At 43.8% G+C, this 72,089-nt stretch overlaps 1 protein-coding gene across 1 annotated transcript; it reads left to right on the top strand.

Annotated features, from left to right (window-relative positions):
• Window positions 1-9,803: 9,803 nt before the first annotated feature.
• Window positions 9,804-58,259, top strand: LOC126159858 (uncharacterized). Its single transcript, XM_049916668.1, has 6 exons — window positions 9,804-9,948; window positions 21,619-21,746; window positions 33,127-33,302; window positions 42,421-42,629; window positions 54,046-54,985; window positions 58,058-58,259. The coding sequence occupies exons 1-6, from the start codon at window positions 9,804-9,806 to the stop codon at window positions 58,257-58,259; spliced, it is 1,800 nt and encodes a 599-aa protein (XP_049772625.1).
• Window positions 58,260-72,089: the final 13,830 nt, after the last annotated feature.

Below are 72,089 nucleotides of genomic sequence, written 5' to 3' on the forward strand. Positions count from 1 at the left end.
GCCCGCGCCAGCGGTTTGGCGAAAGTTCGTGTGGCCCGGGGTTCCGTACCTGACGTCACGCTCAGCGCGTTCTGTGATTGGCGGCGCGGACCTGGAGCGGGTCACGCGGCAGCGGTAGCGGTTCGACATGGGCAAACCGCGACGCAGAGCCCGCCGCGCCTTGCCGCTGACGCCGTTTCCATGGCAACCACGCCGCTGACGCGCGGTTTTGACGCCCGGCAGCACTAGAGGGAACCGGCCTTCACGCGTGCAGCATGTCTGGGCCACGGGCGTCACGGGCCCGGCCTGCCTGCCGCTCGGCTCCGCTCGGTCCTTCTCGGAGGCGCCCGGAAGAGCGCGGCGCTTCATGCGGCGTCGCTGTGCGGCGTCTTCCGGCCGGCACAAGTCTCTCGAGTTCGGCAGACTCGCGCTGTCAGCGCTGTTTACCCTTCGCTGTGTGATCTCGGTACGATGGAGGTTCACTGGGCCAGTGCCTGTTTGCACGAAGGAGGCAGTCGAGCGATCTACCGTCGCGATTCTTTAAAATGAGTGGCAGTGACAGAAGAGAGCGGTTTCTCAATTCATATACTTTACAGGTAGTGCATATCCACTGTGAAACGACATTAGATGTACATGTACATGGATGCTCTGCAGATCACACTTAAGGGCCTGGCGGAGGGTTCATCGAATGACCTTCACAACGATTATCGATTATTCCAATATCGAACAGTGTGAGGAAAAAACCAATGCCCATACCTTTCCCTGATAGCTCCCGTTTCCTTTATTTTATTACGACGATCGTTTCTCCCTAAGTATGTCTGCGTTAGCAAGATATTTTCGCATTTGAAGGAGAAAGTTGGTGATTGAAATTTCGTGAGATGATTCTGCCACAATGAAAAACGCCTTTTTGATGTCCACCCCAAATTCTGTATCATGTCAGTAACACTGTTTCCCCTATTTCGGGGTAATACAGAACGTGCAGCTCTTCTTTGAACTTTCTCAATGTACTCCGTTAACCCTATCTGGTGAGGATTCCACACTGTGCAGCGGTGCTCCAAAAGAGGGCATACAAGCGTAGCGTAGGCAGTCTCTTTAGTAGATCTGTTACATTTTCTAAATATTCTGCTAATGAATCGCAGTCTTTGGGTTGCTTCCCCCTCAACATTATGTGTTCTCCCCAATTTAAGTCGCGTCTGCCCATTCTGATTTGGGTTTTCCGTGATTTCCCTAAATCGCTCCAGGCAAATGCTGGGATGGTTCCTTTGAAAGGGCACGGCCGACTTCCTGCCCCATCCTCCCCTAATCCAATGATACTGATGACCTCGCTGTTTAGTCTCTTTCCCCCAAACAACCCAACCCAACCCCAACCCCCAATCTAAGTGGCTCGTAATTATAATTCCTAGGGTTTTAGTGGAATCTGCGGGCTTTAGATTTAGTGATTTATCTTGTAACCGAGGTTTAACGGATTCCTTTTAGCACTCATATGGAGGACTTCATTATCTAGGATCAATTGCCACTTTCCAAAATATACAGATATATTTTGTAAATCGTTTTGCATTTTTTCATCTCATATTGTTCCTCAGATTGTTACGAAATCATTTATATAGATAAGGAACAGCAGTGGGCCTATAACACTGCGTTGGGGAACGCCAGACATCACTTCTGTTTCACTCGATGACTGTCAGTTATAAGGAACTGTGACCTCTCTGACAGCATATCACGAACCCAGTTAGCTAACTTAGATGATATTCCATAAGCATCCAATTTCAGTAGAAGCCGCTTGTGTGGTACAGTGTCAAAGGCCTTTTCGAAATCCTTGTCGATAGCACTCAACACTCCGCGCTTCACAAGTATGATGTTTTCTGAATCCGTTTTTGCTGTGTGTCAATAGACCGTTTTCTTCGAGGTAATTCATAGTCCTCACACGCAATATATGTTCCAAAATCCTACTGGATATCGAAGTTAATAATATGGACCTGTAATTTACTGGAGTACTCCTTCCACCGTTCTTGAATATTGGTGTAACCTGTGCAGCTTTCCAATCTTTTCATACGGATCTTTCGTCCGGCGGACGGTTGTATAAGGTTGTTATGTATGGAGCTGTTGCATCAGCATACTCTGAAGGAAACGTAATTGGTATACAGTACGGACCGGAAGACTTGCTGTTATTAAGTGATTTAAGTTGCCTCACAAATCGGAGGATACCTGCCTCTAGGTTACTCATGCGGAGAACTGTTCTTGATTCGGATTCTGGAATATGCAGAAAGAGTTTAAAGATTTGATTGACAATGAAACAGGATTAAATCACGAATGTCGACAGACGAGATTGCATGTTTTGTACATCAAAAAGCACTCTGTGCTAAATTTGGAGGCCTTTGGCACATGGCGAAATTGGAAGAAAGCATATTATAATTGCTGAAGTCACACGCATCTTCCGTTTTCAGCTGCAACGGTTTTCAGTGAAACTGAACGATTCCTATGGAGACTTCATATCGTACTGCAAAGTACGTAGGTTATGTCGAGAGACATACCTGGAACGACTTAAAACTTGCTAGCGTTTAATAAAGGAATGCAGGAACGAAAATTAAAACATGTGCAATCTAGTGCAGATTTCACATTTTAACTGGATTTGACTGCACACTGCCCACAGTAATGCACTGCAAGGTAACTTTTTCCTCATTTGATGGGGATGGGTTTAAAAAGAAAATCGCGTTTCTGGAACGGACACATTCTGACAAAGGCAGTGAAGTTCCCTAAGATCACTGGTGTTAAAGGAAATACGGAGTTTAAAGAATACGTTGTGGCCTAGAAAGAATTACAAGGGTAGTTTCATAAAGTTTTTGAGATTTTTAAAAGTTTGTTTACATTAGCGCTTCATTGCGTATTAATACAGGTTACGTAACATCAGTGCTCTTGTACCAAGTTATCCTCTTCCTTTGTGTAAATTTTTCTGTCAAAACATGTTTAGCAAATGCGATGTTTGCTGTAGAAATCTGAAGGCGGGGATGTGAAGACTGTGTAGGTTATGGTTTATTGGGGCGAATGTAGCGGCGAGGAAACTGGGTAGATAAGACGCTCTCCATGGCAACGTACGTTATGTAGAAAGGACAGAAAAGTCGCTGAAAAGGAGGCAAAAATTTGTGCCCTTGAGGCTGAGTTAGAAAATGAGGACTTGGAATTATGTAGGCAAAGGGAAGAAACAGGGACGGGAAAGGTAGAAGCAAAAAGAGAAACTATTGAAAAAACTTCGAAATTCAGTTAGTAAATCAGTTTGGCTTGCTATCTGAAGTAGTGGAGGAAGGGCCTGATCCAGATGTAGTTGAATGTATTTTGAAGCAGAATATTAGCTTCAAGAAAAAAGACATGTAGGGATCAAATCAGAATAGGAAAAGAAGAATATTGCTTCTAGTTAACAGTCAAGGCCAGGAGTGTCAGGAGGAATTAGGTGCAGCGTACCAGTTCACAAGTTTTATGAAAACAAATGCTAGGGAGATGAGGTAATCACAGTTGGAGCAGCAGGAAACAGCCTGTGGTATGAATCCAAGGTGTACTATTGCGAGAGACTTGGATGAAAAAGGAACATGAACTGGCCACACAAATGTGGTGTCTGTGGAGGTCTTTCAGCGCCATGTTCGGTCCTGCGTAAACACTGCTGTAAGGCGTGTTAACACTCTGGCTTGCTATCTGAAGTAGTGGAGGAACGTGATGTTCCAGATACCGCGAAAACCTCACACACGCGATGTTCCTGTTGATACTACTGGTAGGTGAGGACACACTACGCATGGCCTGCACCTAAATAGGAAGGGGAAAGATAAGTCAGCTTCTCTATTAGCAGACACTGTAAGGGGGAGCCTCAGTCACACGATGGTGACCCCTGTGGTTAATGGGACCAGGTAGACAGGTTTTTTATGTTAAGTTCAAAGTCCAAACAGGCAACACTAAAAAAACAGAATAACAGAAGCTCCATATACAGTAAATAGGGATGAAACTACGGGTAGTATCAACTTACTTCATCAGAATATCAGGGGAATAAAAAATAAAGTAGATGATCTGTTAGCATATGTAGATGACCTATTACGCTGTCTGTCACCCAAAAACAGGAAGTTGTTAATCTGTGATGATTTCTAAGTAAACTTTCTAACCAGTTCAGATCGGAAAAGTGTAAGTGTTATTAATTGCATATAACATAGAATCAGCTATCAATTTCCCTACACGTATAGCTCAAGGCAGTAGCGCTCTAATAGATAATGTATTTGTACAGCAAGAGGGTGTAAAACTAACACATGCTTTCACATTGATAAATGGATTATCAGCCCATGATGTACAATTGATTAAATTAGAAAACACAGCAAGGTGTACAGTTCAGAAACCATGAAATAAAACTGTACGGTTGCTCAACCCAGTGTTTATTGAGCACTTCAGAGAAAATTTAATAAATGTTATCTGGGGAGATGTATATAATGAGCCAAATGCACTTGTGCCTGGGCATGGCCCGTGAGCCAATGTCATGGCCACACCACTTCTACACTTCTCGTTTCTTTTGTAATTCCTGCAAACACTAACACCCGTACTCGTACTGGTAACTAATTTAAACACAACCTACTGGTGAATTTTGCTTATAGGGTATTAGGCATGGCATGGCATGGCATGGCATGGCATATTTCTGTGCGTAAGACTTCGTCTCCTAAATGCCAATAAATGCGAAGCCGAATAACTGCTTGCAGAAGGACCAGAGGCGGACCAAAGCGTTATTAACTTCGCTCAGTTTGTGAGGCTCTGGAATAAATCATCCAGTTTTCTGAAACTGTATTCATTACAACATTATAGGAAACACACTCAGCACAGTTACAACAGAGTTCTATATGTAAAACTGGAAGGAACAGCTCATCAGCCCAGCAAGAAAAATCACTATCGTTGGTTTTGTTATATTGATGGCACTTATACTTCGTTATATAGCCTCATGGACAAAAAGAACTCAGAATTTCTAAACTTTCCGAATGATATTAGTTATAATATAAAATCCAGTATAGAAAAAGAGAAAGATGTTGAAATATTTTAGAATGTACGGCTACTTGGAAAATCTACATATGTTAGGCACAGAAGATCTGCAAAAACCTCACTCACACATATGGATACATTCACAAAAATTCCAGTCATTGTCACAAACTGAAAACATCGGTGATGACAACATTGGTGGGCTGGGCTTAAATAATGTGTCACCACAGTAGTTGGAGGAACGCTCCGACCATTTAAACACTACTTTCAGAAGAAATGATTAATCTGAGAAAGAGATAAATAGGGCAATAAGTCCATAATGGTATGGAGCTTCTCATGAAGAAGAAACAAAGATTTACTCCCATTCGTAAAAGCAGTCACGGTTCACATGATCAGAGTACGAGGAATACATAGTATTGATGCAGTGTTTACACCATTTACGAAGGAGCGTGAATATTTTGAACACTGTAAAGAATGTGCGGCCAGCACTTGCCACAGGTGGAATATATAAATTGTCTTGCACACACAGTCAAGCACACATGTGTAGCGCAAACAGAAGTAATGATTTCTTGCTTAAGGAACAGAAGAGCAGTTGTCATCTGCGAAATAGCAATAAATCGGCAGTTGCAGAACATCCACTGGGACCAGGGAAACTAAAAATTCGTCTCTGCGATACGGAACCAATATTACTCTCCTTGAATTTACAGAGAGGGCATTCAAATTCCAAAGCACGAAAGCAACTTTAACGGAAAGAAGAATGAGAGAAATTAGACTAGTTGCTGGCCGCAGTGCTGAATACAGAAACCAGCGCCAAGTGTTCCCCAGCAGAAGCTCGACAACACACGCACTCGTGACTCTGCGCTCTTAAGCAGCCGTCTGACGACATCACAGCCCGACTGTGGCAGGGATCCGAACAAACAGTTCAGCTTGTAGAGTTTATAGAAGTTTCAAACTGCTGCCGGAGCCTTTATAGCCTCTGAAGATGTCTCCAGCATTTGGAGACGAAACGTTAGAGACCTTTCCATTTTTTTCTCTTTTTTGAGTCATCTGTCTTCTCATTCGTTTGATGTGGTCCACTACAAAATCCTCTCCTATGCCAACCTCTTCACCTCAGAGCAGCACTTGCGACCTACGTCCTCAATTATTTGCTGGATGTATTCTGCAATTTCGTACCATGGAAGTCATTCCCTGATGTCTTAGCAGATGTCCTATCATCGTGTCCCTTCCACATATTCCTTTCCTCTTATATTCTGCGCAGAACCACCTCATTCCTTACTTTGTAAGTTGACCTAATTTTCAGCATTCGTCTGTAGTACATCATCTCAAATGCTTTCGATGTCCTCCTTGCTCCATCTGTCATTGGTTATTTTGCTGCCTGGGTAGTAGAATTCCTTAATTTGATATACTTCGTGACAATTAATCCTGATGTTATGTTTACCTTTGTTCTCATTTCTGCTACTTCCAATTCCCTTCGTCTTTCTTCGATTTATTCTCAACCCATATTTTGTACTCATTAGACTGTCCATTCCATTCAGCCCATCATGTAATTCTTCTTCACTTTCACTTTCAGGATAGCAATGTCATCAGCGAATCGTATCATTCATGCCCTTTCAATTTTAATCCCACTCCTGAACCTTTCTTGTATTTCCATCATTGCTTCATCGATGTACATACTGAAAATACGGACGGGACACTACATCCCTGCCTACATCCCTTTTAATCCGAGCACTTCATTCTTGGTCATCCACTCTTATTATTCCCTCTTGGCTTTTGAACATATTGTGTATTACCCGTCTCTCTCTACAGCTTACCCCCGTTTGTCTCAGAATTTCTAACACTTTGCGCCATTTTACATTACTCAACGCCTTTTCCAGGTCGACAAATCCTATAAACGTAACTTTATCGTTCTTTAGTCTTGCTTCTATCGGCGACAGCAACGTCGGAATTGCCTCTCTGTTGCATTTACCTTTCTTAAGGCCAAATTGATAGTCATCTAACTCATCTTCAATTTTCTTTTCCATTCTCCAATATATTATTCTTGTCAGCAATTTGGATGCATGAGCTGTTAAACAGACTGTTCGATAATTGTCGCACTTGTCAGCTCTTGCAGTCTTAGGAATTCTGTGGATGATATTTTTCCGAAAACTAGCTGGTATGTCGGCGGACTCATACATTTTACACACCAACGTGAATAGTCGCTTTGTCGCCGGTTCCCCCCAATGATTTTAGACATCCTGATGGAAAGTTATCTATCCCTTCTGCCTTATTTGATCTTAAGTCCTCCAAAGCTCTTTTAAATTCTGATTCTATTACTGGATCTCCTATCTCTTCTAAATCGACTCTTCTTTCTTCTTCTATCACATCAGACAAATCTTCCCTCCTCATGGAGGCCTTCAATGTACTCTTTCCATATATCCACTTCCTCCTCCTTTTTTGACGGTGAAATTCCCACTGCACTCTTCATGCTACCACCCTTTGCTAAGAATTTCACTCAAGGTTGCTTTGACATTCTTATGCGCTGACTCAGTCCTTCCAACAATCATTTCTTTTTCGATTTCTTCACATTTTTCAGGCAGCCATTTCATCTTAGCTTTCCTACCCATCCTGTCTATTTCATCCCTCAGGACTTGCATTTCTGTATTCCTGAATTTCCCTGAACATTTTTGAACTTTCCTCTTTCATCATGGGTAATAAAAGAAATATTTCAGTTATTTATTTTAATTCCCATGGTTTCTTCGCAGTTACTTTCTTCGTACCTATGTTTTTCTTTCCAACTTTTGTTATTGTCATTTTCAGAGATATCCATTCCTGTTCAAGTGGACTGCCTACTGGGATATTCCTTGTTGCTGTATCCATGGCCTTGCAGATCTTCAAGAGTATCTCGTCATTCCTTAGTACTTCTGTAACTGACATATTTGCGTATCGATTCTTTCTGACTTATCTCTTAAACTGCAACGTATTGTTTATCATTACTACATTGTGATATGAGTCTATATCTGCTCCTGCGTACGCCTTACAATCCACTATATCATTTCGGAATCTCTGTCGGACCATGATGTAATCTAACTGTAGTTCCCCATATCACCCAGCCTTTTCCAATTATACATCCTCCTCTTGTGATTAAGAGTTTTCGCTATTACTAACCGAAATTTATTACAGAAGTGAGTTAGTCTTTCTTCTCTCTCATTCCCTATCCCAACCCCAGATTCTCCAGTACCCATTTCTTCCAGGTTTTACCCTACAACTGCATTCCAGTCTCCCATGAGTATTGGAGTTTCATCTCCCTTTACGTACTGTATTACCCTTTCAATACCTTCGTATACTTTTTCTGTCATCTTAAGCTTCCTACGTCGGCATGTACTACCTGAACTATCGTTGTCGGGATTGGTTTGCTGTCGATTGTGATAAGCGTAACTGTATCACTGAACTGTTCACTGCAACACACTCTCTGCTCTACCTTCCTAAAGAATCCTAATCCCGTTCTACTGTTTTCTGCTACTGTTGATATTACCATAATAGCAGCCCAAAATACGACAGTCCCGCCCCGCAGCAGAACCCATGGATAGAGACAGACCTGCACCGGTGCCTGGTCGCCTACACAGCCTTGTACGACGATCCCCAGTCGACGTTCGAAACCTGTGCTCGCCGGTGAACACAAGCCCACTCCACTGATCCAGGTCCCGTTTCACGTGTCCCCTTAGGCAATTTCTTCGCACTCCAAGGTCCCAGGTAGTTTTTTATTGTTGTTCGTAGTGGTCGCCTAGTGACCACGTTCATCTAGTGGAACTGGCTACTTACTGACTGTGTCGACGAGCCTCCGAGTTGACACCAAACTGAGGGAGTACTTTTACAGATAGAGACTCCAGCAAAACACCAGCGGAACTGAGCCCACAGAGTTCTACCTCCATGATACAGAGGCACACAGGCAGTCATATGTGCCCCTGGACAGGACCAAAATTTCCTGCAGCTACTTCCTTAATTACCTTGGTGCCTCCCTCTTCCTGTCACTGTCATTTATGCAGCACTGCGCGGACGTTTGGTTCTATTCTAAATCAACTGCACTACATTCCCGCAAAAAACTGGGGAGCAAATGCAGACAAAAAGACAACGCTGCAATTTCCCTTGGTTATTGAGCTGTCGCATATCGTGCTAAAGCGTTAAGGAGCCATGTTGACTATTAATGACATTGCTACAACAGCTCCCACTTAGTGGTTGCATGTTCTGTCCAATTTTGTCCCTGCTAATCTCACAATCAAGGATGCCAAGGTGCTAATTCCTAAGACAGAGTGCTATAAGAATTCAGTCCAACTGAGTAAGGTAGCGTAGTATGGTCTTTCTTGTCAAGAAAGACCAAGATTCAGCCTCATCCAAATGGCACAGGAGAGACATGGCAACGTCTTGAAAACGTGGTATTATAGTGGAAGTGCTGCTCGTGACTATGGCGCCAAGGAGCAGACGGTGAGCCATGTTGTGGGGGAGCGCCCACTCCATGCCTTTGAAGGCGGTCTGCTGTGCTTGTCCAATCAGAGTTCTGGCTGCATGTTTGTATGTGAATTCTTGTATTTCATCAGAAACGATCAGTTCACCAGAATATGTTAGCAGACTCGCATACCAGCCGTGATGTACGCAACAATTCCTGTCTGACACCTCGATTCGTCTCTAATGGGCTGTCGACCTCTATCAATGGGAAACTTAAAAGCTGGAGAAGGGCAAGTTCAATTTAGTTTTCACTATTCTAGTCTACAAAATACAGTCAGGTTTCAGAATATCATCTGTCACATAAGCTGACTCCATTTTATTTTGAAAGGTTGAACAACATGGAATGGAACATGACAACGCTGCAAACGGATGATCTGAGGCATCATATCCTGTCCCAGTCAGTGCATGCTTTTCGACGCATCACAAGAGCCACGTTCAGCAGGGTGAGATGTGAGAGGCAGCGTCATGTTCAGTTTGAGTGGATGTATAAAGCTGGTGAGTATATTATTTGGAAGTTCGTTATCGTTAAATAAAGTGTAATGTGCTAATTTAGGTATTCTATAAAAACTAAGTGTAATGTGCTCATTTAGGTATTCTATAAAAACTGTTGTCGAAGTAAATCAACACATGATGATGGAGCTGCACCACATTTGAAAATTCTGTCCTAATTAAAGTGCATAGAAATAAAAACATCAGAAGTAAATAATAATCACACTGGAGAAAAGAAACAGTTATCTAATCACAACTGATTGCATCTAACAAGAGATCACCAACCTGGTCTGATATACAAAACGCACACTTGCAAGGTGTGAGCCCCAGCTGTCTATGTCGCGCGGAGATTTGCGCCACGATTATGACTGTACGCAGTTAAGACCTTCTGAACACACAGCTTTTCAACGCTCGTGTACCACTTGTTTCTGGCACGCTCCGCTGCGTTCGCCCATTGTCGGAGCTCGAACTACTGTGCGGAACGGTGAGTAAGAGGTTCGCGTTTATAGTGCCGGTCAACCGACAAGCGACAGTGTGGCACCTCCAGGAGCAGTATACAGCGACGGTCAAATTGCCACGCCTAAACGTCAAAGCTCGCGACAGTTGTGACCGGTAAGCGTCGCTATATGTGGCTATTCGACTAACTCTTACACGAGGCAAAAGAAACTCTATGAGCGTTTCTTTGTGCTACTATTTGTACCTTGCGATTTAGTTGCGGCAGTCATAGAGAAGACCCGTTAAATGGAGAGAAGAATAGTTGATTGACGTTAGACTATTCTTTATGAGAGGATGGTGGTGACAATGATGACGATACCCTTTCACCACGATCATTTTCGTCAAACAACTTCATTGGCACAATGCGACGGAGACGTAAAATCACGAACTGACTGTTTAGGAACCTTGCTTTGAAGAAGTAATATTGCCAGATTTCACCTTTCCTCTGTCCGTAACAGAGATCTGTGTGTGTGTCTGTGTGTGTGTGAGTGTGTTTTATGAAAAACTGCTGCAGAATATGTCCTAAAATATTGCTAAACAGTGTTGACCATATATGCGCATGGCATTGAAATACTATCTGCTCGTATTGCTTACCCGTTTTTCATGTTAAATAACATGTGTTCTACTTGAAGAACAAAGTTTCTAAACACATGGGGCAGACGTGACCGGCTCCACACTCGTCTTCCCACACTTGCGACATGAAGCGGGTCTGAGGGCTCTGGACGTCACCCCGCTGCACAGTACTCTGCACTCGTGCATCAGGCAACTGCAGTGGGGCGGAGCCGGTGGCAGGCAACCTGCACCTGCAGAACTTTAAAAACTCTGCATTCAAGACGTCTAAAATGAGTATTATCATGCGTATCGCCATTTATTTTAAGAGAGGACGGGTGTTTGGTATCTAGGGTTGAGATCTTGCAAGTGTACGTTTTTCTCCTTACAAAAGAAGGTCGAGTTAGTTATGTTTACGGGGAAGGTTACAAGTAACAAACATCAAGGTTGAGGACAGATTTCATTCGATGTCAGATAAGGAGAGATCATGCTGACACAGGAGTAGAGCACACCGCCTCTAGCCCTGACAAGAGCCTGAGTTCGCAGACAAGGAGAGTCCACGACTCTCTCCAGTTGTGTCGTGTTCAGCTGACGTCACTCAACAGGTCCCGTAGAGCCGCCAGACCGCAGGGACGTTGAGACCGCCGCTGTCCACACGCTGGAGCCAGACATCTGCTGTGAGGCTGAGACCGGATGGCTTAGCGGGCATGTCGGGATGCGGCAGGACGGCTGAGTGTTCGGTCGTCCAGCCAGGAGCGTGTCCACGCGGTCTGTGAACACGGCTGCTGTCTTGGGAGCGTCCCCAGGGCACTCAGCATGAAGGTGGAGCACAGGTCCGGATTAAAAAATCACTATGCGATGTGATGCGATCTAGACTGCTCGCTCACTAAATTTCAGCACAGATCTCTGACACGTGACGTTTTAAGACTCCCGTTCATTGTCGTTGCGATAAAAGTGACAATGCAGCAAGGTACTGTCACTTTTACGAAATTTTTAGACCTTTAACGCCGTACGCTACAGAGCGTACGGGGATCCACTAAACGATGCCAACCCCAGCAGAACAGACACTAAGAGTCGCTAGAAACGACAGAGCCCGTGTCCTTAGAAATAGTGTAATGTGCGTTATAAAAAGTGGCGGAATTTGGCACATTGTGTACATTTATTTACTTCTTTATGCGTTTATTCCACCTGATAAAATTAAGGCATTTGTGCACTCTCTTATATATAACCTGACATCTCAATGAGTCAACATTACGACATGCGAAGTACACGAGCAGCACATGGTAGTGATAATTATACTACTTCTGCTAATAACAACAACAACAACAATGGAGACACACAAGAATACACGTTTCTCTTGATGGGACATGCAGAACTGTTGATACACATCCCCAGTGATAAAATCAACTGCTGATGTAAAATTTTGCAGCTGTTGCAGGTATTATCACTGATGACAGAAATTAATGTATGGGCTTTCATAAATTCCACATGTTATGCTTTATATCAGAATACACATACTACAAAAATTGTAGCTCTGCATCTTTAAGTTGACTTACATGTAAAATAGTGTGAAACATCGATTTTTGCAGCAACTGTTTCAAACTGTGGATGCATTACTTTTACATGTTTGTTCGCCTTTCTTTTAACAAATTACATAATGATAAAAATTTCGAAACTTTACGTACTGCAATTACATAACATTATGGCTTCAGTACAAACAGTCATGATTGCACACGAGGTTTGGCCTTGGAGCGGATTGGAAGAGAGGGGAGTCCCTTTCTCTCTCCCTCTGTCGCTCTTTGTTTCAATTCGCAACCGTCGGTAGCTATAGAAAATTCTCGCTTCCCCACGGGAGGTATGCTTCAAAAAGGATCGAGGCACAAAAAAGTTCCATCTGAGGTAGCGTCCTGGTGAGGCTCTTGTTAATACTCGTACTTCTGTATTTATGGGAAGAATTGTCCGATTATCTACGTCTAGAAGTCGAAATCTATCGTTTTGTAAATCCTGTTCGTAGATTGTGTGGCACCCGTAGGGCCAGTTATAAGCTCAGATCTCAATTGAATTGCGATGAAGAGTGGATAGGAGTTTAAGAGAATTGTCTGGAAGAATAAATGCGGAAAGCAGTGGGACACTGAAGTGGAGGTCATTCATGGAATGCCTCTGAATTTCTCTTGGGCTGTAGATACTACGTTGATGAATACCACACAGGCAGTTCATTTGAACAGGAATGGACATCTATGAAAAGGGCATTGCACAAGTTGGACAGACAAATAACTGGCAACCAATGCTGTACAATCGCAATAAAGTCATGAGATGTTCAATTCAATCTTTTATTAGAACATGTTACGCGTTTTGGGATTACACCCATTTTCAGACATATGTTACAAACAAGTTCAAAACCTAAGTTAACAGCACACTCAACGCGTCTCAACGTTACAGAAAGTGAGATGTAGTCATATGAGTTACATACCACAAACTTCAACTCCTTCCTACCCAACCAGGCGTACAGCCTTGACAACTCAAAGAAAGTGTCGAATAACATATGACTGCGGCACGAGCAGTCTTGAAGCAGAGTGTATACTGGCGCTAAACAAGTCAACCAGCAGCGAAGTGCCCTCGGTATGGGGTGCTGTATGGTCATGTGCTCCATGTGTTTGCATGTAATTTAAGGATAATATACTCATCATATAAATCTAACAGTCTGTAATTACGACTAGCAGTCGGAATAGTACTTCTGTACACGTTAACACTAAAATTTTTTTAAATTTTTTTTAAAACTCCATTTTTTTTACATTGCCATACTGTGCCTATAGACAGTAGTGGCACCAAACACAACTCAAACCATATGTCAATATAAAATAAATAATAGGGAGAGGGGGGGGGGGAGTTCCTTGGTGAATAAACCTTTCAACCTCTCAAATCTCTAAAAGAATACCACTAAATTAAATATAACCAACATTATCCATCATAAACTAAACCCCTGTGATCAGCTCGCGTACACAAACGCCTTAGGCGCCATCTGTTATAGCCAACGGCAACCACATCGGCGGAAGCCATCCGCCTATCGAGTTACAGCCAAGTGATACTCATGGGCCATGACTGCCCAGACAGAAGCCTTCAAACACCAACTTACACTCCTCTACCACATGGAAAAAGTTTAATGGTGAGAGGAAGAGCATTTTCACAAAATCCCAAAAGATACGTGGGCTATACCTCATACATTCCTTGCCCGAGTCCTACCTATGCTATCCGGATACCAGAGAGCTGTAGAGTTTTAAAAAACAAATACAGAACGTTAAAAGTGTTAAAACTTTAGTCTAAAATCAATAAAATAAACCATGGTGTCACCAAAGAGCACGCAAAGGGCACGGTGGTGAACAAATCTGTAAATGCCAACCTATATGCCCATCTAACTTTCCCTGTATGACGTTAAACTAGCCAACCACTCGGCAAAAAACCTAGCTTATCATAACGGTACGTGGACAGAACACCACCAGCTCCTATAAAATACACAATCACACTTCTAATGAGGGGATAATAGATACCAAGTTCAAAACAGTATCCGTTCAAACAAGCCAGAAAACCAGTTGTTCCCACCGGAAGCCTGTTTATTAAATACTGGGTGTGCAGCGTGCTGTATACGCGCGTAGATCTCCAGATCTTCAAAGTTATCTAAAATCTTCCCTTTAGGTTTAAATGCTGAATTCTTAAGCTATCTTCTATCAGGGCCCGCTTTTGGCCAGTCTCCCTCATACGGCACCCCAGCCCACTATTATTACTATAGTTATGTTCTGTAAACCTTGTGGCAAAATCCCTACCCGTCTGGTCAACGTATGTCCCAGGACATCCCCCACACTTAATTTCGTATACACCGGATTGCTTAAACTTATCTGTTTTCCCTTCGACCGTATGTACTAATATTCCCCCCAACTACTTCCTTGTATGGAAGCCTACGCGAACGCCAGCCTGCCTGAAGGCTATAGTTATTTATTGGCAACATGGTCCAACATATTCCATTGACACAAACTTACTATTTAATTTTTGGCGGCCTGACTGCCGCGTCTTGTTAAGAATTTTAGCTCCAAACTCTCGTATAAATTTTTCCGAGTACCCGTTAGCCCGTTGTAATTACACCCTGTTAGATTTATATTCTGAGTATATTATTATTGAATTACATGTGAATGCAGCGCCCCGACACTTTCTTTGCGTTGTCAAGACTGTACGCCTGGTAGGGTAGGAAGGAGTGTAAGTTTGTGGTATGTAACTCATATGACCTGACCTCATTTTCTGTAACGTTGAGACGTGTTGAGTGTGCTGTTAACTTAGGTTTTGTACTTGCTTGTAACATATGTCTGAAGATGGGTGTAATCCCGAAATGCATAACATGTTCTAATAAAAGATTCAATTGAACATCTCATGCGATTGTACAGCATCGGTGGCCAATTATTAACATAAAAATGATCGCAGGCCTCAGACGGGATTTTATGTTCCATATATCAAACAAAGATAATAAGGAGCTAACGGAAAAGAAACCTTGGCAAACAGAAAAAACACTGCAACTGATCGGTAAATGTAGACAGTGCAAAAACGTTCAGAGGAACACAGGAATACAGCAGTATAAGTCACTTGGGAACGAAGTAACTAGGGGTAGATGTGAAACCAAAGCGAAATGGCTGTTGGAAAAATGTGAAGAGAAATTATAACACATGGTCGTCTGAAAGATTTATTCATTGTACAGATTACTCAAAAGAACATTTGACGTAATTAAAAGTGAGGACGTCATCTTTAAGAGAGCATTGGGAATTCCACTGTCAAATGCAGAGGAGAGTGCAGGTAGGTGGAGAGAGTAAACTTAAGGCATCTACGAAGGGAAAGACCCGTCTGATGACTTGACAGAAGAAGAAATGAGAATCACAACGGAAGACACTGGAGATCCTACATAAGAGTCAGAGCTTAACACAGCTTTGGAAGGCAGAAGCGATAGGTAACATACGTTCGGAGTTTCCGAAATCATTGGCGAAAGTGTCAACCAAGAACTACTGAAGTTGGCGTCTAGAATATACGAGAATGGCGCTATACCATTAGATACAATCCTGAAGATATAAGCAGATACTTGCGAGGCCTATCGCAAAAAATGGTTCAAATGACTCTGAGCACTATGGGACTTAACATCTCAGGTCATCAGTCCCCTAGAACTTAGAACTACTTAAACCTAACTAACCTAAGGACATCACACACATCCATGCCCGAGGCAGGATTCGAACCTGCGACCGTAGCGGTCGCGCGGTTCCAGACTGAAGCGCCCAGAACCGCTCGGCCACCAGCGGCCGGCGCCTATCGCACAATCACCATAACACCTCATGTATGGAACTTGTCGACAGGAATAATATATACAGAGGAATGTAAAAGATAATAGAGGATGTGATAGATGACGATCATTTTGACTGTCAGAAGGCTAATAGCACAAGAGAGCGGCACGTCTGACATTGTAACTGATGAGGGAAGCAAAACTTGGAAAATAAAATGGACAAATTCATAGGCCCTGAAAGGAAAAGCATCCGCAAATGTAAAATTCTGCAAAATGTTCGAAATACTGAGCAAAATAAGAGTAAGTTGAAAAGAAAGACGGGTAATACGTACAAGAACCAAGAGGAAACAATAAGGTTGCATGACCAAGAGCAAAATGCTGTCCCACCGTCCTACCAAAGTATTTGGTATGTTCCATTCTTCACCGATTCTGCTGAGAACCTCATCATTTCTTTTCTTATCAGTCAATCTAATTTTCGACGTTCTTCTCTAGCGCCACATATCAAACGCTTCAGTTCTCTTCTGTCCCGGTTTTCCCACTGTCCATGATTCACTTTCTTACAATACTGTGCTCCAAACTTACACTATGAGTTACTCGTCCTCCAACTAAAACCGACATTTAATTGGATAGATAAACAAAAAAAAAAAAAAAAAACTACTCACCAAGCGGCAGCAGAGCACACACATAAAAGACTGTTGTGATTGACAAGCTTTCTGGCCAGTGGCTACTTCTACAGGTAGGAGGGTTGAAAGGGAAGGAAGAAGGGTGAAGGAAAAGGACTGGAGAGGTCTAGGAAAAGGGGTAGATTTTGGGAAAGTCACCCAGAACCGCAGGTCAGGGGAGACTTACCGTACGAGATGAGAAGGGAACACTAATTGTTGGGGACTACATCGGACGAGATTTGAAAACCTAAGATGGTTCAAATGGCTCTCAGCACTATGGGACTTAACATCTATGGTCACCAGTCCCCTAGAACTTAGAACTACTTAAACCTAACCAACCTAAGGACAGCACACAACACCCAGTCATCACGAGGCAGAGAAAATCCCTGACCCCGCCGGGAATCGAACCCCGGAACCCGGGCACGGGAAGCGAGAACGCTACCGCGCGACCACGACCTGCGGACTGAAAACCTAAGAGCTTAAAGGTGGAAGACGAGATGATATGTACGACAGAGATTACTGCTAAGACATTTATCACAAGTTATAAAGAGTGAGAAACTAAGTGCATTGTACATAACAGAGGTGGGATGGGGCGGTGAAAAATAGATGGGAAAGACAATGAAAGATGCAGGGAACTGAAACGGAATGATGCAAAGAGTAGTTACAGTGATAAAAAGCTGTGTGGCGAGCACCAAGGACATGTTGTAGAGGTAGTTCCCACTTACAGAGTTCTGGGAAACTGGTGTCTGGGGGAAGAATCCAGATGGTGAAACAGGCGCCGAGGTCACGAATGTCATGCTGTAGAGCACGCTCTGCCACAGGATATTGTGAATTGGCAGTGTATACCCTCACCCTATACCCATTCATCCTAACTGATAATCTGATGGTAGTCATGCCTATGTAGAAGGCTGAACAGTGTTATAATAGCTGGGATATGACTTGTGTCGTTTCGCAGCTGGCTCTCCCTTTGATAGAATATGTTTTGCCAGTTACAGGGCTATTATAGGTGGTGATAGGAGGACACACTCTTATTAACTTGTGATCACTGTTTTAGCAGTAATCTCTGTCTTGCACGTTACGCTGTGTTCCACCTTTAAACTCTCAGGTTTCCAAATCCTGCCCGATGCAGTCCCCAACAGTCAGTCTTTCCCTCTCATCTTGTACGGTAAGACTCCCTGACCCGCTGTTCTGGGTGACTTTCCCAAAATCTACCCCTTTTCCTAGACCTCTTCAGTCCTTTTCCTTCACCCTTCTTCTTTTCTCTTCAACCCTTCTGCCTGAAGGAGGAGCCACTGGTTCCGAGAGCTTGGCTATCACGCCTTTCATGTGTGTTCTTCCGCTGCTTCGTGAGTAGATTATTTTATTTAGCCTATTAAATAATTTTATCAATAATCGTTTGTTTTCGTTGTTACAAAACTGACATTTGATGTTAGTTGACTTCGTACGGCCAGGAACATCCTCTTTGAGTGTTCTTCTCTACTTTTTATGTTCTCTTTAACTTACCCATTATGAGTTACTTTATTCTCAAGGTAGCAGAATTCTTTCAGTTGGTCTAGATCCTCGTCTACAGTTCTGACCTTAAGTTGAACACTGATCCCATTTCTGCTAGACTTCATTAATTTAGTCTTTCTTCGGTTTAGTGTTAATTCATAGAGTGTACACATTAGATTGTTCATTCTATTCAGCACTTCCTACAGTTACCTCTCCCTTCCACTGAGAACAGCAATGACATCAGCTATTCCTGTCATTGATAGCCTTTCAACACGAATTTTAATTCCATTTCTGAACCTCTCATTCCTTCTCCGATGTACAGTTTGAATGGTAGGGGCGATTACATGTATGTCTTTCACCTTTCCTAATTTGAGCTGTTATTGGTCTTCCTATTTTATCCTCTTATTTGATGTACATATTGCACGTAACCCTTCTTTTGCTAGAGGTTACACCCATTTTCCCGAGAGTTTCGGTAATCCTGCATCATTTTAAATTATCGTAGGATTTTTATCTAACTACAAATCCTACAGACGATTCTAGATTTCTCCTTAAGTCTGGATTTAATCATCAATCGCCAACTCAGAAGTCCTTCTCTGATGCCTTTAGCTTTCCTAAAACCAAATTGATCGTAATCTAGCACTTCCTCAATCTTCTTTTTCCTCTTATAGACATACTCTTGTCAGCAACTTGAGTGTGAGAGCTCTTTAGGTAATTGTGCGGATGTCCTCGCACTTATGTGCCCTTGCAACATACAGAACTATGTGAATGATATTTTCCAGAGATACTGATTGTTTATCTCGAGAACCAATTTGAATAATAATTTGGCTTCCAAATTTCTCAAGAATTTTCGAAATTCCTAAGAACTGTTCCATATGCCTTCCACATGATTTGATCGCGAGTCTTCCTAACCCCTGTCTGTTTCTGTGGGCTGCAGAGGTAGGCATCTCGACGACCGCTGCTTCCCGTGACGTCTCACGAGGCCACCTGAGGACAGAGCAGCGTCGACCTGACCGCCACAGGCAAAAGCGACCCCCGCCGCTGAACACCACAGAACGCCCTACACTGTGCTGCTTGTGGTGTGGCGTCAGTGGTAGCCACAGATCTCAACCCAGGTTACACCGGTCTGTCTGTGATGGCTGGTGAACTTCTCAGCACACTGTTGTCTCCACCCCAAACCGTGGCTATACATTCTGCAGTCGTTGCCCTACAGCCAGATGCCAGTGTAATGTGTCAGTACGATGCTCTCAAGTCCCTCATGCCGAAGTTCGTTTTTTTTACAAAGTCGTAAAGATGCACGTTCCTTGGCTTTCTCTTTTGCGATTTGCCGCTGAATAATTCCAATAGCATTAGGAACGCAATAAACATCGTGTACGCACATCATTCTCCATCTTTAGCAGTGTCTTTTCTGTACTGAAAATAAGCTCGCATAAGGACGAAATGCGAAAAATAATGCAGTATTTTTCTTAAAGACGTCGTATCTGCCATTAACTGTAACATTATTTGTTTTCACGACTACATTTTCAATCCTATGCACATTATACAGGTATACAGCAATAACCGAAAAGTGAAGGGCAGATGGCATGTATAGAACGCCACTATCATCCCATACATGAGGCAGTTATATTACAACAAATGCTAAACACAGCACATCACTTGCATTGGGCCACTGGAGGTGTCAAAATTTACGAATCTTCTCACGTTTGTATATCTCACTGTTGTCTGTGTATGTTGAGCCTCCCAATTCCGAGTGCACATCAACTTTAGATGAGCGTAAGGATCATAGTTATGCCATAAGGTAAATTTATTGTTACTGATGTTAACTTCACTAACATGAATCCCCTCAAATCACTGTTCATGTAGTTCATATGACAACTGAGGCGGTTGGTGGGGAACAAATTCACAAGTCGTTTCTTCTTTGTTCTTAGCAGTGATTATACATCCCACAGTAAAGGTTTTACGTCAGAGTATCTTAACATCGTGTTTACATTCGTTAACGGAATTTGCCATTCTGTTTACGATACAATCATTTGATGTAATGAAATAAGATAAGACACTTCTTTATTATGATGGGGCGTAATAGTACATATGGTATCCATCGTCAAAGGCTTACAGTAGCTTGACTGCTCATAAAAACATGGCAATAATAATCATATATATATATATATATATATATATATATATCATTTTACATATGTATTCTTTGTACCATATTAACATCACAAAGGCATAAATCGCATTCACAACAACTTTCGTACATGAATTGATCCACTGGACAAATAAAAATAAAAAGGAGTACAAAAAGTGAGATAAAAACATGTGATGGGATACTTGTCACGAATTACAGAACATTATGTATATCACCATGTAATTGTAAAATGTACTGTTAATATGTAAGGTACTGTACCAGTACAAATGTAGTCATACATTTCCATGGACCTTAGAACGTTTAGGCCGAGAGTGGCTTTTTCAGCTACGTTCGCAAAACACCTTATTCATTTTTTTACTGAATTATTAAAACATATTACCTATGTTACAATAAATACACCCTAATTATAAAAACGAGTATGAGTGGACATAATTCTTCTTCATTTCCATACATATCATACAACTCACGGGAAACGTCGTAAAGATTACTCATATTATAAAACCAGCATAGACACGATCCTGTGCAAATCGTTACGTCCTATGGCTATTTGACTTTGACATACTGACAAGCAAACTATACATCCTTATTAATGTTACTTTCTATTATTAGCACATAAAACTGACTCGAATTTATCTCAAGATCTCTTATTTCTTAAAGCTGTCTTATTGTTGGGCAAGCTGTGTGGGTGAGTTTTTAAATAGTTGTATATTTCCACTTCTTCAGGTATTTTGATACTTCTACCCTTAGGTTAATTTTTATTACTGGATCTACGTTAGATGGTGGTACTCCTCTCTCTTTTCTTGATGTGCTCTTTAAATTTGTCGCTGAAATATGAGCTTTGTAACGTCCGGTCAAGGTGTTCATGCTGTAACTCATACGATTACTGACATTGTATATTGATCTAGTTTCAAAATGTAAATCCTACCTGCATACGCTTTGTGGGCGCAGAAAGTGAAAGCTGTGCTTCCTACAGAAGTCTGATCCACTGGCTTGTTCACCAGTCCGTCGTCTCCCCTCTTGTGCAGAGCTGCAGGCCCAGGCGGCTGTTTTCCGGGAACGACTCTCCAGCTACTGGCGGGACGTGGCGCAGCTGCTCTCACTCGGTGCGACGCACGCCCCACAGCTGTTGGTTCCCCTCGCATTCGAACGTATGGTAAGTGGAGTTTTTTCCTCCTCTTATAATCTGTATTATACGTACAGGGTGTGAGAAAATGACACACACCACCTGGTCAGTTCTTGGAGACTGTTTCCCAGTTTACCTTCTTCACACTGTAGCTATCTTTGGCTCTCCAGTTCTAATACTAACCATCTGGAAGAATTCTGAACCAACCTCTACTTCTGTGAGCCTTTTGGGGCTATGACACAGGGAGGCTAAGCTCGGAATGGTTAGAGATCGAAGAAAATCGTCTGTATCTTTCTTTTCTCGTATTTGCTAGCTACTTCTTTAACAGATTGAGATAACTTTGCACCCAATCCTGCTTTACAAGCTGAAGCATGTTAGCTTCATATTTAGTGGAGAGTGGTCTAGAGTCTCAGTGTGGCATTTCAAGTCTCCATCAGCATCTTCTCTTCCTAAGAATCTCTACTCCATATGGAAGGCCTATGAAATTACTTCTCTCAACTTGGAGGTTCGTCAACTTCAAATCTCCTTATTAACCTGTATACATACCACATAATTTATACAGCTCGTTACAACTGCTCAAACTCTTCCCACCTTAACATTCACGTGACCATTTCCCACGACTCCATGACAAGACGATAGCGCAGCTGACACTTGTGGCTCGACGCCATTGGCGGCCCCCTGTGCTCACCACTGCCAGCCAGCACTGTCCGTGTGACACGGCAATGCCCCAGCCGCCGCAGCCACAGAGGACGCGCGTCAATAACGAAAACCTGCAGTTGGGGTCCACCAGTTAGCGCGTGTTGCGTCAGCGAGTGGCTTTGTTAAAGGCACTGCGATACTACAGTCACAGGCGGAATAACTGGTGAATGCGTCAAGGCCAATGAAAATCTGTGCCAGACTAACGGGAAACCGGATGCTGCTTTCTGAGAGCATTCATCTCAGTCGTTATCCTTTCTGCACGTGTCTCGTGGCCTAACTCGAACCATTATCGAGTCTGAATTCTCTGTCTATGATTTATGAACACTACCACCAGTGATTTTCCCACTACCAAGAATAAAAGCTATGTGGTCTTAACACATACACTGGACTCGCATTCGGGAGGACGACGGTTCAATCCCGTGTCCGGCCATTCTGATTTAGGGCACGGCCGACTTCCTTCCCCATCCTTACCTAATCCGATGAGACCGATGACCTCGCTGTCTGGTCTCCTTCACCAAACAACCCAACCTTAACACATAGAATGGCCACTGCGCATTATGACCGTTTGAATTCTGACAATAGTATACATGGAAAGCAAAAGGACGCAGTATGATCTGTGTCTTTGTGTAACTTTTTGTGGCGTATGTAGCAACGTACCAGTCCCTACATATCGTGTGAGCCTCATTTTGGATCCTTTGAGAAGAGAAGTAGGCGATACCTGTTTTAGTGAACTGAAAAGGTTCTGGGTAGATTAAATCTTTTTTCTATAAATATTACGGGTGTTTGCTGGATGGTAATTTCAGAGATTGATAGTAGCGGGTTCCGTATTTAAGAATGGTTTCTGGCGACATCGTATCATGTCCTGTCATTGCATCTTGTTTTCGTCACCATCATCCATGCATTTCACTGCAGCAAAGGCAATTTACCTGATACGTATCCAATATTTCGTAGAGTTAGTACCTCACAGCTTGCGAGAATGTACAAAGGACGGCTTCTTTATTACATTTGCGGTGCAGCTACATTTCGTTGATCATACACTGCACCTGCTTAGGAAAAGTGTAATTGCGAAAAGTTATTCCGTGAAACCAATGTTGTACAGATAGTTTCGATTTAAAGACACACTTTGCTTGCTGAATGAAACTTAAGTCTTCAGACAGCTGCAGCAGTCTTGAGGTATTCGTATTCGAGATAATTCCTCTCGTGGTTCTTCACTACAGCCCTGCAGAGTAGTACGGCAAAGCGTGCTGTGGCCCAGGTAACGACACAGCTTACGATTTTGACCCTGTGCCCCTGGTAACTGGGCTCTCACATAATACTGTGCACAAGTATGTATGTATGTATGGTCAGAATAGTTCAAATGGCTCTGAGCACTATGGGACTTCTGAGGTCATCAGTCCCCTAGAACTTAGAACTACTTAAACCTAACTAACCTAAGGACATCACACACATCCATGCGAGAGGCAGGATTCGAACCTGCGACCGTAGCAGTCGCGCGGTTCCAGACTGAAGCGCTTAGAACCGGTCGGCCACACCGGCCGGCATAGATTATGTCTAGATGGCAGCAAGCGCAGTGGCACCATGGCAAGGACGACGGATTCAACGTATTGGAAGGTGCCGATTCAAAAGTGTGCACCACCTTCCAATTCACTGCTCCTGCACAACGAGGGAAATTCTGAATTTTATTTTTCGTTTTCTATACTGCTTATCGACGTACGGGCAGGAGTCGACAGCAGCCACGTGTCACCACTACAGTGATTTTGGGTCGGTCCGTACGCCGGGCCCCCTACTGTGTGGACTCGGCCCGTGTCGCTCGCTGGCCTCCCTCGCCCTGTGTTGCTGTGACGCCCACAGCCGGGCTGTCGGAAGCGCGAAGCGGCTCAGACCGCAAACGGGATGTTAGCTGCCCGCTGACCGCTAACTGCATGCTGTCACAGCGAGGACGTGACGCACGTCCCACACACACACACACGTAAACGTGTGCCGTATTCCTGACGCACATCCGCAAAGCTCTACTAACGCAAATACGAATTGGAGGCGAAAAATCGCGATCCCGTCTAGAACCGGTCGGCCATGTATGTATGTATGTAAATTTAAAAAATATTGTATTCGAAAAGGATTTCTTTTTTCTCTGGCTCCTGCCATCAATATAAAACTGATAAAAGAGGTATTTCATTTAAAAAATATGAAAAAGAAGAACAACTGTATTGTGAAAACAACTGAAAGCTTTTTAATTTCCATTTTTTCTCGTATTTGTGATATACGTAGCAGTTTTGTTATTTCGTAATTGATTCATTACAATATACACATTCTTTTGTGAATAAGGTAATTTTTTAATTTCCAATGTCTATTAAACGCTTATTAGTAACTCAGAGAGAGAGAGAGAAGTTTTCAGTGTGTACATACTTAGAAGAGCAACAGCAATGGCAGCTCAAAAACAATACACACACAGACACACACACACACACACACACACAAACACACACACACACACACACACACACACACTCACACACACACACACCATGAACATATAAAATACTTTCTTTACATGGATGCATATTGTACATGTTCCACACGAAATATATACTCTCTCTTTCTCTTTCTCTCTCTCTCTCTCTCTCTCTCTCTCTCTCTCACACACACACACACACACACACACACACACACATGGATGCACGCAGTGTGCAATGAAACATTCATAATCTCAAACATGCAGTCAGAACTGTGACAAACAGTTCATCGAACTATTCCACACTAACAAATAAACCCACCCAGACACATCAGTAAATAGTCTGGGTGCAGCAGATTTCCACACCTATGCCCCCCGATGAACCACTTGTGATCGTGGTAGGACACCCCTGCTTCCAGTTGGAACTGCAGTATATACCTCAGTATATAACCTCAATGGAAAGGTCTCCTGATAAGCATTTGTGGTGCAGCGCCAATGCCCTAGAGGAGGCACCTGCTGAAGTCCCTGAACGTGAAAGTCTTTCAGGCTGTGCAAATCACCGTGTCTGTCATGCAGACTTGTGGGATAGTCCAGCTCTACCTCTAGGACACATCCCTCAACAGCATCAGCAGCCACATATTTGATCTCTTTCCTCAGTCCGGTGATTTCCCCTTTGGACATCCATAAGAGCCCTTGAAAAGGGAGACTTTGTTGCATGGTTTACCTTTAGAGACAGTTTACATCCAGGTACAGGATGAAACTGAAATCAACAGACAACCTGTACTCCCCCTCGACTATTTGCAAGTTATTTGCCTTGGCATACCTGCGCACACATTGGCAAAGTCACTCGTGGACCGCATGTTCCAGGAAGACATGCATCTCAACGTTGGTCAAGAATTCGCTGCTGGCTTGTGTCTTTCTTAACATGGCATCCCACGAAATCTCAGCCATATGCTACAGAACGTCTCGAAGATGTTGGCGGGTAGATGTACATTGGTGTTCATCAATTTACACGTTCTGATAAATCAGAGATGCCGAAGTCCTGCTGTTTATTCACCAAGTGCCCGTTCCTTCCATTCATTATGGAAATGCCTCTTAGTTTACTAGAGAATCCAGATATTCGTATGGTTCAAATGGCTCTGAGCACTATGGGACTTAACATCTATGGTCATCAGTCCCCTAGAACTTAGAACTACTTAAACCTAACTAACCTAAGGACATCACACACTCCCAGTCATCACGAGGCAGAGAAAATCCCTGACCCCGCCGGGAATCGAACCCGGGAACCCGGGCGCGGGAAGCGAGAACGCTACCGCACGACCACGAGCTGCGGACAGATATTCGTATGGGAAGACCCATTCTCCGTCACAAGTTGAAACTCTTGAAACTCTACATCATCGATTTAAGTGGCTCTCTTTGCTAAGAATATCTCCAGGACGCGTTGGTTCAGCAAATTTCTAAAGAGACGTGAGCATGAAGCGTTGTGAATCCAGGAAGTGGTGTGATCCTCTTTGAAGCGGCATGTATTTGTCAGCGGTGTCAGCAATCACACTGATCTTATCATCCTATAACCCAGACTCGTCAAAGTGCTGAACTAGAAAGTGGGCATCATGCTCACTTAAATTGTGGAAAAGATGGCTGTGTGCTGTGGCAGTTGGTACTTAAAGTTACACGGGTTGTCAGCTGCACTCTGGGACTTCCCCGTTACGTGGCAACAGCCTCTACAGGGAGCTTCCTCACCTCTGTCCAGTCACAGTCCCCAGATATAACGATCAGCTGCCTGCTTGTACAGTGCATCATTCTCCTTCACGTTGGTCATGAGGACGTTTTCACTATAAATGTTATAAACATCCCGTACAAGACTTTCAAGCTCAGTGAGCAGCCATCTCGCACTATTCCCTTGACATAAGATTTTAATTTTAGTGCACAGAACTTGATGGGTAGCCACATATCGTATGCATCATTTTGTGACAGTGATATGGGAGGCAGAGGCACCACGTTCACACCGTACCACAGGAGCTAGGAGGCGCTCTAAATCGACGTAAACGACGAAGGGACAGAAGTGTTGGTGAGAGGCATTCTTAAACTTCGAGAACCGTTTATCCTTGATAAGCATTTCCACACCTATTGTTTCCTGGCTCTAGCAGTCAATCAGGTGTCTTTCAAGATACATGCTCTTGGTAAACGACTTGAGACATCTACAGCAAAAATATCTTGCACCTTTTTTGTTTTCATTTCAGAGGAACGTAGGTGGGACATGCATTTTATCCAAACGCTGTGTTGCTTATCGTCTTCAGAGATCAGCAGCAGGTCTACACTTTTTGGATGTTTCTCGGCTAATATGGACAAGAAGGGGGGACCACCTAATTTACGCTCGACTTCTTTGTCGATGTGCCACACAGCGTGTTAATGTTTGTCTTCTTCTTATGCCTTTCCTAAATTCGGCCATAAACGAGAAATTAGAACGTCAGTGGACATCTGGTGTTTGTTGTGTATCTGTATGCCCTGTATTTTTTGGTTAATTTCTATCACTAGTGAGAAGCAACCATGGAAATCAATTTATATTCCTCTCATCATGATTCTGGGCATTAGGACATGCTTTTTGTTAGCAGTATATACTTTTGAAGAGAGATGTAACTGGACCCCACAATAAATTGATCAAAATCTTATGAACATAAATCAAGGCAGAGCATACAGCTGAGTGTCTTACAGGACTCCCTTTCCTGCACCTCAGAAAAGTGACTCAGTATGACCACCCTGGTATCGACTCACCCCATGATGTCACGACAGCTCTCCCCCTAACTTGGATAATGCTCTTCCCCTCAACAACACGTCGAACTCCTAATAACTCTGCACACAAGAAGGAGAAAGAGACGCAGTTGACAAGTATCTAAGGAAGGAGAAATAAACATCCGTATTCGTATAATAATAATAATAAATCCTGAGTACTTACAAGGAAAACTGTTGTTGTGTTCATTACTGGAATACACTTCCAGCAACTCATCATCAGTGGGCATGTTTGTCATTAAGGGCATATCCAGCATGGGTATTGGAGGAGGTGTGTGACGTCGGCAGGGGAATATGTCTGAAAGAATATGGACAAACCCAAACGAAAACACAGGTGCAAAAGAACTAGTAGCTGGTGGTCGTGTCAAAACACCGATATTCGCATTGAGAACATCTACAAACTAGAGCATCTCAAAAATAACAAACAAAAAATTTAATACTGTAGAATAAGCGATATCTGCCTCTGAACAATCGAAGTCATTCCCCCGAGATCATCATCATCGTCATCATCATTATCAGCTGCTGGGTTCAGATCCCACAGCGAGTAACGCCTGCTTACACCTAGAAAAGAAGTAGAACCCATAAGAATCACTTATACTACTAGCCATTAAAATTGCTACACCAAGAAGAAATTCAGATGATAAACGGGTATTCATTGGACAAATATATTATTCTAGAACTGACAGTGATTACATTTTCATGGAATTTCGGTGCGTAGATCCTGAGAAATCAGTTCCCGGAACAACCACCTCTGGCCGTAATAACGGCCTTGATACGTCTGGGCATTGAGTCAAACAGAGCTTTGATGGCGTGTACAGGTACAGCTGCCCAGGCAGCCTCAACACGATACCACAGTTCATCAAGAGTAGTGACTGGCGTATTGTGACGAGCCAGTTGCTCGGCCACCATTGACCAGACGTTTTCAATTGGTGAGAGATCTGGAGAATGTGCTGGCCAGGGCAGCAGTCGAACATTTTCTGTATCCAGAAAGGCCCGTACAGGACCTGCAACATGCGGTCAGGAATTGTCTTGCTGAAATGTAGGATTTCGCAGGGATCGAATGAAGGTAGAGCCACGGGTCGTAAGATATCTGCAATGTAACGTCGACTGTTCAAAGTACCGTCAATGCGAACAAGAGATGACCGAGACGTGTAACCAATGGCACCCAATACCATCACACCGGGTGATACGCCAGTATGGCGATGAAGAATACGCGCTTCCAATGTGCGTTCACCGCGATGTCGTCAAACACGAATGCGACCATCGTGATGCTGTAAACAGAACCTGGATTCATCCGAAAAAATGACGTTTTGCCATTCGTGGACCCACGTTCGTCGTTGACTACACCATAGCAGGTGCTCCTGTCTGTGATGCAGCGTCAAGGGTAACCGCAGCCACTGTCTCCAAGCTGATAGTCCACGCTGCTGCAAGCGTCGTCGAACTGTTCGTGCAGATGATTGTTGTCTTGCAAACGTCCCCATCTGGACATGGCTGCACGATCCATTACAGCCATACGGATATGATGCCTGTCATCTCGACTGCTAGTGATACGAGACCGTTGGGATACAGCACGGCGTTCCGTATTACCTTCCTGAACCCACCAATTTCATATTCTGCTAACAGTCATTGGATCTCGACCAACGCGAGCAGCAATGTCGCGATACGATAAACCGCAATCGCGATAGGCTACAATCAGACCTTTATCAAAGTCGGAAACGTGATGGTGCGCATTTCTCCTCCTTACACGAGGGATCATAACACCGCTTCACCGGGCAACGCCGGCCAACTGGTGTTTGTGTATGAGAAATCGGTTGGAAACTTTCCTCATGTCAGCACGTTGTAGGTGTCGCCACCGGCGCCAACATTGTGTGAATGCTCTGAAAAGCTAATCATTTGCATATCACAGCATCTTCTTCCTGTCGGTTACATTTCGCGTCTGTAGCACGTCATCTTCGTGGTGTGGCAATTTTAATGGCCAGTAGTGTATAAACAAAAACACTGTATAAAATATGTATAGTTGCTTTCATCCTCAGCCAAGGTGACCATGATGAATGACATCACACCGTCGTCCGTAAACAGTGACAACAGTGCGGCGTCATCATTGTTATCCAACGTGCGTGGCCATGACTGCAGTCACCATCGTCGTCACGGATACCGCACGAACGCTTGACTCCGATATCAGGGCTGGCTGGCAGTCGGAGAGAGGGAGAGAGACTCGGGTCGCCCTCCGCAGGGCTGTTTACAAAACCCTTCAGCCACGCAGCGTGCGCTGATCAGCAATTCAAGTCGCAATCCATCACGCTTCTCCTCTCCCCACTAACATTACTTACACATAGCGCAGTGCGACAGTGCCCAGCGTGTTGGTACACATTTGAACATGCTCCTCTCAACTTGCAACTGCTCTCATTACTTACCAAGCGTGGACGCAAGGCAGTACAAACGGGTTTATTTCTCGTAAGAAAAGAACTTCCACATATTAAACGAGTGGGATTGTGCTGTGACAGAAATGCGCGAAATGGAATATGCTGGCTGCAAGTAGCTGCTGATCGGCTACGTTTTGAGAGACACATTGTGGAAACTTGGGAAATCATCTCGACAGTTCTCCCAAAAGAGAGTAGATGTCACCTGGTAAATAAACATAGCTGACAAAAGAACTGTAAAAAATGAGCTCGGGAGTATCTAAACAAGTACAAAAATTTTATTAAGAAAATAATATTTGCACATATCTGCAACACAAGTAAATCCATTTTTCTCTCCAGCACCATGCACTTGCTTAAGGTGTCTGACTGACATACAGTTGAATGATTTCAATTTCAGCATGGCAGTGTTCTTGAAAATATCCCACATTCATACCACCATCTCACGACCTTTGACTGCATGACGCTCTCTCTGTGATCACAGTTTCGGAGTGATGTCAGCATATCCTCACAGGTCACTCCTGTATCGTGGCTGCTACTGCGATAGTGGAATCGAGTCAATCACGCTACTGTCTTCCAAGACATGTCACACTTCATTGTTCTGAGCAGCTGGGCAGAAGTGACAACTGTGTAGGAACTTGTCGAAACACAGACTGAGTCGATGCGTGTGACAACAGCCGCACCTTTAATCATCTTTAAACACGAAGCGGCCGCACTCGTCGTGGAGGCCTCGCCCTTGAGCAACAATGTTGTACCAGGAGGCGGGCAGCTTGGACCCTGGCAAGCAGGTGTTCAGCTGTATCTACAGGTGTTTTGTACATAACCTCAGAGAATGAGGTCTAGGGTTGTAAGATCCAGCGATCGCAATGGCCATCAGAGAGGACCCCCCCTTTCCAGTCCTACAATGAGTGTGAGTATTCTTCAGGTGCTTGGTGCTTGCGAACATTAACATCAAAGTGGAATGATCTTGGATAATGCCCTAAAATACCTTGACTGAGAATCTTTGCTGTTGGCCTCCGATATGGGTGGCGTGGGTGTTGTCCTCATTCTAGATCTGCCTGTTTGGCTTTTGAAAACATCACGGATGAATGAGGCCTCATCCACAAACAATACAAACAGTATGAAGTTGGACAGTACAGCGCTGTGAACGATACTGGATTGACACAAGCAGACATAGGGCTCAAAATCCGTTCGTCGCAGTGCTTGCACATTTCATCTTTGATTACTCCTTGAGCACTGTATACAGCAACACACCTCACCATGAACACGACACAAGCTATCTGATGCAATGGACAGCTGACAGCAGGGTCAGTGGTGTGCTTGCGGCACAGGTTAATGCGCCACTGCGATACTTGAGTGCTACGAGCCTAGCTGTGTACAGTAGGTCCGTTTGGTGGTCAGGTGTGTACACTGTTTATCAGATGCTACTGTTCGAGAGCACAACGGACACCCGAGATCTTTGCAAATGTGAAGAACTGCAGGCATTCAGACTGACAGTCGTTGCTTTGAAGAATTACTATGAACTACATTGTTCTTAGGTGGTGTATGCTGTGTATGTCCTTAACACAATAAATATGCTCTTTCCCTATCTCAATACAGAGAACAAGAGCAGTTCTGTCCCACTTCCCTCAGACTCTCCCGACGGCACCCACGTCTGTGGTGAGCACTCACCTTCCAGAACAACATACTGTGTGATGCTAGGGTAGATAGAAGAAAGGAAAACAGAGGTTAACAAGTTTCACATTTTTTGCTTTACTTGTACCGGAAAACTTAGTTGTTGCCAAATCTCATGATTCCAAGTCAATGGAGGGCACCCTATAGGTTTCGATGAGTGAGTTTTCGATTATCAAAACACGATACATAAAGAGCCATATCTGTTGACTGGAGTCAGTTATAAGCTTACAATTTTTACGCCGCCAAGGGTCCATATACCTTTGTATGTGACATAATTTGAACATGATACTGGTCCAGAGAAAAATATTCCCAACAGATGCACAGACAAATAGACACACTGATAAAAAATAATACGAAAAGTTTTTTCTAGAGTTATACAGTTACCAATTATGGGTTTTAAGATTTTTTCCTTTATTTGCACTGTGAAATCTGGCTTCTTCCAAAATGTCATGATTGTAAATCAACAGGGAGCACCTTATAGATTTTTGTGAGTGATTTTTCAAGTATGAAAATGTGTAATTAAATGGCCATATCTTTACTGCATTGACTTAGAAGCCTACAATTTGTACAACGCCAAAGGAGCATAGACCTTAATATGTGACATAAATGTGAACTTCGTACCCGAAAATGGTCCAGAAAAAATGATCTTAACACTCGGACAGTCAATACATTCCTTCAAATCTGCAATATTCGAGACGTGTTCAGATACAGACGACATCGTGTTAGATGACGAGCAACAAACGCAAATTTTCGGCAGAAGCGATCAGCCAGGCAACAGACAAACGCTACAAAATTTTGAGTCAAACAGACATTTCGTGTGTGCACAATTAACTCAGACAATGTGTCAGATATGGAGCGGCTGATGTCTATCGTTGCGTTTGTAGAAGGTCATAACATGTGTTCAGGTTTCTCACAGCGTTGGCAACGAGTAAGATTTTGACGGATTTGTCAACAGTGTGGCCATTCTATTTTCGAAAATCGTTCAAAAGTTTGAATACAATCTCCTCAGAGTTCCAGCCACGCCATGTGGCTTTACACGTAGGAACTCGACGCTGCTGGCAGCTCCAGAACATTTCAGTTGGATACATCGTCACGGGAGTATACATTCGTACATTCAGACGTCTGTAATGTCAACTACCAAGAAATATCTGCACCTCTCTTATCTGATGTCACAGTTTGAGAAATGTATTTATTTAATAAAACCCCACTAGGCATCTGCTGTGCAGTAATGTTTTTATGCCTGTACAAAACTGAATGTACTACACTTATGCGCTGGCACTAATTTCAGTGTCATGTAATAGTGCTACATGTAACTGTATACTAAGACAGGCTGCTGCTTGTGGATGTTATGAAAGTAATTTGAACTATTTTCTGTGTGTCTCAGGGTAACAACGCAGGTGATCAGCAACTCCACGGTTGGATTAAGGACATGAAACGTGTGAAAGACATGCTGCGCACGAAATTAACCGGATGGGTACATGACATGCAATTAGCCAGCAAACAGGTGGAGCACTACGAGGTGGAAGAAGACAAGGACAGGCCAGGGCACTTGATACTCAGGTATAAACCAGTGTACACTCAAATGTCTGTCGTACTCACTATGGTTTATTGGAGTATATCTCACTTTTATCCATGGAAGTATTCATTAAAGTTATAGAAAACACAGGGATCATTTAATTCAAAATGGACTAAAGAACTAGCACTAATAGACAGTAGTGAAGGACTTGGTTACAGAAACTTCGTGATTTACAAAGGTTTTTGACTCCGTTTAGCCTTCGATTTTTTGATTCGCATTGTGTCTTAAATGTGCCACGTATTACGTAACAGACCAGCGGAGAGAACTGACACAAAAAACGATGTTACTGCATTTACTAGAGAAAGTATTGATGGTTACAGATACTTCCGAAGTTTTCATAATTTGTGGAAACAATGATGTGGAACCTGACACGAAAAGTGAGCGTGTCCTCGTCTTATTCGGGACAAAAGAAAAAAAACACTTCGGGAGAAATTACGGTAATACCATGCAGTAGCGACTCTAGTCCAGATACTGGCATCCAGTCGGTGAGGAAAAGAGGCCACAAGTCATGTTCATCTCAATAGATGGAGGAAAAATCCAAGCAGCGATGAGGGCAGGAAGCGGATGGCCATCGTTCTTATATTTTGTCCTGTGTTTGTTGTGTTTAAATCAGTCCGTAGCATAGAGCGTAAATACTGGAGGTTGCGAGCGGGAGGAAAGCGGAATAGTCTCTCGAGTGGTTGACATATGGGGCCGTGGAATGGTGTAGTGTAGGAGATATGTTGGCACTATGGAGGGTGACCAGGTGGCTTCCTATGTGGGAATGGGCAAGCTCCCAGCAGGCACCCCAGGTCTTGTGGCGGTGTTGTTGGATTATTGTAGGTGGCTTATTGTGGGATAGCTATGGAGGTGGAAGACGTGGATTAGGATGGACAATTAGACTCAGTCGTGATTGGTACCAATTAGATGAAAGACTTCTGCAGTTATATCTGAAGATGTCGGTAGGGGAACCACTTTGGGATGAGTGTGTCTGGGAAATGGACTGGGTCTTTTGAAACGAAGGTGATCAACCGACATCCACAGTTAAGTTCATCATGATAATTGATGTGGGTAAACAGCTGTGGAGAGGCAGTGGTTAGTGTGAGGAACGAAATTATGTGCTATAGGATGATGACAGAGACAGGCAGTAGCACAGATCACGGTCAGAGTGGTAAAATACACACTCAGGATAAAGTATGATGCAGGATGATTAAACATGATTTGTAGCCAACTGGAGCTATTTTTGAGGAACGGTATTGTTACTCCACAATATTTATTGTGTGGGGATTTTTGGTTTGCTACTCCACATCTGTCATCAGAACTGTGAGTGGGTTACTGGTTCACTGTATACGGACACATGCAGATAGTGTGTCGGAATAAAACTATCGATATTGTGTCAGGCAGTGGGAATGAAGGTAACAGTGATTTCAAGACAGGAGTGCAGCACACAAAGGAAGCAGCTAATCGGATAGCAGAGTACTTGTGGAGAGTACATGGGGGGTTTCAGGCTAGCCAGTAGTTTGAGGTACTCTCATGAACACTCGCCAGTTGGTACACATTTAGGGAAATCAGATAGCTTTCAGAGTAAAGTTAGTTCGACTCTGAAACTTTTATCAGTCAACTGTCGAAGTATTTGTAATATAGTTCCCAAATTTACTCTCCTCCATGAACGTTCTCAGCCCCAAATTATTCTTGAATTGAGAGCTGGCTAAGACCCAAAGTGAAAAAACTCTGAGATATTTAGCGAGTCTTGGAATGTTTATCGGAAAGACATATTCGACGCCGTAGGAGGGGAAGTGTTCATTGCAGTTGACAAAAAATATTCTCTTTACTGAGGTTGAATTTGAGTGCAATAGTGAAGTTACGTGGTAGCACAAAACAGGACTAGGTGAAACCATATCAGTTGTTGGATGTTTTTACCACCCACCTGACTCCGCTGGGACAGATGTGGAGCCATTCAAAGCAGATCACGTGACACTAGCTGGCGGTGACCTTAACCTACCGAGTACAGACTGGGACGTCTATGGATTCACTGTAGGTCGTGCAGACAGACGGTCTTGTGAAGGACTTTTGAACACGTTTTCCGAAAACCGTGTTGAGCACCTAGTTCGGCAGCCAGCACAAACAGGCAGGACCTTATCGATGGCGTCAGCATAGAGATGGGGATTAGTGATCATGATGTTATCATAGCGACTATGGTTACGAAAGTCAGTAAATCAGTCGAGAACGCTAGGAGAGTTCATATGCAGTTGTCAGCGTCTCACTTAGACAATAAAATACAATCATTTAATTCCAGAATTATGGCCATAGAGGAATTATGGCTAAAGTTTAAAGAGATTGTAAATCGTGATCGGGAAAAGTATGCGCCTACTAAGTGGATCAAGGGCGGAAAAGACTCATCGTGCTTTAATAACAAAATTCGGAAAATGCTGAGGAACGAAAGGCTGTTACATTCTCGGTTCAAAAGAGAACGCGCAAATGAGGACAGCAAGATTTGTAGTTCGTGCATCTGTGAAAAGATCTGTGCGCGAAGCATAGAACAGCTACCACCGGAGAACCGGAAAAAGTTTTGGTCCTCTGCATAATCGTTAAGCGGATCCAACGCTTATATTCAGTCACACGTTGACCATTCTGCTTTGGCGGTAGAATATTCCAAAAGGAGAGCCGAAGTTAAAAATTCCTCGTTTAAGAAATCGTTCCCGCAGGAGAATGGTACAAACGTGCCGTCGTTTGACCGTCGCACAGAGTCCCGTATGGAAATCATAGTAATGAGTACCGCTGGCGTAGAGGAGCAGCTGAAACAGCTGAAAATAAATAAGTGGCAATGCCTGGGTGGAATGCCAGTTTGGTTTTACACAGAGTAGTGTGCGGCACTGGCCCCTTACTTAGCTTGCATTTACCGCGAATCTTGCGATCAGCGCTAAGAACGAAGCGAGTGGAAAAAAGTGCAAGTGGCTCTAGTGTATAAGAAAGGTAAAAGAACGGACCCACAAAATTGCAGACCAATATCCCTAACACTTGTTTGCTGCAGAATCCTTGAACATATCTCAGTTCGAAGTGTCCACAGTCACTTCGTTTAAATATCTGGGCGTAATGTTGCGAAGCGAGATGAAACGTGTGAGGATTCTGGTAGGGAAGGGGAACGGTCGACATCGGTTTATTGGGAGAGTTTTGTGAAACTGTGGTTCGTGTGTGAGGGAGACCCCGTATAGGACGCCAGAGCGACTTCTTGTTCAGCATTGCTCGAGTGCTTGGGATCTGCACCAGGTTGGATTGAAAGAAGGCATCGAAACAATTTAGGGGGAGCAGGTAGATTTCTTACCGGAGGTTCGATCAGCATGCAAGTGTTACGTATATGCTTCTGGAGCTCAGCAGGGAAGAAGACACTCATTTCGAAGAAAACAACTGAGAAAGTGTAGAGAACCTGGCTGCAGAACGATCCTAATGACGCCAGCATACATTTCTGGTAGGGACCACGAAGACAAGATACGGGGAATTACGGATCCTAAGGAGGCATATAGACAGGCGTCAGTCCCTCGCTCTGTCAGCGAGCGGAACAGGAAAGGAAACGACTAGTACCCTCCGCCACGCACCGCACGGTGGCTTGCGGATTATGTATGTAGATGTAGATACAAAGGACGATAGTTGAGAGGAATTATTGGTTTCATGTTCGTAAATTTAGTGAAAACACTTTTGGCTTGATTTCATTTGGAATCGTGAGGTTTTATCTATTATATTTCATTTGTTTGGTCTTATGACTGCATGAATGAGGGTTGTGGTGTAATAGGTGGCCCCAGTTGCGTGTAGATAAGGGCATTGACAGGAGTTTATGACGGCGGTGACGATGCTACAGTGGTGGTGGATGTGGTTGGAACTTCTGGCTCCGGCAGTGGTGTGGGCGATGGGGCGGGCCGCGGTTTGGGGCTGGCGACGGTGTTGGCGACAGAGGCAGCGACGCTGCTGGAGAGGAAGTCGACTGTGGCGCAGGTGGCGGCGACGGTGGTGGAGCATTTGACGGAGGCAGTGGCGGAGGAGCTGCCAGACTACGGCTCTCTGTGAGTGGTGAAGCAGTGAAGACGACGAGGAAGGGTTGGAGATGATAGGCGAAGCACCACTGGGAGAGTCCAGGTGAGAGCTGAGGTGCTGGCGAAGTATAGTGGGGCGTGTCAATAAAACCTAGGATATACTTCGTAATGGAAAGTTTGAGAGGACGTTTTGAGATTGACATGAGTAAAACGAGTCAGAGAATATACTGCACCCGAGAACATGCTCAACGTGAGTAAAAAGGTGAGGGATGTTGCTTAAGACAAAGAATGATCTCCGATTACGTATGAATAAAACTAGAGGAGCTTCTCACTATCGGAAAACACTGAAACGATCTCTTTAGCATTCTTTGAGCTGAGTAAGTTCTGTTAAGATTAAGTTTTACATACTTTTTGACAGTAATGGCAGAATTCATGCTGCTTCGAAGGCAATGAAAGATATATGTAGCCCAACAAAATGCTGAACAGAGACACTGTAGAAGTTTATATGGGTTTCACAATTACTTGCCTGGTGAACTTCCCTCCAGAAAATCACCAAAGAAGAGGGGACGACCTTCAAAAGAAGTTAAAATTAAAACGTTCTTGCTACTTTTTAGTGGACCTAAGATTTCAGACTAACGTACGAGAAAACTTCGGTGTAGGCCTACACCAAACAACTGACACTTCCAGCTGTTCACCATGGTAACCAAAATTATCTCGTGTTAGAGAACTCTGACAGAGTTCCGGCTTGGAGTAGATAAAAAGTCATGTAATCTTAAGATATCGTTCGCATAATGTTCGCCTAACTTCTATAACTGAAAAGTTTTCCCCATGTTGTAAATTCGGTAACATCTCAAGAAAATGCATTTTCGTAAGCTGTACGTAGTTGTCTTAATAATTTGTTGCCGCACATAAAATAAACAAAATGAAACGCAGTGCAACTCTGCCTGAACACACTGGTGCCGGTTCCAGACATGTCGCCCGTTTGAGCGAGCTGAATGACACGTGACACTGCGCGTGCTTTCTGTGCCGGACACGGCAGACCACACACACCGAGAACTCAGCAGGGAACAGAGGTAGTGAGGAAAAGGAACCCTCTCGTCACAGATTATGGCTTCGAATGTTTTGCTCGTAAGAGCTTTCTCAGAGAATGTCCTTTTGCTCGGAGAATCTTCTCCAGAGAACGTCGTCTTGTTTATTCATACGACCCAGCGTGTTTACCTTCTGTTGGATGTCAGTACAAAGGCGATAACCTAAGACGCATGAGGGGTCACAGAGCTCCAGCGGCAGTGGTGCAGCTTAGGTACCGCCCTCCTAGTCCAGGCAGCGCCCCATTTCGTGTCTCTTCTGTAGTTCACGTATCGCCATTTACAGTCGGTCATTTCTAAATTCCTCCAACCCACTTCATTACTGGACTCGCATGATACCTTCAGTAATGGCTCCAGCACTACAGGCCAAAGCCGCCTATAGCACACAGACCCTGCCTCTGTACCCTAATTGTCGACGATTGCTGTCCGTGGCAGCGGTCTGCCCCGCTTGTCGACACTCCAGCTCCATGTGGCGAGTATTTATTGCGTCCTCTGTTGATTTGCCACTTAGTGTTGCAACGCACTTGCTCCTAAACTGAATATGGCAGTCCGTATTGTATCATTATAGCTGTATAGTACATTCGCAACTGTCCAGAAGTTTCGAAATTTTCTTTACAGCTTGTTTCAGTGCATATTGTTTGTCCACTTCCTTTTTTGCATTTAAATCCGTTCTTTCGCTGCCTTATGGAATGAACGGCTCCATTACGTTAAAAATAGCCCTTTCCCGAAATTCTTCCCCAACCAAATCTCCGTATAATGATTATTCAGATCATTGTCAGTGTGCACGTACATCCTCCATCTGGGGCGTAGAAATGATGATTTTCATCACGGCACGGATTCTGAGTCCCAGCTTGTCAGTGGAGTAGGTGTGGTACTGTAGCTCCAAGCAGAACAGCGTGCTGGTGTACGTAGCGTGGAAATGATTTGCCAGCCTTAGCACCATGGCACCACATGTCTGATGGGAGGGACTGCTTTACGGTCAAACTGGAGACCCAGACATCACACGGAACTCATTATCATGCAGCTTCATGCTTTAATTGACTACGTCGTCGTCAAGTAACAGTGATAACCAAGGACCATACTAGAAGAAGTAGAGGGAGTACTGATTGTTCTGCATTGTATCTGTCAGTATGGAAACTTTCCATCGTTAATGGGCTATAGGGAATGCAGTCGTAGATTAATCAGGAAAAAATTGTCTCATACCCGATTCTGAGGGCTCCATTCTCATCACAACATGTACCTGACACAGATGCATCGAATCGATGTACGCAACACTGATCTTAGGACAACGTTTTACGGCCAACAATTTCTGTATGATAATTTCCACTGCCAAACGAGAGACCTGCACCAACCAATCACGAAGCGAGACCGAGCGAATGCTTCAGAGCCAAGTAAACAAACATTTTTATGCAATAGTGAAGCGTCATTTTGTCAAGTTTTACGTCAGGAGACATGTACTTCTGCACGTCAAGCATAGCAGTGTCAGATAGTGGGATACACACAGCCGGATGTAAGCAGAAACATTATAAAAATGCCACAACTGATAAGGGTATAATGAGTAAAACGAAAGACCTATTGTGAAATAAAAACGCATGTTTGGTATTTGCAAAGACGGATTTGAAATAGTTTAAGTCATCGTATCACGCTGTCCTTAGCCGTTGGATTAGCTGATAGGGACTGAGTAAGTGGACCTGCTTGACGGTACGCTCACGTTTGTCCATTGAACTCATCTACCTGTGGGAGTTCTGCTTTCAGCTGTCATACAGTCTTTACGGAAAATTTTCGCAGATGTCACATCACCTATGCAGATACGAAACTCCTTGGCAGGTCGGATCCCCGACGTTTCAAGTGACTGCACTCTCCACTGCAGAGTGAGGATTCGCCCAGGAAGCAACTCCCGAGGCCTCTGGTCACTGCAGTGCCCATCCTTCCGGGAGCGCTGGTCCCGCCAGCCGTGCAGGGGAGCTTCTGTGACGGCTGGAAGGCAGCGGCTGAGCTACTGGCGGAAGTACGAGGTGCATTCAAGTTCTAAGGCCTCCGATTTTTTTTCTCCGGACTGGAAAGTGATAGAAACATGCGAATTGTTTTAAAATGAGGCCGCGTTCATTGTCAATACGTCCCAGAGATGGCAGCACCGTACGGCAGATAGAATTTTACCACCAGCGGCGAGAATGAGAACTGTTTTAAATACTAAAAATGGCGACGTTTTCCGTACTTGAACAGCGTGCAATCATTCGTTTTCTGAATCTGCGTGGTGTGAAACCAATTGAAATTCATCGACAGTTGAAGGAGACATGTGGTGATGGAGTTATTGATGTGTCGAAAGTGCGTTCGTGGATGCGACAGTTTGATGAAGACAGAACATCGTGTGACAACAAACTGAAACAACCTCGGGCTGGCACAAGGCGGTCTGACGACACGATCGAGAAAGTGGAGAGAATTGATTTGGGGGATCGCCGAATGACTGTTGAACAGATCGCCTCCAGAGTTGGCATTTCTGTGGGTTCTGCGAACACAATCCTGCATGACGACCTGAAAATGCGAAAAGTGTCATCCAGGTGGGTGCCACGAATGCTGACGGACGACCACACAGCTGCCCGTGTGGCATGTTGTCAAGCAATGTTGACGCGCAACGACCGCACGAATGGGACTTTCTTTTCGTCGGTTGTGACAATGGGTGAGACGTGGATGCCATTTTTCAATCCAGAAACAAAGAGCCAGTCAGCTCAATGGAAGCACACGGATTCACCTCCACCAAAAAAATTCCGGGTAACCGCCAGTGCTGAAAAAATGATGGTGTCCATGTTCTGGGACAGCGAGGGCGTAATCCTTACCCATTGCGTTCCAAAGGGCACTACGGTAATAGGTGCATCCTACGAAAATGTTTTGAAGAACAAATTCCTTCCTGCACTGCAACAAAAACGTCCGGGAAGGGCTGCGCGTGTGCTGTTTCACCAAGACAACGCACCCGCACATCGAGCTAACGTTACGCAACAGTTTCTTCGTGATAACAACTTTGAAGTGATTCCTCATGCTCCCTACTCACCTGACCTGGCTCCTAGTGACTTTTGGCTTTTTCCAACATTGAAAGACACTCTCCGTGGCCGCACATTCACCAGCCGTGCTGCTATTGCCTCAGCGATTTTCCAGTGGTCAAAGCAGACTCCTAAAGAAGCCTTCGCCGCTGCCATGGAATCATGGTGTCAGCGTTGTGAAAAATGTGTACGTCTGCAGGGCGATTACGTCGAGAAGTAACGCCAGTTTCATCGATTTCGGGTTAGTAGTTAATTAGAAAAAAAGTCGGAGGCCTTAGAACTTGAATGCACCTCGCAAGGCTGTGACGGCGGCTCTCGGTTCGTGCCTGGCTAGCTCTATGTCTTTTTTTTTAAGGACGTCATATTCGCCATTGATTATAAAAATTGTTTTACAATTGCAGTTTCGGCCTTTTGAGCCATTTTCAAGTGGTAATGTGGAAGATTTTCCTTCAGCTCATGACAGATATGTCTACATGTCAGCGTCTAAAATCATCTATAACAAATTTGAACAAGTCATTCATATCCTTAACATAAATATCACATGTTCGCTCTCTTGCAATGCATACGAAATTCTTCTTTAAAGAAAAGAGGTATTCTGCGGGAAGCGCTGCAGCTCTGCTGTTTGGTGTGCCTGAAACCACTTAAAACGATATAGCAGCACAGAACGGAGTGGACGACCTCCAAGAAATAGTTACAATCGGTGTCTCACTCAAGTGCTCTGAAATCTAAAGATGAAATCTCGATGCACTAAAATGCTAAAAAGACCAATGGATTTGCGATTGTTTGCTGTGTTACAATGCACCCTTTAAAGAATGAAAAAGTTCCAGGTTTGTGTCCCAGTCTGGCACACAGTACTCATCTGCCAGGAAGTTTCTAATCCACTGCTGAGTGGAAATCCGTTCTGAATACTTGTACGTTCTTGCATAAACTATACACGCTAGCTTTTTAACTTTTAACCTCGCACTTGGTGTGCTACAGGCGGCCGCTGTTGAGTGAACGCCTGCTGCGCTATCAGCCGTGGAGCCTCTCCTCTGACGACGACTTCAGTGCGCTGTGCAAGGAGCGGCAGCCAGAGGCGTCGCAAATGTTCAGCCTCGCTGACGAACTGTACGCCCTCCATCGTGTCTACTGGTCCACTACAGCTGAGTACATCGATTCATTATACGAAGATGATTTCAAGATTGTAGGTAAGTTTAATACTGGGGCCCGGCCACTTCACGGTTATGCGCTGACAACTGTTCAGTTGTTCGAGGAATGAGATTCAAATATCCTTCTGAATATGTAGTTTTAGCTCTTGCGTGATTTTGCACGCCACGTATGATCTCTGGTGCTCATTCCAAAGTCAGTTTTTAGATTCCTCGGCAACTCTCCGTCTGGATCTATGACAAGCTAACTACTTCATTTCGATGTATTATTGACTTCTTCATTATGGAAGGACTAAAAAAAGACCACGTACACAAAATTTTGGAGCGTTTAGAGTAGATTAAAAATAACAAAGTTTATGTGACACAAAGGTCATAGGTGTACCCTCCACCTGCTCGTGGCCCATGAAGGTTTCGACGCCAGCGATGTACAGAGGCTGTGTGATGTTTTGGAGACGTTACTCAAGTGGCAGCTGGGTGCTAATGATTGTGCAACACACTCGAAACAAGTGGGTGTCTCTCAAATAATGTTTGCAGCCTCAGCCTAACAGGCGACCACCTCACCTGGGGTGTCTGCCAGTGCCTGGTACACTGAACAACTCGTCTCCCTCCCGTAGGAGGCCCGCAGCACCTCTAAAACAGGGCCCATCCCACAGCACTTTGAACACCGTCTCTGAACGCCAGTGCAGATAAGACCTTCATACGTGTGCGACACGTGCCTCATATAAAAAAGTGTTCCTTTTTATCTTCTATAAACACTCTAAAATTCTGTACATGTAGTTTTTTTCAGACCTAGTCTAAGGCTTGTTTTAAAAATGGCGAATGGTTTCTGCAACTTAACGTCTACAGACAAGTTAATGTTTTGTCAATACTGTAACTGGTATAGTGTTCTACATTTCTCATCTATGATCCTGGCATGATACTGTTCGTATTTACTAATTTTCTTTGACGAATAATATTTGGATTTGTAACTGAACAGTTAATTGTACGGAATACACAGTTAATATTATCCTTAGAAGTGTTAATACTATGAACTGTAGTAGGACTGAGGAAACACTGCATTTTCAGCTATCGCACCTGTCTGCTAAACAACTCTATTTGTTCGAATCGCTATATTCTTTAAATTTATTATTTTATTCCCGTTGCTGGACTTCATCTCTTACTCGGTGCACCAGACATGAAACGTGCTGTAATCGTTCATTTCTTTCTTTGTAACTGTCTGATAGCTTCTTGTTCGGCAGGGAGTAATTCCATTTAAATGAGAGGAAGGGAGGACAGTGGGCTTGTGCTCTCTCAGCGGAAACATTATTTATGCCTGCCGTTGTCACTCTTGACCGCTTCAGGCAATCGAACTTGCAGGGTTTTAACTGGTAGTAAACCGACTAATTAAGAAACTAAGGTGGTCGAAAAGGGTTACAACAGTTAAAGAAGTAAGTTATCATAAGAATATGCGTATATTAGAACCAGGGACTGTAATACTGCAAAGAACGGCCTTAACAAAATTTCGGCTGCAGCCGATAACTTACTGCAGACACTCATAAGAATAATAGTGGCACATAAACGGAAATACGTATTTTTAGCAAGTTACTAAACAAGCAGACTCTTACCCCATCTGTTTCTAGACTCAGATGCACTCGGCAGCAAGTCTATAAGTATGACTGAAGCTGTAATGGATACCGAGAACAAACGTGTGAGCTGAAGTTGATGTTTCTATTCCTCACAAGTAGCGACAAGACATTAAAGAATGAGCAGCGACAAGAGCTTTCAGAGTTGTGGACAACTAGCCATTTGTCTGGAAGCTAACTTTAAGCCCGACATTGAAGATATCTTCAGGGGAAAGTTGTCGTGATAATCCAGAGAGATCGGAGAGATCGTGGCAGTTCGGTCGAGATAGGGAAGGGGGGGGGGGAGGGAAAGAAAAAACTGGTGCGAATCTCTTCTGAGCACGTGGCGATGTTGGAGATGGCTTGCGACATCCAGCAGGCTGCTACAACGGCCCTGTCTGAAAGAGTTGCTCTCGCCACTATTAAAACCGTGGTGCTTTACTGTCGGCTGTTTTACGCATCACTGTCCAGCAGAACTAGATGCTTGTCCACAACAGACCAACGTATCAGGAACTGAGCCCTGATTTGCTGTCGCTGCCATTGTGTAAAATCAACTAAATCGCAAATCCAAGGCTACAGATGTCAAAAATACTTTCTGTGTTACGACTATCTGACCCAGTATCGCCAGCCGGTGTGGCCGTGCGGTTCTAGGCGCTTCAGTCTGGAACCGCGTGACCGCTACGGTCGCAGGTTCGAATCCTGCCTCGGGCATGGATGTGTGTGATATCCTTAGGTTAGATAGGTTTAAGTAGTTCTGTGTTCTAGGGGACTGATGACCATAGATGTTAAGTCCCATAGTGCTCAGAGCCATTTGAACCTTTTTTGACCCAGTATCGCAGAACCACCTGGCCTATCCCAATTACAAACAAGACCAGTCCAAGTTGCAAATTTTTATTTTTTATTCATTCGATGATTTTCGATGATTTTCAAATCACCATTACATAGTCGAAAATGGCATTTCCGAAGATGTCAAAAACGTGCAATGAACATTTACAGTGCATAGAGATAACTCATCGAATGAACAAAACCTTGGAACGGTTTTTCGTTCACTGATTACCAGACGTTGCTGAACCAAACTACTGCAGCATACTGGAAGTTTGTAAAACCACCCATGTTAACTATGCCAAATGTACAATCCTTGTACAATTGCATCATCTACACAGCCTCAACTCGAATGATCTAATAAGTATAAAGTAAACGCATTATTCACGACACTAAACTTACATTCCGCATCCCAACAACTACATGCATTGCATCCTCACCATCAAAGATATTGAGTTCAGATCCACAGTTTTCTACACCGTCAGTCCAGCTCACCGTCATCATCTCAACAGTTTCCTGTGTCGCTTCCCTAACATGAAAGACATCCAGTTTAGAACCACTGTTTTCCACAACATTGAATCTCTTTCAACGTCCACATATCGTCCAACAGATGACGATAACAGCCACAGTCACCTTCCATTTTAACATCCAAGTCACCTATTCCAAAAAGCAATCCAACTTTATCTTCAACCACACCAAAACATCAGCTTAAAACCTATACCTAACCTTGTTTCGCCACATAAAACATCAAGACAAAGCAGCAGCATAGCATTCCATCCATATGTCTGTTCCCTCAGCTCCAACGAGATCTTCATCACTCACATGTTATCTCAATGCTACAACTATACTTTAATGAAAATTGTTACAGTCACATAACACAGTCCCAGTCACTCTACACTCTACAAAGCACAGATAATTGCTACAACATACAATCAGATGGTATTGCCAATGGGTGCTTGTGAGATGTCCTGATACCAGCACCTCATTCTGCACATCAGAAACCCTGGGATTGGTGATACACATGAACAAAAACACTGCCACATTTTCCATAAACTGAACAATCTATTGAAAAAGCATTCATTCTCCTCTCATCCATAACAACCACACGTTACCAAACAACCTCAACAAGCCAGGCTCAGTGCTTCATGTCTTAAAGATATGCTCACTGTATCTAATGACTGCTCGACAATTCGGTACATACAATGTCACACAAATACGACCACCATATCTCTTGGGTCCAGTTTAAAATATCTGTCTATAACGCCACAAAACGAATTAGATATAGCATTTACAACACAAGACTATAAAGCCACACATTTTGTGAGAGTGTGGGTTGGTGCTATTCTGTCATTCTACGCAACAGATTAATCTGAGATGTACCCTTTACCCTTTGACCCCTTCAAGATGCAATTTCCACCCCCACACTACTACAGAAGTCAGACGGACACTCCTAACGTTGTAAAGAGAAATGCCTGAAAAACTTTCAGCAATAAATACCTTATGGAGTCGTCCACTGTATGGAAATGACACAAAAATTCACAAAATTTCTTACGTAACTAGTGGGATACTTGGGTACTGGAGTAGTGCTAGTTAGTGTAAGAAAAACATGAAAGTAACGAAAATTATTATTTGTTTTGCAAAAATTCTGAGAAATCACAATAGCACTTTTAGTTATGGATTTAACACGTTATTTGCGGGTTATTTTCAGAATGTAAAGTTACCTCTTAAGGATAGGATTCGCTAATGAAATTTCTATACAAAGTTTAAGATTGTTATTGACTTGGCAGAATGGCTGAGACCCGCACCTACTCAACTTGAATAATTATCGGTTAGAATGTTGCTAGGTACAGTCGAGGCTGTCACTTGTGATATGCAGTGAAGGGTACTGTTGTGGAGGAAATGTGGGGGTCGCAAGAGCTATAGCTGTGATGACTGTTGTCTGTGCCGCTCTCTGCCGACAAATAAGATAACTCTTGTTCTATGTGGATTGACCTTCGCCAATCAAACTCTCCCTACGCCTTGATGAAGTCAAGGACTCCTATTCACCCCTAGTCTATTGGCGTGGTACACCCGTCAGATAACAAGTCCACCGCGATGCCAATCAAAAATTCGCTCGCAGGCGTTTAACTATTACTCAGTCCATTCACACCACACAATAAGTGTGGCGGCCAACACAGTGAACAACGCTTAATCGCAAGGACTCTAAAGGGTCACACTCCGATTCGCTCTCGACAGAGGTGCTCTCCCAGTGAAGTACTGAGGAGAGACTTGTTCCTCGTTCTTTGAGTACATGTACGAGCGTACACGCTCTTGTTACGTGTTCTCGCTCCAAGAGCGACAACGGAACGACCCCTCTGCACGCCAGACGTGAAGGGGTATATCTTTCGATCTCTTTCATTACTCCTTCAGCTCAAGGCGTCAGAAATATCGTCTGCCAATCAGCATTGCTCTTCTACAACGGGAGAATAACGTTTTGTTTAAGGCGAGCAATCCGGAAATCTGTAAAATGGTTCAAATGGCTGTGAGCACTATGCGACTTAATTTCTGAGGTCATCAGTCGCCTAGAACTAATTAAACCTAACTAACCTAAGAGCATCACACACATCCATGCCCGAGGAGGGATTCAAACCTGCGACTGTGAAAATCTCTAAAACTGCGTGCTATGTGTAAAGAATGCGTAGGCTAACCGCTCCCACACAATGTAGCGGAATTTGCTTTTAAGCCGAACACGGGGTCGCCCTTTCACTCGGGCAAACGCTGTCTGCTCTACAGGCTGTAAGGGGTCCGCAGGCCCTTACTACTAGTTTTGCACTCACACAGGTCGACAGGGCAACTATCGATTAGTGTATCGGGTCGCGAGAGCGAGAGTTGAGTCAAGTCAGTGCGTGTTGTAGGTTCCCGCGAGGCGGGCAGAGCTGAGCAGAAGCCAGCAATTGATAGAAATTACCGACAAAGGGAGTGGCCATCGCCGCGGTTCAACCCCTTTGTGTAAGTATTATACGGGAAAGTGAGAAAGTATAATTAACAGAGTGATTCAGTGATATTTTTGTGCCGATATTTGTAATTACGCGTCTACCGCGCCGACATTATTTGGATTGCAGTGTTGGATTGCAGTGTTGGATACAGTGATTAAAATTTGCGTGTGACGATAATGAATAACAAAGAGGTCTGTGCTGAGATTAGCCGTTATTAACTCTGTAAGACGAAGGCAGTGACTGTCTCCTTATTTTGGTGTTTTTGTGATGAATATAGGTCGTTGATTGATGAAGCTGTATTGTTGTTCTTCTTGCCGCCATACATTTTATTATTACAGCATTTGAGAAGGACAGAATGGAATGTAACATCTCCGTAGCAGTCCAATCCGATTTCCAGCCCCATTAGGCACACGGTCACATTAATTATTATCTATTTGGGCTGCTATCAGATCCCGATCGAGCGGGATAAACCAGTAAAAACAAACCGGAGTGTTACAAGGCGGTCACTGGCCGACGTAGATAGCTTGGGACCGGCCTCCTGGGGTGCAGTTGCCTCTCTCGAGCTAAAAGCTCCTGTGACCGTCGTGTCTGGAATGTACAGTATGTGTGTACGCCAGCCTCGAGTATTTCAACCACGGTGTGCACTTGCGATTTATTAGTTATTAGCATATCGTTTACATGAATTCATACAATACTGACTTTATCTTATCGAGTTTGGGCTCGAATGAAGCATCTTGATGTGCAGAATATGATTGTGAGGGCAGAATATGTAAGCAATGAAGGAGACCACGACGTCTTACAATTTCAGGAAATTTTTATGAGAGGCTGCTCATGACTCCACTACTTTCGACCTCCTTCAAAAAAAAAAAAAAAAAAAAAAATAATTTCCTACTAGCTCTAGTCAAGTTGTGTGATATCATACTGTATGCAAGTTTATATCCCACCTATGATTTAAGCGTAGTGTCTTTGTATACTAATCAAAACGTCATGGAACCCAGGTTCGAACCTCGCTACTGCTTAAATTTAGAAGAAAAATCATCAGTAATGATGGATGTGTGGATAGAGCTTCAAGGCACTTTTTTTCCCTCCTCCTAAAACCCTGAAGAGTCAGCAGTGCTCAAAGGCATGAGAATGCAGAAGGTAATGGGAAGCACTGGTGTCTGTCCACGGGACATGTGGCCTATAATTGAAAAGTGGTATGATGACTCCTCCACTGGCGAAATATTCCGCACTAGTCGCACATTCGGATCTCTGGGAGGAAACTGGCAAGTGCCAGGTGTCCCAATGAATTATGTTTCCTGTATAGCTCCTTGTCTGGCACACCATGCTTCTTTTGTTACTGTAAATCTTACTCAACAGCATATCTCCATCTGCCTCGATAACTTCACGTCTTGGTGTAGCCTCTGCTACATCAAAATCACTTATGTTAAAAACCCAAGGAATTATTACAATAAATACCACCAATCATTTCTCTCTCCCTAACTTCCACCATGGCACACATAAACATGCCTGTGTGGTGGTACTCTCTTCAAAGGTAAGCTGGTTCGAATCCAGGTGATGGAAGAAATTTGCATTGCTGGTATATCCCAAGTAATGGGAGGGGGAATTGAAGCATAAAGTTTCTCATCACCAGACCTCGTTTCAGTGTTCTACTTTACATTACCTCTCCTCAGTGTATCATGATACACTGATGCCTGTGACACTGTTGAAGGTGACACATGTGGTGTCGACGACGATCACTTGCAGCAAATCGACAATCGACCGCCGCAGAGATGCTGTACACCTAAGCAGCATCGCCACCGCCTATGAGAAAGAAGTAGTAAGCCACTCCTCCTGTAGCTTCGAGGCGCCACACACGACAAGTATTTCCAGCTCTGCCAGTGCCTGGTACAAGTTCTGCCAGAGTCCAGCCTGAGTTCTGTTCTGTCTACGAGGGTATCAACAGTTCCATGACGACTGCAGAGAAGCGACGACTTTCTGCCTTCAGAGTGCAGTGTCGGCGTAACGTCACTCAGTCAAGCCTAGGCCAAGCATGCACGTACAGAGAGTCGAGGGCCAACAACAGACACATATTTGGCACAGTTGTAGTAAACGTTCAGTGCTCATCATCTGCAGACTTGCACTGTAATGCCGCTCAGTGTTTTCAGCAGTTCCTGTGTATTTGGACCCCAATTAATACCACACGTGCTCACGCAGCCACAGCCACGAGGAGCCAAAGATACGTGTGTTGCTTTCCAAACAATAAGGCGTTCTGATCATTGACTGTTTGATTTACCTACTTGCAAATTTATTAAAAGCATGACACAACAACATGTGTGTCAGATGTGGATGTTAAGCTCTTAACGCATCCATTACAGTCATGCACACTCAACAGATAACTCCGAGTCACAGTTCTCTCACAATGCAAGGACAGTGCCCAATTACGTGGAGGAAGATAAGCGCTTGCAGTAAGGCGGTGGATTTGCTGCTCCATTCCTCTCTGCTGACATAGGCAGAGGACTCTCACTTTCTCATATCTTGGAATAATCACGCATCCCCAGCTTACAACAAACTCAAATTAAGAAGACAGGAAACTCGACAATGTGGGGATTCCATCATTCAGCCATCCTCAGTACTTGGGTAAAACCCACTGAACAAGGCGATGCTGTGGTAAGCTGTTGGCTCCAAACTTGATTTTTGACCATATTTAGTTTCTCTGCGATGTCCCTACACAGCTTAAGGTGAATGACACGACGGTTCCTATGAATGGACGCAGCTGTCCTGCTTCCCCGTTCTTCCCAATTCTAGGTTTTGCTCTAATATCTTTTTCACCAACAGAACGTTAACCCCTGATCTTGTTTCTTCCTTCGTCTTTCCAAAAGCCTTAGTGGCCCCAGTGCTACTTTCGCCAATATAGCTTGGATCTCAACACTAAAAAATTTACCATTCCTTACAGCCTTAGAAAACCTTCCACTCTGTATCATATTTGCCGACTCAGACGCAACCTCTACCAGCTGATTACATTGCCCTCTCTTCCGAAGTTCCTCAGACTTTGTCACAAATTGTAGACGTTCCATACACGTGGGGAACAAAAGCAATTTTTCTCGCCTATCCTCTGTACACCTAGGCTTCTGGTGCACCTATACCAACATGTCCTATCCACCCTCCACTTGCCACCCTTCCGTATCCTATCCGAGCGGAACTTCAGCTGGCTGGTTCTTCCTGTTCCAGAATAGTATGTAGACACTTACTCCTCCAACCAGCTATAATCCTAGCGTATATGCCTCTTCAATATGTAGATGATCCCGCTTCCAGCCTCCTCACCACTGTAATCCCTCCCTCACACCTCCCTCTACCCACATCATCTTGTCAATCATACTTCCCAGCCCACTCCAACACCTTGAATACATACACCCTTTCTGGCCGGCACCTGCATCATACTGTATTACCCTCGTAGTAGTTATCGGGAACTGACTGCCAGTGACTTGCCAGAAGCACGAGCCTTATCTTCACCATAGCACCATCATCAGCTTCAATGTACTTGTGTTTATGTAGAGACGCTATGGCCTTTATTTTTTTGAAACCTATCATTTTATTCATTCTCCCATAAAAGCTATACTGTCCTAACTTCGATAGGCTGAAGAGCAGCAAAGTGTCCGAAGCTTGTGCACCACACAATTATGTGGTGTTAGTGGAATGAATAACAAAGAAAATGGAGTGTTTACGACAAGGTCGTGCATTCGGCCTTTCACAGAATGTGCCTGTGTATAAGAATCTTTCAGAACTTATTCGTCTTACTGGGTATACATTTGCGCTCAACACGCCAATGAACTATATACATTGGATGATGTGTAGCATATCAGTATCACTCTCCTTTGATCTGTACTCTGAACAGGAATAGTGCTCGAGGAAAACGACCATCAGGACTTCTCAGAGTGCAGTAGGTAAAGCCGTCATCAAGCTGAAGCCTGGTTTGGTCACCACAGTGCTTCGCGAGCCATTGTCCTACTGCAGGTTGTGGTCACTCACCGTCTTCCTACTTTTGAACTAACTTACCCAGTAAATAATTGTGGAACAAAGTTAATTGTTGGGTGTCCGAACAATTCTACAGTTCCAACATTTTCGATTTCCATAAATCAATGTCAGAGGTGAAAGAAGAGATAAGTGGCAGAAGGAATCTCGGGAGCAATGCCTGAATCCCAAATCTCTGGAGTTGTAATCCCACATTCATCCACTCAGCAGCTGAGGCATATATATCCCAATTGCATTTATTGCTGCATTATTATCATTACACAAGGTAGGAATGAGACAAAGTAATTACATTTTTCTGCGTGTTTTTGAATGTATGCAAACAGAGTATTAACAGTAAATCGTTCATTGTGGTAAACGAACTCCCAAAATCGTCAGTTACTGTATTTTGTTGTGCTTTATCTCGACAATCTCGTGCTAACGAAACAAACTGGTGACAAATATGCTCCATCACTTTTTTTTACGCTGCGTGATGGGGTCACTAAGTTCACGGAGGAAAGTGAAATATCCCAAAGACGAGAATTTAGCCTGCATCCTATTTCTTTGTACACGACGCCTATGAAGTTATGTCAAAAGAGTATATTCTATATGGACGTAGTTAGATATAAAAAAAATACGTATCCAACGGATCAGTGTATGGACGATCACACCTTCCTCAGATATCTATGTGTCTCGCTGTCCCCCTTGCTTTATTGCGGATCGTTCTAGTAATTCTGCTTAGAAAGACTTCCTCAACACTTCTGTCAATTTTCCATTAATCTTTCAACGTTGAGCCACATGAGGCTTTATTATTCTTCATATTCAGTTATATGCGTGGTAAGATCAAAAGTTTGTAATGACGATTTCAAAAGGTTGTTGAGGTGGTAATGTTGGGATTTCGTGGTAACCATTTTAATGTGGCTTTAAATGCTGCAGAACCAAATACAATCCGAGAATAAGTTGTTCATTAAGAAACCCACACATCTGAACAACAAAACGAGACTCAAGCTCCTTCCTTCTACAACCACACAAGATCCGTGACTGCCTTGTCATGGAGCTGAGATACTGAAAACTTCTGTTGTACTGAGAAATGGAAGTTCCCATTCATGTAAGCTTCAAAAGAATGTGGTCCTGACAGGTATTATGATCACACAATGGCCCACATAAGGTGAGGTAGGTTCCTTTCCAACTCTTGCTGATAATGGGTACTTTCCTTAGACAAGAAAACAATATTTTTCCTGAGCAAACAGTGGTATATGGCACATTTATAAGTAAACAACACTCTTGAGCGAGACATGGCAGAAGTCGCCACAACAAAGTACGGTAGGTTACAAATTGTTGCTCCACACTACTGTCAGATAATTCAGTAACAAACATGGGCCTAAATCCTTTCGTATTCATATTTTTTCAATATGGTCGTGCATTGTTGAACAAGGTGCTTGAAGTCGAACTGCTCTTTTGCAAATAATTTTCATTGGAGACTGCTCATCTGATTAAGAGTGGGTGACACACGTTTCCTGTCACTTTTCATTGCTTCCAATATGTGGTCTGTCTTTGAGACAGCCTGAAAATACAGGACATTTATCTCAATCAGGCATGGCTACTTTACGAGGGGGACTGAGGCAAATGGTCTCATCATGCGTTACATAGTTTTTCCTATCTGCGGATGTTCATGCACCCACGAATCCTCCACTAATCTCTCCTTTAGAAGATGGATTCGGAACTCAAAGACTGCAGCGCTGAAACAAAAATATAATTCTGATAACATTGTTTTTTTGCCATCTTCAGTGCAGGACTATCAATAAAACCTATTTACTTCCTCATTTTTACTATGTCAAGAGCGATACAGGGACTTCTTGGACACCCTGAAGATGAAATAGACGTGCATAGTAACATGATATCCGTCTTTGTTAATACTCTTACTTTGTGTTGACATGCCGCCTTACATAGTTCTGGGTAACTGATCCTGGATAATGTGAGTAAACAACGGCCAGGCTCGTGATACAGAGAAGACTTTGGATTCAGCTGCCTGCAGTGTACGGGCACCACCTACTTGCTGTCGTTTTCTTGCAGACGAGGAGTGGCAGCTGGAGGACAGAAGCCACGATACGCTCTCCGTGGACACTGACTGCGTGCAGCTGTTGGTGAACGTCCTGGACCACCCCACGTGTCCGCTGGAAGACCTGCCACTGGAAGCCGTCAAGCAGCGCGAGCAGTGCCGCGAGCAGCTGTGGGACGACGTGGTGCAGAGGTCGCCCCACATACCCGTCACCAGCTACCTGGCCTACACGCAGAGGATAAACGTCAACCTCTGTCTGCTGGCCTGGATGGCGGTCAACTCGTACGGCATTTGTCAGGACGTCCCGTTTAGTATGCTACAGTCCGTGCACGATGCTCGCTGCTATTTCGATAGTCCTGACGATCAATCATGTCTGCAGTCGAACGCTACAGACGCCATCTGCTCTGTTTCCAGAGCTATTCTGTTGCTAAAGTGTCGCGACTTTTCCTCCATCAGGACTTCCCATAATTGTACGATCATTATTTCCGCAGTTGGATTATTCCATAGTCGTAGCAGTGCACTGTATCAAAAGCTAACAGAAGAAACACTGAACTACAAAAACGGTTTAAACGACGCCACCTTGAAATACAAGGAGTTTAAAATCGACAGCTTGAAGCCTTTAGAAATCTCATTTATACTAGTAAATATCATTTTCCGTTTTTCGACTGCCGGAGTATACATGTACCTTCCCCAGTTACGTAACTTGCCTGGAAAGATATTCTTGTCCTTTCAGATCACGTGCATAACCCAGATCCTGTGTTCTGAGGTCTTGTATCGTATGGCAGGCGTCCCTGACTTACCTACAGCAGTGCTGATAGACAGCGCCCTCACACTTCTCAGCTGTATCTGGCTGAACTCATTCTGCTACCAGATGTATTCTTGTGTTCGCCATCTCAGGCTTCCTGACCAGCTACTACCTGCTGAAGTAACCCAGTTATTCCGTCGTGAGGTGCTGTGTGTGTTTATACCGTGGAGTATAGTATGTGTGGCAGCTGTTGCTTTGGAAAAGACGAGTAAACATTACCTCATCCACAGTCGCATAGTAGTCCTTGCAGGGATTTCAGTCTCTGTGGCATTTAATTTGGTTTGTCTCGGACTGCTTGGATACATGTACCTACGTACTCGGTGCTCCATGCGGCAACTCAAAATTGTTGATAACAAGAAATTTGCCTCAAAGAAGCAATGCCTTTTTATGTCAGTTAAAGCCATTATTTTAAGCGGAATAGGAATAATTATTAGAATTGGGTTCCACCAAGCTCAGGGCATAGCGCAGTTTGTGTATTATATGCATCTAGTTACGATGGTGCAAGGACCAGTGCTCTTCGTCTGTTTCGTTTGCAATGGAACGACGCTCCCCATACTGAAGAACAGGATACTTCTTTGGTGGAACCCAACCGACATCCCTGCAGGTCTAGAGCTGTGTTCAGCAGCCGAGAGGAATCTAGCCAGGAGAAACAATGAACAGTCTCCCTTTTCAGAATCCTCGCTGTAGCCTCCTTCAGTATTTTTCGCAAATAACTGTCTCCACACTACACTGCATTAAACCCAGCAATAAAAATGGACTCTACCTGGTATGACAATACTAAATGTCATTAAATCTGATATCGTACAGCCAGTACTTCTCCTTCCTAACGTCTCCTTCATTTATAACTGTGTGCTTATTTGTGAGTGGTAGCCTCTGTGTACGTATTCTAATGCACTGAGACTACTTACTAAAATTGTTGGGAAATGCTTCGTGTATACAACAGGCTGCCTCAATCACACGGCCTGTTATATACAAGGAAAACGCAGCACGTTGTCGGAGGAATTCCCGTTCGTCAGTGTCATCCACCGTGGCGATGGTGCATTTCTGGACACATGTTCGTAGGACGTCTTTTCTCCGTTTTCCTTCGAGGATCTGTCTTTGCAGTTTGTCGGTTTTATTAATGTATAATGTATGATATTAGTATATAACATTATGTCTGAAGCAAGGAAATTTTCCATATGTGAGTGAAAGATGTGCTTTTACATGATTTGTATATAAGTATGTCAAGTACCATGACAAGAGACATTCAGATACTTATAAAATCAAAAGAGAGGGGCCAATGACTGAAGTGGTGTGTGCATGAAAGTGTAAATGGGTTTGTTGAGCTTATTAGTGGTTCGATCACATAGAGTGGCTCAAACAGGTATAGTAATAAAGTAACACATGACTTGTTGTGTGAAATGTGGCATGAAGTGAACGCAAAGTGTCGAATGGCAGAGTTATATGAGATTAGCATTATTGGATTTGTGAGACAAGGTGGTGATTTGTTAAGCTAGAGGTTTGTAAGGGTACTATGGCAGATGTTAAAAGTTAATGTTCCATGTGCCACTCTTGAACAAGGAAGAACATTACTTACAGGCGTATTTACAGAAACAGTACTGTGGAAGGATAAACTTGTGCCAGTACTGTGAGTCCTGGTAAACATGTGCCATAGTAGCTTCACTAGAAGCACACAGTAGGGCGAATTGTGATTCGTAATCAGTAGACGATCTCCAATTTGTTCAAATAAAACCTGAGTGAGCAAAGTAAAGGAGTGTCTGTGTGAATTTAGTATCCAGCCCAAAGGAAAATCCTGTGATAAATACACTCCTGGAAATGGAAAAAAGAACACATTGACACCGGTGTGTCAGACCCACTATACTTGCTCCGGACACTGCGAGAGGGCTGTACAAGCAATGATCACACGCACGGCACAGCGGACACACCAGGAACCGCGGTGTTGGCCGTCGAATGGCGCTAGCTGCGCAGCATTTGTGCACCGCCGCCGTCAGTGTCAGCCAGTTTGCCGTGGCATACGGAGCTCCATCGCAGTCTTTAACACTGGTAGCATGCCGCGACAGCGTGGACGTGAACCGTATGTGCAGTTGACGGACTTTGAGCGAGGGCGTATAGTGGGCATGCGGGAGGCCGGGTGGACGTACCGCCAAATTGCTCAACACGTGGGGCGTGAGGTCTCCACAGTACATCGATGTTGTCGCCAGTGGTCGGCGGAAGGTGCACGTGCCCGTCGACCTGGGACCGGACCGCAGCGACGCACGAATGCACGCCAAGACCGTAGGATCCTACGCAGTGCCGTAGGGGACCGCACCGCCACTTCCCAGCAAATTAGGGACACTGTTGCTCCTGGGGTATCGGCGAGGACCATTCGCAACCGTCTCCATGAAACTGGGCTACGGTCCCGCTCACCGTTAGGCCGTCTTCCGCTCACGCCCCAACATCGTGCAGCCCTCCTCCAGTGGTGTCGCGACAGGCGTAAATGGAGGGACGAATGGAGACGTGTCGTCTTCAGCGATGAGAGTCGCTTCTGCCTTGGTGCCAATGATGGTCGTATGCGTGTTTGGCGCCGTGCAGGTGAGCGCCACAATCAGGACTGCATACGACCGAGGCACACAGGGCCAACACCCGGCATCATGGTGTGGGGAGCGATCTCCTACACTGGCCGTACACCACTGGTGATCGTCGAGGGGACACTGAATAGTGCACGGTACATCCAAACCGTCATCGAACCCATCGTTCTACCATTCCTAGACCGGCAAGGGAACTTGCTGTTCCAACAGGACAATGCACGTCCGCATGTATCCCGTGCCACCCAACGTGCTCTAGAAGGTGTAAGTCAACTACCCTGGCCAGCAAGATCTCCGGATCTGTCCCCCATTGAGCATGTTTGGGACTGGATGAAGCGTCGTCTCACGCGGTCTGCACGTCCAGCACGAACGCTGGTCCAACTGAGGCGCCAGGTGGAAATGGCATGGCAAGCCGTTCCACAGGACTACATCCAGCATCTCTACGATCGTCTCCATGGGAGAATAGCAGCCTGCATTGCTGCGAAAGGTGGATATACACTGTACTAGTGCCGACATTGTGCATGCTCTGTTGCCTGTGTCTATGTGCCTGTGGTTCTGTCAGTGTGAGCATGTGATGTATCTGACCCCAGGAATGTGTCAATAAAGTTTCCCCTTCCTGGGACAATGAATTCACGGTGTTCTTATTTCAATTTCCAGGAGTGTAGTACTACGTGGAGTGATTTTCGTGAATTGTGAAACTACAGGCATCATCGCGCACTTAGCAGGTGTCCGCAGTGTTAACCGCGATTTTCGTACTGGACGCAGTGGAACCAGAGGCCGCAGCGCCGCGAGGGAGGCAGGTGCCGGGTGCAGCCCGCCTGGCCGCAGGGGGCCGCCGGCAGCTCAACACATTCTGTAAAACCGTTTGACGAAGATTTGCAGGCCGTGCGCCTCGATGCTGTCAGCGCAGCGCCGAGCCAACCCTGGCCCGCTCTGCGTGATGCCACAAGAGCGCGCCGCGGCCTTCTCTTTAGGTGGTGGCGGCCAGAGCCGACACGGGGCGCACTGGGGGCGCTCAGCGGCCCACCCAGGCAAGCGTCCTGCACCACCGGGACACGCGTAAAGTCGGTCCGACACAGTGGTCGCCAGCCGGGCCTCGACCCGCTGGAAAGTATCGAACCTCATCGCTCGAAAGCCAGTAGTTAACGTCCCTCATGCTACCTACTTACCCCCAGGCAAGATCCCGAGTCCCGACCGCAGTACTGGGAACATTCACAGCCAAGTCCAGGAAATTACTTTCGACTGGCTGTACGAAATACACAGTTCAAACTCAACAGGAAGACGGTCACTCAAAAAACATTACTCCCAGATTTGGATAACAAACTGAGATTATCGCTATCCGATTACCCCAGCCAAGTCAGTCACTTTGAGTCGGAGCACCACTGCCACTTAGCTAACATCACCGAGTTTTCCCTGAGCTACAACTCGCCGTAAACGCCCAAACTAATTACTATGCAACATTCGCAGATAACGACAGGAAATTTCTTAACCGGTAATCGATGCGCGCAAACGAGAACGCGTTTGGAAACTCGAGAACACTGTGCGCCGCGACACAGAACTCCGCTCCAGAGCGCCCGCGACCCGCCACGTCGGCCACACGGGCGCCGACGGCCAGCTCTCGATTCCCCGAGCTCCGGGCCTCTCCACGAAATGCTTCTACACGTGGGCCTTTCAGCCAATCAGGAGCAACAGAGGACTGGAAGCCCCACCACTGGCCACTCCCTGCTGCTGCTTACAGCCGCTGCTGTCACGTTCTGGTCTTCAAAAAGGCGAACCAGCGAGCAGATACGGGTGGTCAGGGAATCACCTGTTACAACCCTTTGAGTCGTGGGGTATCAAGCATGAACTTCTGCAACTGATATACCTGTTAAGGGCTTTCCTCTGATATATCTGGGGACCAAGCATTCTCGCAGCCGAAACTGCTTGTTGTTACATGTACGTAGTTGTTCGACAGCACACATGTTACTCACACGATGTCCCCTGTAAAGTGCATCATGCGTTACTTGCGCCACTGTCGTCAAACGCAGCATTGTCAGAGCGATTCAGACTTGGGATCGGCAGTCTGCACAACCGCCACACTTTGAGACAGGGACGACCAACTCGCATCTGCCGAGGCTAAAGGCACAGAACTCAACGCTGACTGCGAGCGTTCTCAAGCAGGGCGTGGGGACTATGGATCGTCCTGTTTCCGATATGCAACAACAGTTTTCAGCGCACCAGACTGAAGTAGAAAACTCTGTCTCCAGCAGATCTCCAGAAACGCAACGCTACGCGAACTAGCCGAAAACCCGGACAAGAAACACGAAGTAAACAGGCAAAGCCGCCACAAACACGATACCCCAATTACAAAAAGTTTACACTCATCGAAATACATCTCACGAAGAACAAGGTTTACAACTGGTTGGGTGCAGATGGAATTAAAGCACATCTACCACAACTTATGGCACTTTAGCAAACCCTACAATAAACTATAAACTAAGAAGGTGGCAAAGAAACCGCCAAATCGTTGTAACCAGCAACCAAAACAGTTGCCTGGGCCACCAAGTCGTTCACAAAAAAATCCGAAAAAATTTGCCAACATCACAACATACCCATAAGATATCGCAACCCGAGAGAACAGTTTGAGTTACTTACCGATCTGAAGCAACAGTGACAGAAATCACACCGCACGCCAAACACTAAGCAAAAGAGAAACCACACAGACTCACGCTCGCCTTTGTGATAACCAATTTTGACCGTGATACAACAAACGAAAAAACTGAAGGGGACCTAAAGGTACCGGGAAACTAAATCAGAATTTCCCGCTATTCCTTCCAGTCATCTATAGTTACAAAGAACCAACTAACAAGCTACTTGTTCACCACTTCAGAATGCACCGTGTACCTCACAAGGTTGGACTATTTAAACACTACCTCCTCAATAACAGCTACGTCCATATTGCAACACTTTCCAATAAGCCACGAAAAGCTGCGATATAAAGAGAAATGGGAAGAACGGAGTCGAGCACATCCAATTTTTAATTCCAAAATAGACCCGAAACAGGAAGCACCAAAATGCAGGAGCTGCAACACTGATAACGTTAATAGTGATGAGAGTTGCAAAGAAAGACCAAAACAGCCTATCTCAGCAAACAAAACTGAAAACATTAAGCGCATTGATCAAATTATCACGGTCTTCGTCCAATAATGACACGAAAACAATCAAACGGAAAACATACTCTGAGTCTTCACTACAGCCCCTCCCAACATGATATTTGAAAGAAGGGAAATAATAACAGCAGCTTCTAAAAAGCTCCTACTACGTCCTTTGGCGAACACGGATCCACGTCTATATCGCCATATTGATAGACAACGAGGCCTATGCCCAACCTAGCATGAGACACCAGGAAACAAGAATTAACCTTCACATTCAAGCCTAAGAAAGATATTGCCGCTATCTGCATTGTCAACACACTGGGTTTCTGCTCTAAAAACAAACTCCCTAAAGGCATAGTAAGAGAAAAGAAGTTGGTATTAGAGTCGCAGCACGTACCCCATGAGCAGGTAGAGAAATCAATCTAGATAATTGTATCTGTCACCGACCTGATTAACCCAAACCAGACCGTAGTAGAAGCTTAGATAGATGCTTCAGAGTCTTTTATATAAAACACAACCACGATGTATCCTGCCGAGGAACTGCCAACTGATCTCGTTAATTATATACTCTCATTTTGCCCAGCTAAAGGAACAGGAGACTCAGTACTAGATCTGCGATATTTGCTGAAAAATTGAACAAAAAAAAACATTAAACTTGTTGTAGCCATTTTGCATCACGCAAGACTCAGAAATGACTCGCTGCCTTTTATCAATCACTATGGCACTTCTATCTTAGAACACATACTACGTACAACATAGCTACCCAGATTCTGAAGCTATACTGAATTTGGCGACTGCATAGCTAACGAATACCTCACATTTATTTTGCTGTGAACCACAAAAACTAGGAAAAACGATCATAAACTCACGAAATCGGATAGTCGAAAAATTCAGATTGATACGTTGTAACACAAAACCTAACGAATCAACTATTCAAACCACTCCTTATAACATATTGTAATCACCAAATACAAGTGGAAGCAATACAACCTGCTATACCTAAAACTACCCTAAGAAGAAAATAACATAACAAAGAGAAAGACTCCTGACGCACATAAGAAACAAAATTAAACAGTAGGGAAATTCTATAGACCATACGGCACTAACCAAATGGATATGCTACGATTGGCTTGAACGTTTTCAATGACCTAATAAGAAGAGAAACCCACCAAATGATGCGCGAGGTAATCACAAGAATTAGGTCCCACAATAGCAGTAGTTTTTGGAAAAAAGTTCCAACAGGTCATAGCACACCATTTGCGAACAGCCATCCTTAATAGCAGATGAGAATGTCATTCATTACTGACGACCTCAAAAAAGTTCCTCAAAGTGCTAGAAAAACATTCACGGTCATCTATGGTATCCAAAATTCGATGAAACCGACCAAGAAATAATACTCGAAAATCCGAATGCAACCGCTTAACATCCACTACTTTATAAGATTGACGAATATGAAGTGGAAAGAAAGCAGCTCAGAGACTGGAGGCACTGGAAGATAACAAAATAAATCACTCCCTTCACAAGACACCTGCCTCAAACACATCAGACGTTCCTTCATCGCGGCCATGAAACTGAAAATAGTCTCTCTAAACTAGAAGCAAGCTAAAATCAAGATGATTTCCCAACCCGAAAGACCAAAAAACAACACCAAATCACAGGTTACCGTGCTCTCAGTGACAGGGAAAGCTTCCATTGGTTGTGGCATGCTGGGCTGCTCTTTGAAACGTTACTTTTGAACTTCCCACCCCAAAGTGTGCAGCTTACTAAAAACGTTGCTGGAAACAGGTAAGTACAAGCGCTGCTTGGTGATCAACATTCGACAACTATTAAGCCAGAAGCAGAGACGCCACGTGGGACAGTCACGTCTCCACTGCTACACACCAACAACACGGCTGACATCGCTAAAGGTCGAGGATCGGAAGAAGAGCCCTGTACACAGGCGACACTGCGTACTGTTGTCAGGGCCCGACATGCGGCAGAATTAACGAGCAGGTCAACCCCTTCACAAACAAGCAGGAATCATCGCTAAGCAAGTCGAGTAGATTAGAATACAGTGGATCAACGAAATCTATACTTCAGCATCAACCTCTGATCTTCAAATACCCCTACTTTAAATAAATACGTATTCCTCACGTCATCTTCAGAGGTACTCTGACAGTCAGTTATCAACAATTAAGAAATACACCAAGTGGAAAATAAGATGTTATAACACAGAGAGATGTTGTTCCGCCCCTCAGTGTGAAGACTGGTTTTAAAAATAGCTCTCCATTCTACTGTATAACTTGCAGGCCTCTTCATCTCCAAGTAGATACTGCAGCCCTCATCCATCCCAATCTCCTTACTGTATTCACCACCTGGTCTTCCTCTACGATTTTCACCCACACTTCACTTCAAAACTAAATTGGTTACCTGTCGACGTCTCGGAACGTGTCCTACCAACCGCCCCTCCATTTGGTCAGGTTGCGCCTCGCATGTTCCCACATTTCTCGGTAATCCAAACTTATCTTCCCTGAGGTCAGCGTCTACCAGTTTTTTCATTCTTCCGTAAAGAATTTGTGTTAGTATTTTAGAACGACGAGTTATTAAACCGATGGTTCAGTAATTTTCACACCTGCCAGCAACTGCTTTCTTTGGAACTCATAACGTTACATTCTTCTTAAGGTCTGTGGGTGCTTCGCCTGTCTCATACGCCGGACACAACTGGTGGGAGAGCTCCTCCGTGGCCGGCTCTCCCGAGGCTGCCTGTAATCCTGGCAGAAGACTGTTTACTCCCTGGGCCTCGTTTCGACTTAGATATTTCAGAACACTGTCAAATTTGATCTCGTACTGTTACATCTCCCACCTCATTTACATCCATGACCACTTCCCTATCTGTAATATTACCTTCAGTGAGATATAACTGACATAACTACATTAACAAAAAACAAAACCTATGTGCTGTCATGACAGCAGAAATCCTAAATATGATGTAGCTATGATATTGACTACACACAGACATAGATCACTACACCATTCAGACAGCAGTTTCTCCCATATAACATAGCACTTACCTCCGACTTACAAAGTTATCTTACAAATCCTTCGTATCATACTACAGATTAGTTCCTAAGCATTTGTCTTAAAGACTACCAATACAATGTAACAGGAAACAAAATGCCTTAACGATCGACAAATAAACGCAGGTGATGCTTTTTTAAAGGAATAAGGCGAATGCCAGGACTCATCTGTAAGAATAACATCGTCCTCCAATCCGCCAGGATTACACGCTGTGTCCAAACCAAATAAGAGCCTCAGATTAAAGATGAACACCGTCACCACATCATTAAGCGCATATCCGTTCAAAGGGTAACACGTTTGCTAGGGCACATTGCTGCTTGTACTAAACTTAAATATTTCCATTTTCACCTCTCCCCTGTCAACAGTGACTGTAATTGGGATCAGCTACTCAGAAACAGACATTCTTTAACAAAGTCAGTCTGAAGTAGTCGACGAATGATCTTGACATTAATGACGCGTTATTAAGACCAGACTTATCAGGTGCTGCAGATAAGTGATCTTATGTATTTGTAAAACATTAAAGCTTAATTACGAAACCTTTTAATTTTCTTGATCGCAAAAACACATTGCTTTACCATTCATTACACGTTTTGGTTGCCAATCAACTATTGTTAGCTTGTAAAAGAAACAATAAACAGGGAATTGCCTTAGATTTAACCAAATTTAACAAAGTTACGTAGTATTGCGTGATGATATGCCAATCATGGTAAATACAATGTGGCTATGAATTCTGTAGGCTTGAACGCCATCATCTAATAGCATATCTTGGAACTGTGTAAGAAATTGGAAAGTACCTATCGGGTGAATGTGAATAGTAAACTGTTTTCAGATATTAAAGAAATAAGCAAATAGAAATAATGAAAACATACCATGCTGACTAATGAACCACATTTTCCATAGACTATTGGTCACACCAACGAAGTTACAGAGTGCAACTCTCAACATATAGTAACAATAGAAACACACTCTTTCGTTAAGAATAAAGGCGCTAGCCCAGCTTAAGAAGCGAAAGTAATTTAAGGAAGAGACACTCTCTCTAGTTACTTATATCGGAAATGAGTATGAGCAGAAATTAGTAAGTGTAGCTGCCTTTTTGGCCCTATCAGCTGTTCTCGACACTGCTTGGTGAGAAGCACTTCTTTAGAAATTCACGATTGTGTCGTAAATTTAAGGACTTACTTAACAACATGCTAAACAATAGAGCATTTCACATCCATTCTCACAATGACAGATGCAGGGTAATTAAACCAAATGATAGTTTACTTCAAATGTCTGTTCTGAGTCCACTACCACTTTGGTCTGTACATGCACAGCTTACCAAAAGTCTTCAAAAAAATTGATTTATACTGATGACATTTGCTTGGTGGCCCAGAGCCTCAACGTTTATGATGCTGAAACCTCTTTATCCACTGATATGGAAGTCTTAGATGTATACATCAAGAAATAGTGGCTCCACCTAAATCCACAGAAAATAATTGTATCTACATTACATGTATGCAGAAGACAGTCAGAGTGCACACCAGAAGACAGATTCAGAGACCAGGTCTCGTTGTACTGCATTACACCATAATACATAGGAACAGCGCTAGATAGAACTCTTGACTTACAAGTAGCACCTAAAGTCAAAACGAGAAACAACAGTCTTCAAAAATTTGGTGGTGTCTTATGGGGAGCTAATGCTCGTGTTTTGAGATCCATAGCTCTAACCCTATCATAGGTGCTCTGTTGCTGAAGATTACTGTTCGACCAGGATCAATAGTGCCCATACTAAGAAGATAGATGTCAAACTGAATCAGGTATTATGGGATGTATTCAATCGCTCTAAGACTTCCTGTTCTCAGCATCATCCCACCCCCAGCTCTAAGAAACCAGCTCTCCTAAAGGTCTGGAAGAACATTCTGAAGAATCCTCAGCTGGCCAGTCATCGAGACGCTACACAGGCAGAACATCAACACTTGAAATCAAGGAAACCCTCATCATTCACAGCAGAAAACCTCGTTGTGTCCTCTTTGATTGTCAACCATTTACGGAAAATTCAGTGGAATCCGTCACCAATAGTCAACAAGCATCTAGTCAAGGACCCATTCATGCAGACAGGATTCGTTCTCCCTAGACATCAGTAGAGGATCTTGAAATGGATTAGCAGCGGAGAACGCTGATGTGCTTATCTTAAGCATGGGGTGAGTGTTCTTTTTACAGACAATTCAATGTCGCTTTCTATATATTCCAGTTTCAATGGCCTCAGTATTATCATAACAGAAACAGGGTCACATGTTGCAACACGCTTGAGGCAGGTACATGTCTTGCCCGCTGCTGTGACGTCACATAATGATCAAATCTAATGCTAATTCCAGAGATCTCTTTATCCTCAAACGTGCTGATTCGATTATATGCATGCTTAATTATCAAGATATATAATTACCCAGGGGCTGTCTTCTGGATCCTGAGGTGTATGTCATAATTTCATCAAATAATTACATATGATTTATCAGTTATGCTTCTCCCATGGTCTTGGTCTGTGTATCCTGAAGTGAACTGGGCTGTGGATACTGAAATAGTACTTACCGACGAGAGTCGTTGCACAGTGTCATTTTCACTATGTCGTCACTGCTTAAAAAGTGTGCTAATTGCCCTGTCGTCGTGCAATATAATTTTTGCATGTTATTGCATTAAGTCTTGGGATTTCGAGGTCATCTATACTGCAGAGAGGTATATAAACCATACAGCTCTATTATATTATCAGTTCATTTCAGAATGCTACTATTTACCAGTACATACATGTTAGATTATGGTTCAAAACATGTAAATGTAGGATTAGCATGAGATCGTGAGTGTGAAGTTATAGTAGAAACTGAGGATGTCCGTCGTAATGTAAAACGCAATTTACAGATATTAGTTAGAGCGGGCATAGTTAGCTGATGAAGCACACTGAGAGGTTGATGACAACAGACTACGATCCTTTTCAACTTCCTCTTCACATGAACATCTGTAGCAATAAGGCAACCATCATCGACCTGTATAAAAGTGTCGTGAAGTTGTATTGGTTATGCAGTGCACTACGGATTGCAACAGACAAATACGGTGGCAAGTATATGTGGAAGCGTTACTAAACGATGTTGTATGTTATGTAAGTGAATGTTGCATACAAGATGATTTAGAACAATATGTAAACATATGTATGCTTGCAGCACCAAGGGCTGCTACTATAATCCTATAAATATTGAAACTGTAGAGCCTGGTTTACAGACAGAGAACGGAGATACGTCGTTGCTCCTGTTGGATTGAACACAATGGAAGCAGAATTTATAGCATAAAAAAAACAATTATTTAAAGAATAATGTAGAGATATAAGACAGAATGAATATTAATAAATGTGTAAACAATTGTTTTTTTTATTTTGTGCATGTAAAAAAACGTTAATAAACAAAGTTATTTAAAATGTGTATTTGTCTTTCGTTGAAAGAGCACCAGTGCGAAACAAATGTTATGCAAGATATTTACAGATATGATAAACACGTCATACTATTCTGCAAACCCTCAATCATACATAAAGCAAATATATTCACTCATTGAGTGAGTAGAGCCAGTATGGTACAGTGTCAAAAAATTTCGACGATATAAACACACATTTAAAACAGTTTAAGAAGGGTTCAAGTTACTTGCAAATACCCACATACTTAAACCAGAGATATGAGCAACTGAAGACGGTATTGACTTTGTAAGTGGAGGTCCAATAATACTACCTTCAGGCTTTCTGTTAGGACAATGCTTAGCATTTGATGCTAAAAAGCTTTGCAAATCCTATCAGCCTGTAGATACACACATCAAAATGTATTACATCACATCGGTTCCGAGAGATCCAGAACCTGTACAGAAACCTGGAATAGGATCAAGATAAACATCATTCCCGCCCTTTTTATTGGTCATGAAAACCACACAGTTCATATTGTTCCACCATACAGTGAGACCTTCAGAGGTGGTGGTCTAGATTGGTATGCACAACGGTATCTCTAATACGCAGTAGCACGTCCTCTTGCAATGATGCATGCCTGTATTCAACGTGGCATACTATCCACAAGTTCATCAAGGCACTTTTGGTCCAGATTGTCCCACTCGTCAACAGCGATTCGGCGTAGATCCCTCAGAGTGGTTGGTGGGTCACGTCGCACATTAACAGCCCTTTTCAATCTGTCCCAGCCATGTTCGATAGGGTTTATGTCTGGAGAACATGCTGGCCGTGAGATACAGGAGGATTGCAGTTACATTACATTACAGTCAGGCAGAGGTTCCGAAATCTGGTATTGGATTGTAAGGCATACCCAGGAGCAGTTATAGACTCAGCTCACAATTTAATAGTGGTGAAGAGTAGACTGAAGTTTGAAACATTAGTCAGGAAGAAACAATACGCAAAAAAGTGGAATACGTAAGTACTAAGAAATGGAGAGGCGAGCTTAAATGTCTCGGAAGCTACTGATACTGCAATATAGCGCATTAGCGAGTTCAGTAGAATAAGAAGGACACTTCTATAAAGGGCGATCAGAGAGAAACGGTCCAGTAAACGAAGTTCTAAAATGCATACCTTATGAGATATGAGCACTTTTTCGCGTTCGATACTGTGGAACGAGCACTAAATAGTTTACCTCTTGCTCTTTTTGACGTGTCAGTCCTTTTGCATTTCGTTCTTTGTACCTTACGAATATGTCTATAGTAGTGGAAAAGGCCAGTTACTCGTGTGCTGATAGCAAAGTGTAATCATCCTCCGCTCGACCGTCATTTCAGCATCGTCAGAGTTCTGAGGTGCAGCGATCATGGTTCATTAAGTTACTTCCTCAGTTTGCATACATACCTGCAAATCCATCGCTATCCTCCGGTGGAAATGATGAAAGTAACTGTGGCTGTTGACATGTATGAGCTACGCGTGGGGATTATCGAGGCATTTCGAGCCATCGAACAGAGAATAATTTTAGGAACTGGAAAATATATTTTAGAAAATGCTGCTTGTTCCAGACATAGGCACAGAAGCTCAGGACGACTCACGAGAAATATGCAGAGACAGTCCAGTCACGCTTGAATTCCCTGAAAAATTACAGCAATCTTAGATAAATAAGGGCATAAATGAGAACAGCGCAAGGGGAAGTGGCACCTCATCTTGGAATGATCAGAAGTAAAAGTCTGCAGTCCTGCGAATGAGTTAGGACACAAGCTGGCCAAAGAGCGAGAAAGTGCAACAGGACACTAGAGCGGAAATTTTGCGTCAGTGAGAAAATGACAGATGCAGCACGAAAGAGAAGTGAGAAAGAGTGGTCTGAAACCATGAAAGAGACTATGACAAAAAAATTTTTTTTCAGCTGTTCAACATCGCCATTCTACCATTTACCACTGTCGCCTAGTCTTACAGCTGTGTCGGCTGTGCAGGGGAGATTAAAGGCTCTCTCCAGCTTGCTGAGACAGTTGAGTCTGGTGGGCCTGGAAACCGAGGGGTCACTCGACGAATTCTCCTCGGGTTATCAGCCGAGTGGCGGCGTCGTCTCGTCCCAACACTCTCTTACACTATGGCTAGCAACTCGCGATCGCGTAAAAGTAGTGAAATTTTGGGTTTCTTCGCCGATTTAGGTGATGGGAAAGCAAAGTGCAGCTGTTGTTCAAAGTGTGTTTCATATAAAGGAGGAAATACAGTTAACCTAGCGCGTCATGTTCGAGTGCTGCATCCAACAGTGTCATTGTCAGTCAGGCGCTTAGCGCCCCCTGCTCCTGCATCTTCCGATATTCCTTGGACAAATAACCCGGACAATCCGGAACCAACACCAGCAACTGTCAGAAGCGAACAGCAGTCGGTGCCAGAAAATGACAGTATCACTTCATCATCAGACAGCAGGCATTAATAACACAGGACATTACCTACGTATTTTTCAAAACTCTTTCGAACAGAAGAAATCAAGAGATAGATTTCACACTTCTGGAGATTGTTGTAAAGGATTATTTGCCCTTCAACATAGTGGAAAGCAAACATTTCCAAAGTTTTGTAGGCAAACTAAATGAAACTAAATGGTGCTTACAGAATGCCAGCTCGGAGGACCATTTCCAATAAAAACAACAGTACGCCATGATGAAAGAAATTGTGAGTCAAAATAAATTCTGCGGAAGCGGTTGTGCTGACAATTGATGGTTGGGCCTCAACCACAAATGAGAGTTACTTGTTAGTGACAGCACACTACGTTAAAGACCTGGAGCTGACATCTTCCCTCCTAGAGTGCTTTAAATACGACGAAAGGCACACGTCAGAAAAACTCGCCGAAGAACTCCGACATGTAACAAGGGAATGGGACATTCAAGAAAAAGTCGTGTGTGTTGTTAGCGACAATGCTGCTAATATTGTGGCAGCTGTAAGACTCACAGCCTGGAAACGCAACCCCTGCTTTGCACACACAATCAATTTCATTGCTCAGAATGGGCTTCGACACATTCAACCCATTCTGAATAAAGTAAAAAAAAAAATATTCAATTTTTTTTAAAAAAGTTCACAGGCCTGCACGAAACTGAAAATGATGCAGGAACAATTAAATGTGCCAGTTCTGACACAAAGACAGGACACTGTTACAAGATGGAATTCAACGTATGATATGCTGCCAAGAATAATCGAGGTTAAGAATTCCCTAATGACAGTTATCACTCTGAATTATCCGGATCTTCCAACTCTGACTGCAGAGGACATTGCAAGTGTAACACAGGCCTGTGACCTGTTGAAAGTGTTCAAAGACTGCACGGAGAAAAGGTCAAGTGAAAATGTTGTCAGTGCTTCTAAAGTTATACTCCTTAGCCGCTCGTTGAAAAAATGGTGTTGCAGGTTTCTTAATAACACTGAAATTCATGTAGATGTGCAGCAAATGGCCGAAAAGCTAGCTAAGGACCTAAAATGACGGTTTAGAAATGTAGAGGAAAATTCCATTTTCGCAAAAGCAACTTCATTAAATCCCCGGTTCAAATTACATGGTTTTTCTGATAAAAATTCTGCTGAGAAGGTGAAATTAAACCTGATTAGGCACTGTGAGAAATTTGTGACGAACACATCCACTGCTACTGCAACAATCTCAGTTCCAACCACTGAATCTACTTCTAGTCTCTGTCTCGAATTTGACGAAGTGTTTTCCAGGCTGCAGAGTAGTCCACACCCGAGAGCTGCTGCAATAGTGGAAGTGGACAAATATTTACAAGACCCCTGCTACAGAGACAAGGCTGTCGGTATACCCCTCGCTCTTTGAACTTGGAAAAATACGACTGTGTATTGTTGCAACCTCCACGCCGTGTGAAAGAGTGTTCTCGAAGGCAGGGCACCTTATAACTGACAGAAGAAATCGCCTGACAGGAAAAAGTGGAACAAATTATGTTATCAAACGGAAATCTCTGAACATTCGCCAAATCCGTTGATGTTTATTCATAAATATATATGTATTTTTTAAATATAATTAGGACAATCCTTAAATTTACATTTAGTGTAATTATTTCAATAATGTGTACGAGATAAACAATCCAACATTAACGATTATCTTTCAAGCATGGATTCGACTCATGCTTCAGTTCCAGACTCAGAAGGTAAGCATTTTACTTTCATATTGGGTGTGCGTGCTCACACAGCCAGTCTCTTCGTTTGTATCTTTAATATTCATTTATCTGCAAGCGCTGCCAACGGTAGGCTGCCCGTAGACGCGAAGTATAACTGCACAAATAGTCACGGGTAATGATGGCAGCCCTGCAGGAAGCAGCTGACGCTGCCTTCCCGTCGCCCCTCACCTCCCCAACCCCTCCTAAACCTATCGTTCCCCACAAACACCGAGCGATTCGTCGACAGGCAGTAGAGGGAGGACTGAAGTGAAGGGAGGATGAGTGACGTAGCGCCGATGTAGTGGGAGAGGGAGAGGAGAAGACAGTGAGTGAACTAGAGAAAAGTGTGGAGTGTGCTATCTGTGAAGAATTTGAAGTACCAGTTCATTGAAATTGAGTGGTTAGTTGACACTTCACTGGAGTGAAGCGTTCATTTGAACGACTCATTCACGAGCTCCCCATCACTAGCCGGGAGTCTACTGTTTCGCGATGGCGATCTACCTGCCCAGTCGTCAACCGGTCAGACTTTCGTGTCCTACATGAGACTCCAACCTTGAACCTTGACCCTACCTTCTTACCGGATGAGCAACCTGGCCACTTCTAACGACACTGGTCAAAACACATCTAGACGTGGAATGTTTACCTATGCCGTACGCTCGTCTCTATGTGAAACGGTTCTGTACTGTGCCACGTCGGTTGTAGTTCACTGACGCTTTTAACGGGTTGCCAGAGTACAGACACACTTCTACAACTATGACTGGTGCCGTTTTTACTTTGACCAACGCTTGACCTTAACAGGTAATTTTATATAGTCAAACTCTGCTGTCTACTATTTGTAGAACTTTTGCCCTACTTCGTTTTCTGACGCAAAAGTGTCAGTTTTTATGTAACAGGACTAT

This window comes from Schistocerca cancellata, unplaced genomic scaffold (assembly GCF_023864275.1).
Source record: "Schistocerca cancellata isolate TAMUIC-IGC-003103 unplaced genomic scaffold, iqSchCanc2.1 HiC_scaffold_1148, whole genome shotgun sequence".
Taxonomy (NCBI): Eukaryota; Metazoa; Arthropoda; class Insecta; order Orthoptera; family Acrididae; genus Schistocerca; species Schistocerca cancellata.

Coding starts and splice junctions, on each gene's coding strand:
- LOC126159858 (XM_049916668.1), top strand. CDS start 9,804: ATGACAACGCTGCAAACGGATGATCTGAGGCATCATATCCTGTCCCAG. Junction 9,949..21,618: donor TGAGTGGATGTATAAAGCTG/GTGAGTATATTA, acceptor CCTCTTGTGCAG/AGCTGCAGGCCCAGGCGGCT. Junction 42,630..54,045: donor AGATGATTTCAAGATTGTAG/GTAAGTTTAATA, acceptor GTTTTCTTGCAG/ACGAGGAGTGGCAGCTGGAG.